Source organism: Bactrocera neohumeralis, chromosome 6 (assembly GCF_024586455.1).
Source record: "Bactrocera neohumeralis isolate Rockhampton chromosome 6, APGP_CSIRO_Bneo_wtdbg2-racon-allhic-juicebox.fasta_v2, whole genome shotgun sequence".
NCBI classification, from domain to species: domain Eukaryota; kingdom Metazoa; phylum Arthropoda; class Insecta; order Diptera; family Tephritidae; genus Bactrocera; species Bactrocera neohumeralis.
Genome location: NC_065923.1, coordinates 57,475,814 through 57,547,902, shown reverse-complemented (window position 1 = coordinate 57,547,902; position 72,089 = coordinate 57,475,814). Strand labels below are relative to the sequence as shown.

At 34.7% G+C, this 72,089-nt stretch overlaps 5 protein-coding genes across 8 annotated transcripts in view; 4 read left to right on the top strand and 1 right to left on the bottom strand.

Moving 5' to 3' along the window:
* The window catches only part of LOC126762314 (chitin deacetylase 1), a 15,998-nt gene extending 5,868 nt beyond the window's left edge, over positions 1 to 10,130 (top strand). Inside the window, exons 2-5 of the mRNA XM_050479004.1 lie at positions 624 to 784; positions 1,850 to 2,099; positions 7,916 to 8,234; positions 8,392 to 10,130. Of these exons, the coding sequence (XP_050334961.1) occupies positions 624 to 784; positions 1,850 to 2,099; positions 7,916 to 8,234; positions 8,392 to 9,220 (1,559 nt within the window). The 3' untranslated portion in view covers positions 9,221 to 10,130. The remainder of the gene's footprint in view (positions 1 to 623; positions 785 to 1,849; positions 2,100 to 7,915; positions 8,235 to 8,391) is intronic.
* A 39,498-nt stretch (positions 10,131 to 49,628) lies between these two features.
* Positions 49,629 to 58,999, top strand: LOC126762315 (chitin deacetylase 1). 3 transcript variants are annotated; one of them, XM_050479008.1, is made up of 6 exons: positions 49,629 to 49,716; positions 49,792 to 49,870; positions 55,171 to 55,291; positions 56,645 to 56,757; positions 57,400 to 57,549; positions 57,638 to 58,999. In XM_050479008.1, the coding sequence occupies exons 2-6, from the start codon at positions 49,819 to 49,821 to the stop codon at positions 58,786 to 58,788; spliced, it is 1,587 nt and encodes a 528-aa protein (XP_050334965.1). In that variant the 5' UTR covers positions 49,629 to 49,716; positions 49,792 to 49,818; the 3' UTR covers positions 58,789 to 58,999. The 3 variants fall into 3 exon arrangements, with proteins under 3 accessions (XP_050334965.1, XP_050334963.1, XP_050334964.1); XM_050479006.1 differs by lacking the exon at positions 56,645 to 56,757 and adding an exon at positions 55,531 to 55,661; XM_050479007.1 differs by lacking the exon at positions 56,645 to 56,757 and adding an exon at positions 55,531 to 55,661 and having other exon boundaries at positions 49,639 to 49,716; positions 49,772 to 49,870.
* Positions 59,000 to 62,773: 3,774 nt separating this feature from the next.
* LOC126762366 (ER membrane protein complex subunit 8/9 homolog) lies at positions 62,774 to 63,809 on the top strand. The gene is made up of 2 exons (XM_050479080.1): positions 62,774 to 63,084; positions 63,214 to 63,809. The coding sequence occupies exons 1-2, from the start codon at positions 62,887 to 62,889 to the stop codon at positions 63,622 to 63,624; spliced, it is 609 nt and encodes a 202-aa protein (XP_050335037.1). The 5' UTR covers positions 62,774 to 62,886; the 3' UTR covers positions 63,625 to 63,809.
* LOC126762344 (guanine nucleotide-binding protein subunit beta-2) lies at positions 63,798 to 65,702 on the bottom strand. The gene is made up of 7 exons (XM_050479050.1): positions 65,443 to 65,702; positions 65,045 to 65,260; positions 64,737 to 64,966; positions 64,477 to 64,678; positions 64,273 to 64,402; positions 64,116 to 64,202; positions 63,798 to 64,048 (listed from the first exon to the last, which is right to left on the bottom strand). Exons 1-7 carry the CDS (start codon positions 65,509 to 65,511, stop codon positions 63,942 to 63,944), a joined length of 1,041 nt encoding a protein of 346 aa, XP_050335007.1. The 5' UTR covers positions 65,512 to 65,702; the 3' UTR covers positions 63,798 to 63,941.
* Positions 65,703 to 66,877: 1,175 nt separating this feature from the next.
* On the top strand, positions 66,878 to 70,557 carry LOC126762287 (uncharacterized). 2 transcript variants are annotated; one of them, XR_007667438.1, is made up of 6 exons: positions 66,878 to 67,363; positions 67,425 to 67,569; positions 67,730 to 68,340; positions 68,404 to 68,557; positions 68,623 to 69,833; positions 69,892 to 70,557. XR_007667438.1 is itself a non-coding variant. In XM_050478949.1 (5 exons), the coding sequence occupies exons 1-5, from the start codon at positions 67,045 to 67,047 to the stop codon at positions 69,776 to 69,778; spliced, it is 2,385 nt and encodes a 794-aa protein (XP_050334906.1). In that variant the 5' UTR covers positions 66,878 to 67,044; the 3' UTR covers positions 69,779 to 70,557. The 2 variants fall into 2 exon arrangements, 1 of the variants encoding a protein (XP_050334906.1); XM_050478949.1 differs by having other exon boundaries at positions 68,623 to 70,557.
* The last annotated feature ends 1,532 nt before the right edge of the window (positions 70,558 to 72,089 follow it).

Sequence of the window (72,089 nt, the reverse complement as noted above, 5' to 3'; positions counted from 1 at the left end):
CCGCGACGAGCGCTAAAAACGGTGTTGCCGAGCGCACACGTGTTGCCAAAAGCAAATCAGTAGCATTAGTATATGTATACTTGTATTTTGGGCATTATTTGTGCGCAGGCATTTGACATATGTCAAGCAGGAAGCTTTAATCATGGCGTTCACATAAAACCCACTTTTCGTGCGCGTGCAGACGCTCGTAAGCAACATGCATGCATAGATGCCTGGCGGTGTTATACAAATCGAATCGTTGTCACAAGTGCTTCGTGGCCTAAACTACTTCCGGTTTGTTGTTCCTACACACGACGTCAATCAGCCTAACATTGCGGCTTTAACAAAAACGTCAAGTGTTTTTCAATTTCTCACTTGTCACTAGTTGATGAACTGCAGTAGCCGGTTACTAGTGTCACTTTTTATGGCACCGTTTAAATAATAACATTATAATTCATTTCGCTTATTAATATTTATAAAAATATGCTTAAAATAGCCGATGATGCATTATTGCTGCTCAAATTAGCTCGTTTTGCATAAATGCAAATAAGTAATTTATAAATATGAATAATTAAATGCATAACTTGACTCATAGTTTATGAATTAATTAACATTTCTTATAAATTTGCGTTTTTACGTTTCAGCTTCTGCCGATCGTGTGAGACGTCAAGCCGCCACAGAGGAGCCAAAAAAAGAGGAATCTTTCGAAAAGGAACTCTGCAAAGATAAAGATGCTGGCGAATGGTTCCGTTTGGTCGCTGGAGAAGGCGATAACTGTCGTGATGTCATTCAGTGCACATCGTCGGTAAGTTAAAACTCGCTTATAGGTGATAAGAAGTTAACGAAGAAGACGAAGACAGAAAATAGAATATATGAAATTTAATTGTCCACAAATCTTGGAAAGATGTGAGCATATCTGCGTCAGTGAAAAATGATAGTAGTTTCTCACAATCTATTTTGTGTAGAATTCTTTGATTATTTGAACACAAGAAAACTCATTATTTTCAATCAACCAAAAATATCGAAGAAATAGTCAACCGATATTTGAGAAATTTATATAGCTATTAAGCTGACACAGAGCATCAATAAGCTTTCGTCGAAGAATTTTCTAGAATTTTATTATTCTCTAGCTCTCAAAAGTCTATTTCTTTACATGTTATTCAACATTCGATATATAACAATGTTGAGATGAAGTTGAGAACAAATCCATTAATGCAATAAATAATAAAATACAATAAATACAAATAATAAAAATTTCTATGGTTTACTTTCTTCCTAACTTCGTCAATCGTGTTCATAATCCTACATACATTGTGACAAAAAAGTCCACAAAAATTGTAAATAAAACGAAAATATTTAATTATTAATCAATATTTATTTTATTGCCTTCGAAGTAATTCCCACCGAATACTTGAAAATTTTCTTTAGTTCAATCTTTTCAACAAAACTTCTTTACGGTAATTGACACTCTTAACCTTTGAAAGTCATTTATGGTCTTCTAAGTTCTAGAGAGGAGCTTTGCTTCTCACAAATGCTGTATTTGTTGAACTTTTGTATTTTTGAGAAACCGCAGCTAATTTCAAGTAATTTCAATACTACCTGGTTTCAAATAAAAACAAATCATGACAAAAAGAGCAAATGTAAGAAAAAAGCTCTCTGTTTTATTCATCATTTCTCTCTGGGTTCTGATCAACAAGGTGGTATCTACTATAAATACATAGTACTTAGAAATAGTTGGAAGCTCAGTTAATCTTTTAACTTTTCATTTCCCTTAAGATACCTATTTATTACTTAAATAAGCATAAAATGTTTTTCTTATAAATCTCTTATAATTTCTCCCTTTTTCTCTCTCTCTCTTTTATGCACACAGGGTCTGCAAGCCATCCGTTGTCCGGCTGGTCTGTACTTCGACATTGAGAAGCAGACTTGTGATTGGAAAGAATCCGTAAAGAATTGTAAATCGAAGAACAAGGAGAGACGTGTCAAACCTCTGCTACACACAGACGAGCCACTCTGTCAGGATGGTTTCTTGGCTTGTGGTGATGGCAACTGCATTGAGCGCGGTCTCTTCTGTAACGGCGAGAAAGATTGCTCAGACGGTTCCGATGAGAACACTTGCGGTAAGTACTACTCAAATTTGATATAATCTTCAGTAATTAGATTATATAACAAAATATCGTTGTAAATTATAAAAAAATTATCCCTGGGTTACCATAAAATCGTGTTCTCAACCACTTTATAGCTTCGCGTGTTTAATTTTCGATATTGGTGGCTCACCTAAAAATGTCAAAAGCCACCAAAAAGTGACAAATCGGCAGCAGTTGTTGTTATATGCGCATATTTTAATCGGAAAATCAGAAATAGTTTCAAATTAGAAACCGGAATTACTCAATGCGAATCTGTACCTCGGTATAACTTGAAATATAATATACATACATATATAATGCATTGGCTGGTGTTTATGGATAATTGGGTTCCCGCCCGCGCACTCTTCCCGAATTACGAGCGGGGCTTGCGGATTTTATTGTAAATCAAAATTGAAAGCTTAAAATTGGCCGAACATATTTACGGATATACATATGCATATGTATATATATATATATATAAATATCTTTATATATTTATATATATATATATATGTATATATATACATGTTCTCATTTATCTTCATATCTGTAAAATGCGAATAGCTGAATTTGGTGTGTCTTAAGCCGTTGTAGAGCTTAACAGATTAAAGTTTTTGAGTTGCCTATAAAAGAAAACTTACACAGTTTTAAACATAGAATTGTTGTTGTTGTTAAGTTAAATATCGCTTGTTGTTTCTTTTTAAAACCGTTTTGTCGGTGCGCTACCAATTTCAGCCGCGCATGCGCTCAGCTTGAACAGTATTTGCTTATTGCCACAGCCATAACAACAACGACAGCAAAAACATACAACATTTTTACTCAAGTATATTCAAAATATTATAAATACCGGTTTCAAGATTGCAGCAAAAATTCGACGACTTTTTTCTTTCTTCCCATAAGTTTTGGTATATAACTGCTGCTTCTTCTTCTCCTACTGCTGGATATTTCGACACAATATTATGTTGTTGTGTTTAAAAATAAACACGAACTCAACTTGCAACCTCAATACCGTTGCACTTTGCTCGGCTGAGTTAACCTGTTGTTGATTATACACAGTTTCGGCAGACAGACGATAATAATCAATATTTGGTGCCGGCACACAAATTTACCGCAAACGTGCCTCGAAAAAAAACTGCAACGTATTAAAAGTGTGGCAAAACCAAAATATAATAAAATCAGCAGAAAAACCTTTTAACTAGCTGATGAAAGTATAATTTGAATGCGGTTGAATTTGCAACATTCGAGCATATAGCGAACCGTGGAAAATTAGACGCGCTGTAACAAATTGACTGCGAAAAACTTTTGGTAATTATCAAAAAACAATAAAAAAGGAAGCAAAAACCATAAAAAATTGAGCAAACTGAAATAAGTGGCAAGTTGACGAGCAGAAAATGTGAGAACCGCGAATTAGGTGCAGAAGTACTGATTATTCACGATCTTATGATCGGGGTATGATCTTAATGATTCTACCATGGACATATGAAGAAAAAACACTCCGATAATAAAGAAATAATATAAAATTGAAACAAATACAAAGTTATAGAAATGTTTAGTGAGAGTAAGATGTTGTAGAAGTAAATATTTCTGATGAATTATTCTTTTGGCATAGTTTTTAGCAACTTTGTGTTAGTATCTCAAAAGTATTGATGTTTAAAAATATTTGTAGTTTGTGGTTATTCACCTATAAGCCAATAGTTTTTGAACTAAAACAGCAAACGAAATGGAATTTTTGGTTACTTATACGCCATGCCGTGCCGGCTTTGAAAAGTGTAATTGTCCTCTTTTAAATCATTCAGTTTTGTAGACAATACATCAGTATTTATTAAGTTTTACATTTCAACTTTACTTTGGACCAATTTCACTTGCTGAGCTCTTTTCTCTGACCATACTGAGGTTCAGCCGTATAAAGCGTTCCCACGAGTGCCATAATTCTCGTTCTTTTCCGTTGTTTCGAAAAAGCCCGCACTGAATAAATTTAGTAATTTTATTTTGCAAATAAAATTCGAATACTGACAAAGTTATTAAAGTTTCAAACTCAGGCAGGCAATCTCCCTACCTATAACCAACTATATCCATAAAAATATAAAAATACCTGAGAAGTATCCGCCTTTCAAAAATTATGTATCCCATTTACGTAATTCATTTAAACAAAGGTCAGTTGCATTGAGTGAATATTGTACAGTTTTGTACACAATTCATACCATTAATCATATCTTCGAAAACAAGAGTCAACTAACACTTACACATTTGCATATACGAAGCAGAAGCAACAAGACGCTGAAATTCATAGGGATACAGTACATATGTATTTGCTTAATATGTATATATATATATTCCCTCACACAATCTGACTAAAATATAATTACATTCCAAAAATATAAAGTTATATGTGGTAAACAAATAGCAACACAATCGCCTACAGCTGCGGTAACCTGCAGGAACCGGTTCGATGACATAACCGAAATGTAAGTAATTTCAGCTTTCGGCATGTTTCAGCACAAATAAAAGCTAAATCGAAACAAAACATAAAAAAGAAATTAAAAAACAAAGGAACCTTACTTAATGACTTCTTTTTTTCAAGAGATAAGCGTACAAATGTACAAAAAAAATACACAAAAAACGAAAAATTGCCAGAAATCAACATAAATGGTTATAAACAGTCTTTAGTACCCTTCGGAAGTGAGCAAATAATACATTCGCTTATATAACAAATACGCACAGGAGAAAAAGAGAGGTACAGTCGAAATTGTATTGAAAAATTGAAAAACCAATCGTAAAAATTAAGCAAAATAAGGAAGAGCCGTACCTGCAGTTATTTAATAACAGTGTGGTCCAGTGAAAGGCTTGGAGCGAATATTTCATGCAAAAACTATTGAAAATTTCTTGCAACCTCATGCACCATTCATACACGCTATTAATTAAAAAAATTAAGTTGCATAGAAATTATTTCAAGCGCTGCCAATCCTCCTGAATTATCATACCTACATTAAGTAATTATACACTAGTACATAGTATATGTATGTATATAAATTAATATAGCAAGAGATTTTTTGATATTTTGACTTATAGAAATAAATCTAGAGCTTTGAAAATATAATATACATATATTATATTATATTATATTATATTATATAAATAATAATTGTTATATAGGTAAACACTTGTATATGTATATCAAGCTGTAAAAGTTCTATCTTTAAGCACTTTGTTTCATGTCGGCCTCAATCAGATATTCACACATTCACTGTAGGAAATGTGTTTCCTTATCTCAAGAACATCCTGCCTCAAACTAGTCAAAGGCGTCCTTCGATATTTAAAGGTCAATGCTTTTAGCATTTATGCAAATCTCATTGTTGAACGTACACCAGCTTTTAATACAGCTATAACTCGAAGATTATTTACCATATCAGTCTAAAATTGTTTATTCTACCTCCTTAACATATAATTATAATAGATATACCTATTTTCTAGCAATACAGGCTATACATTACATTAGTTGATTACATTTACGTTCCCACGCCTTAAATTTTAGCATACGGAGAGTACGTAGTGGAAAATCTTTACGTTATTATATCCAAAATTCCAGTAGTTACGTTTTTCCGGCTAAAAGCTATGACTATGTCCATGAAGCCTTTGGGAAAAACTATGTTGTAAATTATATTTAGCCACTAGTGTTCTTGCGAGTAACTGCATTCAACATTTTATCATGAATTCGCACACCTTTGTTTATAGTTTAGTCATGCATAAGCCCTAACGCCTGACGAGTGGCCACCCATTCATCAAAATTCAACTGTGACAATATATTTCACTTCAGTCAGATGTAAACAGCTATTTTTGCAACACTTCGATAACGCAGCTTTCATTTCAGTGAAAGACTCTTTATACAAATATTTTTTTTAAACTCTCCGCAGTTTATTGTTTAGCGATAATACCGCACACAATTTGTCATGCGAAAATGCCGCGCGAGCAAATAAAACTTAGCAAACGAATGCGATTTGCAAAGTAAAAGTTGCCATTAAAGTCCGTCCGTCAAATATTTAAAAATGCACAACAATTGAAAAACACACATCAGCAATGCACAAGGTGAAGACTGCGTGGACTGAAGGCGTATGCCGGCCTTAGACGAGGCTTTCATGCTGAAATTTCACAAAACGCTTGCTATGCGCCAAGTGTATATGTCTGTACATATTTATGTATGTATGTAAATATTGAGCGGTTCAGCGATTTTCTACATTTGCCTAACTGCCGCTTTTCCAAGTGTTTGATGTTCAAATTTCCACACACGTACCGCTCGCTACCACTGCCAACGCGTGAGTATGTATGTATGTACGTACTTTTATATGAGGATAGTGTGTCACCCAGCGCTTTAACCGCACTTGCCTACAACTATTCGACGCACAGGCCTTTCTTTAATTGAGAAATGTGTTGCACACACGCTTAAATTGTCATACTCATGCATGACAACGCATACATCCCCATGTATACACATCCATAATACACACATATAGATATTCAGTGATTTGCATGCGTGCACATATTTGACGACGCGCCGACCATAATTGATGATCCACCAACATAGTCGCCAACATTTGTCAGTAATTCACAAGCCAAAAGCTACGCTTAAGCCTGGGCCACACCCGCACTTAGCCACTGATCGCAGCGGCGTCAGCACGCCGAGCGCATAATGGCTGCCTACAATCCATTGGCGCAATAAAAACAATAACGGTACTATTTTTAATTGTTTTTAACACTTTTCTGTATATGTATGCGTGTGTTCGCATACGAAATAAATTTTTAATTATGTATATGTATGTATATTTCGTTTTCATGCTGTGTGTATAAATTATGTTAGTGGCGCTGTTTGAATAACTAATATGCGTTAACGAATTTCCATTTTCAAACCGTTAAGTTCATTGACACAAGTCTACTATAATGATACCGCTATTTCTTCAACTGTTAATATTACACAAATAATGTACACCAACAAAACAATAATAAATAATAAATTCAATTGCATTAGGAAAAACGGCTGCAAAATGATTAGTTGGACGTTGAACTCTTGCATTCGGTCGCCGCGCCGACTCTTTGGTGTTATAGGTGAATGCATTAGCGGTGGCCAAAGCAATTAGCGCAGCCAACAAACGATCGATGAATCACCACCGGAAATTTCAAAATAGCAATAATGGTATTTAAACAAGAAAAATATTCAAATGTATTCATTACCGTTATAATAAACCGTTAACAGTAAGAAATATAGAAATATTTATACACTAATGATTTTGTTAATGTCAAGTGGTAATTAAAAAATACAGAGCAGGAATACCGTTTCTATCAAGTACTTAAGGTATGGGGTATACAACGCCCCATCTCTAAGTATTTTAACCTTTCTCAGTTTCCCACTTCAACTGCTCTTCGAAATATTTCATGTGAAGCTTCATTGTTACTTTCAATGAACTGTCCCATGGAAAGCTTTTAGTACCTTGTGCTTTCATTTCTTCTAAACCCAATTTCGGATCCCGATCGAGGTCAATTTGTGTAACTGTAAAGCACAAGTTCTTCATCAAAACACATGTCATAAATTGAGTAGACGATATGAAAGGGCACAAAGCTATTAGGTTGTTTTTAGGCGTTATAAGCATCGGATACTAGTGAAGAAAAAATTCATAATAATTTTGAATTAATTTTATAAAATTTTCAATGTTTGCATACTGTTAAACATACTCTTTTTCTTTTCCTAAACTTTTTTCCGTAAACCTCTTGATTAAGCACATGTATTAATTTTCTTATCCCCTAACTTAATTGCCTTGCAGATATCGACAATGATCCCAATCGCGCTCCACCCTGCGACCCCACTGTTTGTGTGTTGCCCGATTGTTTCTGCTCTGAGGATGGCACTTCGATTCCCGGCGATTTGCCAGCCAAGGATGTACCTATGATGATCACCATTACCTTCGATGATGCCATCAATAACAACAATATTGATTTGTACAAGGAAATCTTCAAGGGACGCAAGAACCCTAACGGTTGTGACATTAAGGCCACCTACTTCATTTCACACAAGTACACCAACTACTCAGCGGTGCAGGAAACAGCGCGTAAGGGACACGAAATTGCTGTGCACTCTATTACGTAAGTGGAGACTTTAAATAGGAGACCACGCTTTTACAATTTAAAGCAAATTCATTATTATTAATATTCAAATATTAAAATCGCCATATTTAAAAAGCATGTCTAATAAAATGTGCTTCCCTCATTTCCTTTCTTCCCACTCTCTTCTTGTACACAGTCACAACGATGAGGAGCGTTTCTGGTCGAACGCCACCGTCGACGATTGGGCCAAGGAAATGGCTGGCATGCGTATCATCATCGAGAAATACGCCAACATCACCGATAACTCAGTGGTAGGTGTACGCGCCCCCTACTTGCGTGTCGGTGGCAACAATCAATTCACCATGATGGAAGAACAAGCTTTCCTCTACGACTCCACAATCACTGCACCCTTGTCGAACCCACCACTATGGCCATACACTATGTATTTCCGCATGCCACACCGTTGCCACGGCAATCTGCAGAGCTGCCCAACACGTTCGCATGCCGTGTGGGAAATGGTCATGAACGAATTAGATCGTCGTGAGGATCCGGCCAATGATGAATATTTACCTGGTTGCGCTATGGTTGATTCGTGCTCGAACATTTTGACCGGTGATCAATTCTACAACTTCCTCAATCACAATTTCGATCGGCATTACGATCAAAATCGTGCACCATTGGGTCTCTACTTCCATGCGGCATGGCTGAAGAACAATCCCGAATTCTTGGACGCCTTCCTCTACTGGATCGATGAGATCTTGGCCAACCACAATGATGTCTACTTCGTCACAATGACACAAGTCATCCAGTGGATGCAGAATCCACGAACCATCAGCGAGGCCAAGAACTTCGAACCATGGCGGGAGAAGTGTGTGGTCGAAGGCAAACCAGCCTGCTGGGTGCCCAACACCTGCAAATTGACCTCCAAGGAAATTCCCGGCGAGACCATCAACTTGCAGACCTGCGTGCGCTGCCCGAACAACTACCCATGGGTGAATGACCCAACCGGTGATGGTTTCTTCTAAGTCAAACGCGCTCACCTGTAATTGCACAACCAGAACTTTATTTTTGTTTTAACTCATTTTAAGTCGTCTGACTTTTCGTAAGGTTTGTGCCCTAGCTCACTGCTTATGTTTTTAAGATTATTCTTCTTATTCTACACTTCTCTTCTTCTTCTTCATATTTTTGCCTATCGAATTTGCTGTGTTATAATTTTCTTTACCCTACTCTTACCTTATCTATAAATTTCCTCCTTATCATTTGTAAATATTTTTACTGTTAATGGCCGCACGCAGATAACTAAGCTAAACATTAAAAAATAAAATCAAGATTATATTAAGTTAAAAAAAAATGCCACTTTCTATTTTGTATTTTTGTTTTCGATTTCGTTTTAAGTTTTCTTTCTTTGTTTTCACTGCCTTTTTAACGATATGTTTGCTCTAATTATGCAAGACTTTTATTATTTGACTGACCTTCGAGCTGTCAAGTGATTATTGGCAACCATTTACACATCTATACGGGCCGCACATAAGTATTTGGCGCTCAAGGTCGTTGCTGTGTTAATTTTAAAGTTACGTAAAAGCCGAACAAAATATGTACACACAAAGAAATACACGAAGAGATACAAGAAGAAGCCGGAACCAATCGATTCCACACATGATATCAAATAATTTCGACAAATACTCACACTCACACAGACACGCATACCCACAAAGTGTTAGGGAGAAATGAATTGAGACGCAAAAGCAATATTGCGAAAGTGTTTAATTTGTAGTATGTTTTATTGTACGTATATTTAAATATTTTTTATTACATAATTTTTAATGTATGTGAAACTTTCTTTCTATTATCCATTAATTTAATATGTTAATCGATCGATTGCTATAAAGATCTGTGGAAAAAAATAAAACAACCAATTAAAAATATAAAATTAAAATCAAAATGTTTCTTTTATCATCGCAATGGTTGGAAGGGGTTGCCAAATTGGTAAAATAATGAGATTGTCTGCAATCTGGCAACTTCATATAACATTAGAGTAGAAGGTATATTGCTTTGGCGATTACCTCTTCATCGTAGCTAAATTTCTTTTCAGCAAGCATTCGATTGAGGTCCGAGGCCAGAAAAAGTGACTCGGAGAATATGTTCGAGTTAGATTATATTTATAGCGACCTGTCAGAATCTAGATATTGCACCAAAAATCTTTTAGAACCATTCACATTGCGCTATAAAAAAATAAGCTATGTAAGGTGTTTCAATATGCAAATCGCTGATAAATCGCAACATAATCTAACCATTTCTGAAAGGATGATGAAAAGTTTGTTATTTTAGAGAACGTCAAGCGAAAATTGTCGAACCGCGGTGAGAAAAATTTGTTATGTGCATGGTGGAATTAGTAAAGAATCATCTTCATTCGGACCCACACTGCCGAAAATTGAACTGATTGAGGGGATCGATCGTCCAGAAGGGGCCAGTTCTCCTCAATAGGGGAGAGCTCCAGAAGGTCCGAAAATTTATTGGACGTTGTTATGCATAAAAAACGATGACTTTGCCTGTATCGAAGCTAGTGTACCCTTAACAAACTGTGGGCAAAAAATAGTAAGACTTTTTAATTTAAATTTCACATGGAAATATCTATGGCAAATGTCAAATCAAAATTATCATTAGTGTTTAGTATACGCTTGTATACTATATAAGTGCTATCGGCGATTACGATGAGGAAAATTATTCAACAAAAAAGTTCCTTTTAATTATGTGTGCGAAACTTTCAGAACGGTGGTAAATGCCTTCGGTGATGATTCTTCTTCTTTACTGGTACAGACACCGCTTACGCGATTATACCCGAGTTAACAACAGCGCGCCAATCGTTTCTTTTTTTTGTTACGTGGCGCGGTGATGATTGCTACAAATTATTCAGAGAGGGCCGAGAACGCGTTGACGACGAACCACGTTCGGGACGGCCATCAACATTAAACGACATAAAAGCAATTGGTGCTTGAGAATCGTCGATTAACAGTCAGATACCAAAATCACTAAATTTTTTCGAAAAACAAAACAGCGTTAACGTCTGTGAAGCAATGTTTTCCGACTATCAGGATGTCATGAAACATATTATTACTTGCGATGAGTCTTGAGATTAATCGGCCGAATATCGTTCCAAAGGTGAGACAAACCTACAAAAAAACAAGTTACAACACACTGCAAGAATATGCTGACAGTTTTACTCCTTATCCTGTCTATATTTTGCTCAAAGTAGTATGTCCATCTGGAAACTTTCGTCAGATATATTACCGTTAGTGTGCTGATATCGGCGGTTCCGACAAATGAACAGCTTCTTTGAAGAACGCGTTCCAAATTGCAGATCTATATCACTAAAACTGAGGGACTAATTCAGGTATATAGAGACGTTGGACTGACGGGCATAGCTACATTGATCATTATGCTGATCATTTATATTATTTAAAAAACTTTTATTTAGTTTTTTATAAAAAAAGTAATTTTTGTGAGCAATGCTCCTTTATTGAATTCTGTGAATGAACTAAAGTTTACAATTAATTACACTTAACTCTTAAGCTATGTTTGAAGCTTCAATATGGAGTTTTGACTCCCTCGTCTGCTTTAAAAATTCTGTCAACGCTTTTCCCCCAGGATTTAAATTCTCTTGGTCGTCGCGAAAATTCTCTAAGGCATTTAACCATGTCCGGAATCTTGTCTAATTCGTTTATATTGTTTGCGTTCAGTGTAATGCTGTGGCCGGGTTCGGTAGTCAGTTATAGTCTGCGTATTCATTCGTTCGAGTACTTCTCGAACTATTATCGTTATTAGAGTGGGGTTAGGGGTGGGAGGGTTTAAAGGATGGGTGGAAGGATTTGAAGAATGGGTGGTTTGCCCATAGCCTAATCTCATCTGGTTTAGTTCTTCAATTAATTATTCAGAAGTTATTATTTCTCACACGCATAGCCTTACTTTTTAATTTTCATTATTTTGTTTTTGCTTTAATTTCACAATTAGTATCGTTTGTCACTCGTGTAGCCTTACTTTTTGGTTTTCAGGCTGTTAAGTACTGTCGGGCGCTGGTCCGTGCTCGACCGCAAGTTAAAAAAATTGTTTTTAGTTTTTTATGAAAAAAATATTTTTGGGAGCTATGCTCCTTTTTTGGGAGATATGCTCCTTTTTTGGGAGCAATGGTTCTTTATTTGGGAGCTATATATGTTCCTTTATTGATTTTTGTGTAAGAACTAAAGTTTACAATTAATTAGGTATACTTAACTCTTAACCTATGTTTGCCGCTGCAACGGGTATGGAGTTTGCTGACCCTGCGTTTCCCACAGCTTGCCACTACACGTGTCGCACTCTCAGCGATTTAGTTCGTGTCGTATTCTATTGCTTTGTATCATATGATATTAATGCGCCATATGATACTTTTTAAATGTGTAGGTGTTAACTTATATACATTCTTTCTGAGTTCTAAAAACTGCGCTCGAATAGTTCGGAATATAAAAATGCATGTAGTTAAAGTGGAGTGAGAGTTCCAGTTGTCCATCAGTTCCAGTAATAGAAACCATTCATCAAAGTTGAGTCAAATAATCAATAAAAACTTTTGTTAGGTAATTTTAAAACATTTATAGAATCAATAAATGGAAAATATTATACAATTATACATATGTAAATACAGTTCAAAGATGAAGTATAAAAACGTCACAGCACCTTATCTGTCAAACCTCATTAAAGATCTGAATGATAATGCGTTTCGCACATGTCTCAAATAAAAATTGGCTCTATTCCAAATTTATAATTTTTAGCGTTCAACCTTCCGAAAAACGATCGTTAGAGATAATATTCCATAAAAGAATAACTTGATTCAAACTACGGCATAATGAAAGTGAAACCACAACTAATTATCATATAAAATAAATTAGCTTGTTTAATTTAGTTCTAAAAAATCCGTTATACAGGGTTTGTCTGAAAAGAAATAAGATTAATTTTCTTCCGTCGCAACTGTACTTCGGGGCGTGCGCGCAGGACAGACAAACATTTTCGCGCGACGTGTTTCTGTGAGTGGTTCAAGCCGAAAGTGCAGCGTTCGTTAGTGCAGAGGTACGCGATTAAATTCTGTGTGAAACTCGGTAAATCTGCGATAGAGACGTTGATATGATCAAGTAAACTTGCCCAGATGTTGCTTTAGCAAGAAGTGGCGGGGGCACCAGGCTCGGAGAGCCGGAAAGAGGTCGCTGATGAAGACCGTGCTGGGAGATCCAAGCAGCATGCACCTCGGCTCTCAAAACTATTCTGGAGAATGCCTTCCGTAACGCTTTCAATGCTTGGAAATCGTGCTGGCAGCGCTGCATCGACGCAGAGGGAGACTATTTTGAAACTTTTTAAAGAATTGTAACGATTGCTTCAATAAATTTTTTTAAATCAACATAGTCCTACTACTTTCCGCCCAAACCCTGTATATTTGTCAAGAAGAGTTGCCAATATTCCCAATTCATATAAATTAAATTTGCATTCGATATATTCGTTGGTGCTTGTGGTATACATAGTTAATATATAGTGAAATGCTGATGATTTCTGGAGTGCATTACATTAGAAATGGGTGTGGTTATTGCCCGATTTTATCTTTTTTAAGCCGATTTTAGAGAGCATAGGAAAAACGTTCTCAAACAAATGCTTTCCTTCCAATCTTTTAAGTACCCAATGAGTAAACGGTATCACAGCAGCAGTTATATTTTAGAACTTGTCCATAATACTGTTATTTATCCTCATCATTTCTAACCAATGTTACGATTTTGGTGTTATCTTTCGGAGAATTCTCGCCTTTTTTTGTTCAACTCTGCAATTAACTGATATTTTCACCAATTTCTACACTGTAGGTGGTAAGTAGGAGTAATTATCGTTCATTCAACATTCTTAGACGATTTGATTAGTTGATTAAACTTATCAACGACAAAAGCTCTTTCGATCTGAAAACCCCATTTTGATTATTTTTTTTCATACATATATTTATTACTCAATTATCATGCGAACTTGCAAACAAACCCTTAAGTGAAGAAATTATACTTGGTGCCAATACTTTGGACGATTATAAAAGGTAAAAGGGAACAAAAAAACGTCAACTTTTGTTATACAAAAGCTATATTACCCTACATAAATACAAAAAATTGCTTGGAGATCTTATTTTCGATCGCACAGTTTGTATATGACTCGATCTGAATAATTTTTTCGAAAATTGCACCGTTGCCATTCATAACAATGACTAGATTTTGTTCAGTTCGGCAAATGAACAGTTCTTGTAGAGAAAAGGTATTCTTTAAAATTTCAGATCGATATCTCGAAAAGGAACTGAGGACTATGTAGTTCGCGTATATACACACAGACAGACTGACAGTCAGCCTGCTTAATCGAGTCAGCTCGTCACCCTGATCATTTATTTATATATTTTATAAGAAATTTAAATTTATGATATGAGACTTTGAAGACGTTTATACAAACTTTAGTTTATATAATTTTGAAACAGATTGAATTTAATTAAGACTATCTGTGTCTGAAATTAATAGTAAGTTTTTTCAGAAAATTCAATAGATTAGATCCATAATTCTACACTCAAGAACTAGCAGGAACTTAGGATCTCATGATAATATTATATTATAGAGATCTTGCAAGCACATGACTTTCCAAAATCCCGTCGTTGGTTCAATTGCGCACACAAGATGTTGCATGAATCTGTTATCTTTCCAAAACCATTTAGAAAAAGCTCAAATTCTAGTGTGTGCAGTTATAAGCTATAGAAAACACAATAAAGAATTCCAGTTCCAATTAACTTCATCTTTATTCAATAGCCAAAATCCCCCGACAACAGCAACAACCAAATACAAAGTTAAACAAATAAAGAGCTCGCTTCATTTCGACATGTTAACCGTTGCAGGCATAACTGCTTATTTCCATAAAAACCTACTAACTTACTAACCAGTTTCGTTCTTTTGTATATTTTTATAAAAACCTATAATTTTTCCAGTCTTCAAATCCTCTTTTAATTTATTTCGCTAAATTAAAATAATATACATGTATGTACACATGTGTGTATGTATGTTCGCCTTTGTGCTTATGTATCTAACGTGTTTTTTTAGGTTTGTGTAATCTCTGAACTGACATGCGGCAAAACCTGTACCACCGGCCACCGGTTGTGGCTCCAACAGACCATGCGCACACCCAAACAAACACTTATGAGTGCTGTGGTGTTGCCGCATAGCAGCTAAAGCCGACGTTGTGCTCAAATGAAATCGAACTCGAAATGTTATTTTCGTTAAATAAAAAGTGAAAATTTAACAAAATGGCCAACATTAGCATACTGAGCCATTGAAATGTCGTTATTGCTGTTGTTATTGTTGGCGCATAGGTCCATTGTGCACACCCAAGCCATAATCTAGGGGGCGATTGCTGCGCCCGACCCGGCCAATACCTGATTCAGGTGGTAGCACTACTATTAGCATGCCGTGTAGCTGAATACCAAATTAAAACCGTCTTGCCGCATGCCACGTTGGATGGCATACGGCGGACTGCGGACCTCGGCCGACGTGTGGTAATTAATGGATGTACTCGCGCGCTGCCGCAGACTTCTGCGCCCTGAAGACAGGCAAGTCAACCGCCTTTCCGCCTACCCTCCCACACATGTCGCCGTTCCTGATTCGCCAGTCTCGCCGGTTCGCGCAATTTCAATTCATCCACAATATGTAAACGACGTAAAATACATTAAGATGCTATTTCTGCAACGCTGAATGCGCTGCGCAGCATTAGGAGGTAATTCCACTGTAAGTACGCTTATTTTGTATTCAGTCAACGCGAATAAATTCGTTGTTGCTAATTTGTAATCCAAAATGAATTTTACTTTTTATTATCTTTCATTTTTTCTTGTTGTTTTTTCTACAATAGTCACACCAATAAACCTACTACAACGAGTTTTTAAGCGCCGAATCAACATCAAAATCTTAACAAAAAATGCTGCCATATTTAGCGTCATCTTTTAGTTTTTGTCTTCATTTTAATTTTTAATTTTTCATTTGCGTACCAACTTATTCACCAATATCTATGTATGTATGAGCTACTATTTGCTTGGTTACTATACAGGATGCCAGCGAAAACTGGGCGCGTTAACGAGTTAACGGTTTGCTTGATTGCCTGGTTAGCGTGCTGATGTTGAAATCAATTCTGCTATGATTGAAGAGTACAAAATCAGTTGCGTCCCAGGTCCACTGGTGCGTCGCCGATTTCAAAACATTTGCATATGACAATGTTCGAAAACAAGTCGCGAAGTTCGCTAATTGGTCGCCAAACCGATTTCCAAATTCTGCAGCTACTTAAGTGTCAGAAAATCATATGCAGATAAATATTCAAATTCATATTATATATGCGCATGTGTGTTAGTTTCATATATCTTCTAAAAGACTAGCACGGATTTGGCAGCCGGTGAAACGTGCTTAGTGATTGCGAAAAGTTCTTGTTTTTATTTATGAGTTTTTAATTAACTTGTCAGCATCATATTGAAAAGTCCGAAAAGTCGTAAAATTTGCCTAATTTTTAACGTTTCTAAAGGCGTTACTTGTGCCACCATTGTATTTAAACGCAGGTTAATTAATTTATATATTTATTTGTGGTGATGAGCAATAAGCAAAGTAATCACATTAGAAATCGTTTTCCAAGGAACGGATGAATTCAATTGCCCGCCCAGAAGCAGCTAACATTAGTTGATCTCTGATGCCCCAGATAATACAATATTTTCCGTACAATAATACTTGTAGAAAAAAATAACAGAAACCTTCTTAGATTCGCCATATCGCTCACGATAAATTGTCAAAAAGAGAGAGAGTATATTTACCTGTTTTAAGTCTTTGGGAGCATAATTAGTTTCATTATGTATTGCGGGCTTATTCCAGTTCCCCTTTAAAACAAAAACTGCTTGTGTCGAATTCTTTATATCTCCATTATTTGATTATGTCAGTCTTCAAAAAGTATGAAAGTGGCTTATAGGTTTTGCCTCACTACGAACTTTGGACTGCTATAAGTTCCCAATGCTGCTTGTTAAACGAAACAAAATTCTTTATATGAAAACTGTGAAGATCTTCTTAAACAAAAATTCATTCCACACAAATAGACAACACCGAACAGTTTAAAACTCCTTAACGTTTTTTCACAATTTATACTATCTTCCAGAGTTCATGAAGATAAAGCAGACCAAAGCGTATGATTTTCAAACTCATTTACTAGTCAAATGCTCATCAAAGTATTATAATCACTATGGAACTTTAATGACAATTTTGCAGTCTAATTTTTAATGTTAGTCATTTTATCCTAAATGGGGAATACGGACAAGACGAAATATTTCCAACCAGGAAATAAAACGCCTTATACCTTATATCAATATATATTTCCTTAAAGTAGAATGTTTAGTTACATTTTTATGAAGAAGCCATATTTCGGATATTGCTAATCACTACGAATAATACTTCAAGTAAAAATGCTCTGAACTCGAGTTTTGATAGTAACATTCAAATTGTCACACCTAAACATATATGAGTTTATGGTATTCTTAGTATCCAATATAATTTATTGTCATTCAAAAATGTGCTTTAAACTTCACCTCCACCGCAATCCAGTAATAGTAAAAGATAATGTGAACAACAGAACTACATACAAGTATGTATGTAGTTATTTTTATCTACCATATATTATACGTTATACATGACCAAATCTGTTGCTTGAGGAATAAGACATTTGAAAGAACCTAATGATCTTTGAAATTTTAATCAATGATTAAATAAGAAATTCCACAGAAATTCATTTTAAGATACCTTTTTATACGAAAACACGTTTTAACGTATTTGAATTGACGTCAAAGAACTATATTTGCGGTTTCGGTTCGCCTATAAATTAGTTTAGTATAAGAAATTTGTTAGTAGCTAATGCTTCTATATTGCTATGAGACATCCGTACGTGGAGTGCCTTTTGCACTTTTTTGATTTCATAGTACTCAAATAATTATTTATACAGGGTGCGCTATCTTTTATGTCGGTATGCAGACAATTTATTATTATTATTTTTTTTTTTGGTTTTGGAAAACTCATATGAGAACCATACGAAAATGAATTTGAGGCTTATTTCAGACTGTCTGGCGGGCTATCATATTTGAAGAGAAAAAATCTTCTTGAGTAATTAAATGAAATGGGAAGCATATCTGTCAATATTTGAAATCGATTTAAAGATTTTACTTCAAGAAAAATGTAAGGATGTTAAGGCAGCAAGTTCCCTTCAAAGGAAAATTATACAAAAAAGGATGATATAAATACCTACAGATTATGACAATTCTTCCTGTTATTTATTTTTCAAATTGCATTTGGCTGAAAATAGATTTGTTCGTGACGTTTTGAATAAAATAACAGAAAGCTATGGAAGTTTAACAGTTCAATTCGTTTACGACGTAACTTGCAGAAATCTTTATTACTCTGTCTTGCTTGGGTACAAAATTATGTGAGGAAATTGTCTAATTAAGACGTAAAACATGAAAATTGCTCTTGAAAAAAATACAATAATTTTAGGTTAATGTATATAGATTGTAAGCTTCGTCCCTCAAATGTGATAATATGACATTTTAAACGTTTATTCAGCGGTTAAAATATTCAACTCATAAGAAGTCATATTTTGAGCTTCAACTAAATTTGTCAGCAATTTTTGCCAAAAAGCTTATGCATCACAAGTGCCGAATTGTATCAAATCTAAATTATATATTCATATATCTTTATTTTCGTAAACCCGCTTGCAATTTCAAGATTTAGTGGCAAAAGTATTTCACGCGTGTCTTGTGCTCAAAGTGTTTGAAGGACTTCTTTTTGTTTTTGTTGTACTTGGATGTATGCATAGATTTGTGCAAAAATGGCATACAAGTTCGTTGAGCAACTGCAAAGATGCCGATGCTGATGCCATAATTAATTATGGTCGTTGGATTTATCTAACAAACCAGCAAGTTAAGTTATTATGTAGCGCTTGTAGGCCTTGATTTTTTATTAACAACTTTAGCAGCTTATACAATTTAAATTGGGTATAAAATTAGTTTTACGATTATTGAATTTCAAGTTGCTCTCAACGAGGAATTTTAGGCATAGATGCTGTTTATTTGCATATGAATGTGCCTTAAAGAAACACATAAAATGGCGCAAAACCTATATGCATGGCCACGTGTGAATAATTATGTGCCGTTTTTCATAAAAAAATACAAAAAAAATGTTGAAAACTGGGATTTTATGAAAGGAGTATTTGAGCTATTTTTGGATCTTCCCCTTTCCTCCGCTCTTTAACTTCTCAGCCAAAAGGCAACCAAAATAAGTAAAAGAACCAAAGGAGATGTTGGTAACAGTAACACGATTATATTGAGGTAAATAGAGCATATTGGGCAGTTCAAAGAATGTAATACATATGTATGTCTTCTATCTATCAACTTCCAGTCGGGATTCAAATATTGTTCTCTCTAAATTAACCTACTCAAAAGAATGTTTATAAACCTCTAGTAGGCATTTATAAGGCAATATAAACGTTGAACATTTTCAATAAAATTATTTAGAATAAAAAAATAGTCTATAGACAAGTACAATTCATATGATATTATTCCCTGAAACTTAATGAGCCTATAGCGACTTACGATTTATTATCCAAGCAGAACGGATATGCGTAGAAATTAAATGAACATATACAAGATGCGTTCCCCAGTAAACAGGACTTAAAAAAAACAGAACAAATGGGTTTTTGGGCAAAATTAATTTATTTTATTCAAAATAGTCACCTTCTGCTTCAATATACATAGCCTTTAGTGTTTTAGCTCGTTGGCCGGTATGGCCGCCAGGATGCTGGTGCAAGCCTTTTGAATGGCCTCTACGTCTGCATAACGCTTTCCTTTCATTCCAAAATTCCATATCAGCTGAACACAGGGAGTGGTTAATGGTTAAAATATGATCTTTGGTCAAATAATCGTCCTTCGAATGTCATTTACGTCCTCACGACCACTTTGAAGACGTTGAAACCACTCGTGCACTCTGCTACGGGGTAGGCAATCATCGCCATTAACTTGTTTCATCAATAGAAACGTTTCGGTAAAAGTTTTACCAATTTTAATACAAAATTTAATGTTTTCTCTTTGTTCGAAGCTCATTTTCGCACCGATAACACAAATATACTGACACTTAAAACGCAATAACTTCACTTCCAATCTATGAAATGTCATGAAATTCTCACTGGATAATTGATAAAGATAGCAGTTTCTAACGGACCAGTCAACATATAGATGGCGCCACCAGGGGCACAAGATTCCTGTTTACTTTGGAACACCGCTGTAATATGTATATCGTCACCAATAATGCAAGATAGTCCAAGATCAATTTTCATAACTTTACAGGAGAAGGAAAAACGATATAATAGAAACTATTAATATTGAAACAAAATTTTTTTGTTTGGTTATAAAATTGTTATATCTGACAGCAGAAGATGGAAATTTTATATTACATATGTACATGCATACATGTAACATGATGTAGTGAATCGTAAGCAATAAAAAACTCAATTTCAATTTGATGATACATTGTTTTGCACTTTAGGTAACGATATTCAATAATTATTTGCATCGTATCAAATGTTATATCAACAAAGACGCTTTGAGTACTTTTATATTTCCTTAGGCCCTCAACTGCTACGTCACTGTATTCAGGTTTCAGATAGAGCAGGTTGATGGAGTTTTCGCGGTTGATTTGATACCGAATAATTTACCTTTATTGTTTCAATTCTTTAATGTATATATGTATATGTCACACTTAACGGAAGTTGATGTTTACATATGTATATACAGCATTGAACCGTCACCGCAGCAATAAATAAGCAAAAGAACTCGAAGAATGAAGACAATTTATAAAAGTTAATACGAAATAGATAGCTGCAGCACGCTGATCCTCAACTTAAAGGTGCAGTTACTTTGAAGAGGTGTGCTAAAGCACACACCTTAACATAAATATATATATTTACTTAATTAATTCCGCTATAGCTTCAAATACGATTGGAAACAGTCGATCGCACCATCAATGACAAATCAAATACAATAAAATATACAAACCGATCAGCTAATAGATTTGCTGTATTCGCACGATTCACGCTTCAAAAATGTTTTTTTGTCTTTAATCTCTGAAGGCATCATGCTGCTTACTTATTTGTGGGAGTGACCGGCACTGATGAAAGCCACAAACTATTACACAAGCCAACCAACATTACGACCGATGTGCCAAACCCATCACAGAAGAAAAAAATATAAAAAATAAAATTTAAAAAACAGCAAATTAAAAAAAATTAAAATTATAAAAAACTTGGTAATTTTATTTACAACAACACTTTCAAAATGGTTGAGAAATTTACATAAAAGAAATTTTAAAATAAACCAGAGAAAAATGTTATAAATTTAAATTTAAAATTTAATGTTTATTAACAAAAAATGTAAAGCAAATAATTCTATAAAATAGTATTATAAATCCAAATTGAGAAAAAATCTCTAAATACTTAGCTTTAAAATGCGAAAACATTTGCCAAATATTGTATTTCAAAAATCAAAATTGAAGAAGTATTTGTTAAATTAATAATTTTTATTTACAAAAATATGAAACTGTGGAAATAAACATAAAAATAAACAAATTTAAGTTTACAAGACCAATTAAGTAACAATTAAGGAAGGGCTAAGTTTGGGTGCAACCTAACGTTTTATACTCTTGTAACTTCGAAGAATCAAAGATAGGGAAATACCTTAAGACTTAAAACGTCAACCAGAAGATCGGAATCTCAGCAATTTTATATATACATTTACTCTATGTACCTGACCGACAAATTCGGCATTAGATTTGTTAGAAAAAACGAAAATCATTATACGTAGTTTTTTATCTATTAACTATTATCATGTCACATACTAAAGAACGTTTCCTGGGTTTCACCCCACGTACAATTACTAATCATATGGAGTAAAGCCATCCGGATGTTCGGAAATCCTGATAATGGTGACGTATATAATATGTATACATAATATGTATGTATATATTATATGGAAGCTAGAACAAGTTGTCCCGCAATTGTATCTATTTTAGTTTCAAAGAGTTGTTATGAGCAAAGAGTTGTTCTGTAATTTTCACAGAGATAACTCAAATACTGATCATTATGTCCAGTATAAAGTCACCCGGAAGTGGAATTTAAAACTGTGCTATAAGAGAAGTAGGCGAAGTCATTGTCTGATTTCGTCCATTTTTATTTGATGATTTCATGATATATTAGAATGTAAGATACCAAATGACACATACCAAATTTTGTCGAAATCCGTTGATCGGGTACCGAGATTTCAGATTTCACCAAAAAGTGTCGTCCAATTATCACTCCGGCTACCATAAAAATTAAATGTGTCTGGCGGTTATTGATTTATTGCGCTTTTAGTAGTTTTGAATAGTACCGTTATATGGGAAGTGAGCGGGGTTATCTTCCGATTTCATCCATTTTCACACTGTCGGTAGGAGTTTTTATAGTATTAGCGCTGAGCAAATTTGGTTGTTGTAACTTTAGTAGTTTAGGAGATATGTACATTAAACTTACCACAAGGCGAGCCACTCCTACTTCTTGAGAATGTTTTTGCCCACAGGTACACCTGGCCACTGCGATCCCTTATACGCAAATACATTTCCATATCTTAATTAAGTGCTTAGTTATGGCACTTTATACGCTTTCGATTAATGGCGTTTTGTAGGCGTGGCAGTGATGCGATTACACCCATCTATCGAACTCGTAATTTTTTTATACGAAGGAACTAGTTTCATCAAGACATCTGTTGTATATTTAAATACAAAAATACAAATTTTGCCACTATAAATCACTCACAGATTTTATTATTTTTAACAGTTTTCTATAAGTAAATAACTTTTTGGCAGCTCTAACGCCAGCAAATACTGCACTATTGTTGTTGCTGGTGGTATTTTAGTGGTCATGCAGCTAAAAGTTATGGATTGAATGATTATCCGCTAAGCAAAATATGTGCTATTTGCAATTTTTGACTTTGTTGCTTTTATCCGCTTACGAACACACCGTACATCATAGACATCACAACGCACACCCAATTTAGCTTCTGCACAGCTCAGTGTCATCTGCTACCGCATACAAGTTTCTTCAGATGTATGTGTGCATGAATATGTAGAAATAATGGCATGTAAACTAGTTATTTGTGCAAGCGACATTCCAGCGATAATCTTTTCACTTCCCGCGCCGAAGATGCCTGCATCACCAACATCACCAGTAACTTTGTTCATTGGCCATCAGCGCCAGCTCTAGCTGCTGACAGCAATAGCAGCGAGCTCTAGCAATTACAGGTTTCGATTTCGATTTCGTTCAATTTTACAGCTACATCTCTGCATATGCATACATATATACACATATGGACGAGTGTGCTTGCATGCAGGCATAAATTAACATCACCTAACTTTTGCTGACGTGCACACACACTGCTACCCGCGAGCCGGCATCACCGTTGTCTTATGCAATTTGACTTTGGTTATGCATTTTGACAATTTTTTGCTATTCAATTTTTCTTCTTCATCGCCGTACAACAACAGTAACCACATACAGCTTCACAGCAGTGCTCACGCTGTTTGTTTCTGCAGTTTGCTTGAATTTCCTTTATTAGCAACTCTCGCCTGCGAAGTTTCGTAGCTAATGTGTTTACATATATGTATGTTATATAAATATGTACATATTTACAACAACATATGTGCTTGTTTTTATATTTTTCATAAATATCTCAAATCTACCACACCGCTCTATTCCACACCTTTCGCCTCCCCGTGAGTCAGCTCACGCCCAGACATGCCGTCATGCCGAAATTTGTAACGCCATCGTCGCCTCCGCTGTGCCATCGTCGAACGCAACTTTATCCGTCATTCTCTGGTGGCCACGGTTGTCTGCTCACGCATGGCTGCCTGCAAATGTCTTCGCACTCGAAATCCATCTTCAAGTTTATTTCGATTTTGTGCTGTTTTCCGTTTTTCGCCATTTCTTTGATTACTTCAATTTTTTTCTTTCTTAATTTTATTTTATTTTTATTTTTTGTTGTTGTTTTAATGGTGCTTTCGCAATACACCGCTGCACTGTTTTTTGTCGCTTATTTAAAAACTCATTTATAAACTCGTTATTTTTGCTCGACTTCTGCTTTTTTTTATCTTCGACTTTGCATTTTTTAAGCTGTGTTTATTTTTCGTTATTGTTGCGAAATATAATTAAATTGTGTAATCGAAATGAGGACAGGAGCAGCGAGCACACTGCTCCGAATTGATGCTGCTCCACTGGTTTTTCCCATATTAAAATATTCATAAATAAAATTAATAAGACAATAACAATGCTAAATAACAGTTAATATGCTGCGAATTATATTAAAATAAAAGCTTTTATTGCACTTCGCCCACATATTTTTAATTAAAAAAAAATCGAAATAATATTAGGCTAAGTACATGAGCATTTCTGATGTATTTCCAAGCAAGGACAGTTATTCTGCGAGTGAAAAGTCCTGACCGCATAAAAATTATTGTGAGAATGGCAAGAACAGCACCTTGCAAAAATTTCGTTACGCAGATTCATGTAAGATTTTAATATCCTGGATTTATTGTAAACAAAGAAATCAATGTTGGCACATTTATATGCAAATTAAGCAAGGGGTTCTGAAGGCTGGTGTCCTCTTTCTGCCCCTCAACCACCAGATAAAATTTTCATTACCTTACATGCAGATGATTGTACAATATTTATGCCAGACAATGGAATCGTTGGCTTGTGTTGAGTAAACATCTATCTCACCGGAAATTCTCAGAAGTTTTCTGCAAGAAGCCTGGGCCTTTCTACTACTGAATCCATAGCGAACATATTAACGAAATGGACGAAGGAATAGAGACTGAATCTTAATATCATCAGCACCCATGGCAGACGAAAAGTTCGGGTTCGTGAGATAATCTAGATTGAGCCTGTCGCCATTTAGTTTTGGACACTGTAGCAGGTTAAGCTCCTACTTATCCAGAATCGATCTCAACATACCAAATCTATTAATATATGTTTCTCGTGCACCGTCTAACCATGAAACGGTGCATCGTCTTCACTTATTAGCACTTTCTTTTCGTCGTTCTTGCCGTGCCCTACTAATGTATAGGGATGTGCCATACGAAACATACTAGTCGAGGAACCAGAAGTTTCCGTGTTGATCTCGCCTTAGGATTAGAGCGGAATCATGGTTGTTGAGGGGTTTGATCAGACTGGGAGTCTTGCTAGTTGAGCTCCTAAGGACCGATAGAGGTGGTGCAGTAGAGGAACTAGATAATTTCTCCGCTAAACAGACGGTTGTCACAGTGGCGTGTTGGCAGTAAGGGGCCACCAAACTTGTGATCTACTCCTTACATTTCTAAAGGCCTGAATCAGTCTTAAGACAGATCCACCCCTTGCATATATTACACTTAACCCATAGTGAGGTTTCGGTTGGAGAATAAAAACCAAACCTGCTGCAAGGTGTTGTTCCAAGGATGCCATTTTTTTTTTACTTCTTACCAATCCAAACTAGGTTAACATAGATCCATAGATAAATTGATTCATTAAAAAACCAATATTATTGAAATATCAAACTCTTCGAACCGAATTCCTAAACAACAGTTGAAGGACGTTGTGAACGTTATTTTATATGAAAAACATTATAGTTCAGTAAAAATTTTCATCAACGGATCAAGGAATACTACTCTGTTCCACACAAACTTGGAACGGAGGTTTGATTTTGAGAAGTTATTGAATGAATTAATTTTTATATGCAAGATAAGATTCATTTCGATTTTACTGTTTTTTATAATTTCCCGTTTCGGACTCTCAAAACCTTTTGCCTATTCAGACAAAAATATTTCCCACAGCTATTGCACAATTTCTTATTTTAGGCCCAACGTTCATGATTTTGAATTTAACATAACTATACATACTCATAAAACTGGAACGCCTGATGTTTATCTCAAACTAAATTGGTTTCTTAAGCAAATTTTGAATTTTTTCAACTTCATTTTGAACACAAAAAGTATAGTGAAAGTATTTTATCACTTAATACCGAATTAATTATTCACTGAACTTGAATAAGCATTGTGCAGTGGCGGCACTTGATCGTGCCAAGTGAAATGCTTCTCCCAAAAATATGAAAACAATAACTATTGTGTGGAGAAATAGAAATGAGCATAAAAAACCAAATAATAAGTGGATCTTGTTTGCAAATAAAACTGAAGAAAACTAGTTTTAGGCGCGTAAGACACACAACGGGGCCGTAGTCTGGAAGAAGTCTGAGTACATAACCAGTCGGGTGCATGCTCAATTAAGACAGCTTTGAGGTAAGTAAGGCTTTGGTAATGTTTTTTTGTTGTTTAATAATACATAAAATTAGAACTTTCATTTAGAAAACAAGTTCCTAATTTTCAATGGAAGATACCTGTATATTTGCATATTTATTTTTTGCCTTTGAGGTTATGTTTTTTATGCATGAATATTATTACCATTATTGTTATTAAATATTTATGCATATTTTGCTTGCGCAATGAAACTCGAAAATCTGCAGTTATGTTTTTAGAGAATATTGGTTAACAGTTAGAAGTGTTATATAAACGATAACGGTAATAAAATATTTCTTTACTTTTCATTGTTCTAAAACCGTTAAAGGTTGCATGTTAATATATAAAAACTGGTAGGTCAAATGAATAAGTACTTAGATTTACCATAATAAGAGGTATCTGGTTTTCTATTTGGGAAATACCATTGAGACAATAAAATGCTGAATTAGTTTGTTAGATTTATTTAGCGACTTCTCCACTTTATATATGCTTTACTTACTAATATGGTATATTTTTATTTTCCTTTTTTTCAGGTGTTTTTAAAACTCAAGCAACAACATATATATTTTGTAGAAACACATCTTATTTGTATTATAAATTGGTTAATTCTTTTATAATTCATAAATACATATTTTTGTATAGTTTAAATAGCATTTTTGCTTAGAAATAAAGTAAAATGCATATTCCGGAATCATAACAGAACTATTTACGAAACTTATTATGCGACTCGACAATCGACAAAAATGAAAAATTTAAAAATTTAAAATATTTTTCTTTTCATCTATGGGTCACAGAGCAATATAAGTTATAAAAGTATAGACGTTTAACTGGACAAAAACCTTAGAGAAGTTAACAGTCATGTTTGACAGAAAATCGAGCTACTGATGGGAAGAAATTAAAGTAATATACATATATGAAACTAGAGGACCCGTCCACGCTTTACTGTGGCTGATATGTATCAGCTATAATAATATGAAAATGTAATACTACTACTCGTACTACCATCTACAAGTATATGATTTCTATTAGTTGGTTGTGTTAGTTTTTAAAAAAATGGATCATAAGGCATTTCGAATGTTAACAAAGCATTGCTTTTTGGGGGAAAATACTGTTGAATTTGGGCTCAGGGTAATCCACCGATGAAAAGATACATATTGCTATTTAAGCTTAAAGAGGCGAAAGTTCTGTGCAAAGTGGGTAAGCGGGTGCCTCGCAAGTTCATAATCCAACAAAAACAACGAATAACTGATTCTGAGAAGTGCTTGAGTGCTCTTTAATCGTAATAAAACCAAATTTTTGCGTCGGTGTGTGACAGTAGAAACATAACTCCATCATTTTCCACTGAAGTCCAATCGATTGTCATTCTAGTGGACTGCACATGATGAACCGGTTCTCAGGCATTGAAAGACGAAAAAGTCGGCTGAAAAGGTTATAACATCAGTCTTTTGGGATGCACGTGGTATAATACATACTCAACGACTGATTATTGAGCCAGTTATAATCTATTTTACTGCGTATTTGGTTGTAGTTCTTTTCTACTATTCCAAATATGTACTTAGCAATAGTATTATTTTTGAGGAAGATTCTATTTATAACTAGAGGACGCGTCCACGCTTCACTGTGGCTGATACATAGATAATACTACAACTACCATCTATGTATATGTTTTCTATTAGTTGGATTATAACTATTAGTTAATGAGATATAGCATTTTTGTGAAGCAACTTGTGTTAGTTTACAAAAAAATTGATCATAAAGCATTTCGTGTGTTAATAAAGCATTGTTTTTTTGGGGATAATACTGTTGAATTTGTGCTCAGGGAAATCCACCGTTGAAAAGATATTTGCTAAGCTGGAAACAGGCGAAATGAGCAAAGTAGGTGCCTCGCAAGTTTATAATCCAACAAAAACAACGAATAACTGATTCTGAGAAGTGTTTAAGTGCTCTCTAATCGGAAAAAAGCCGAAATTTTTCGTCAGTGATAGAAATATAGCTCCATCATTTCCCACTGGAGTCCAATCGACAGTCATTCTAGTGGACTGCACATGATGAACCGATTCTCAGGCGTGGAAAAATGAAAAAGTCGGCTGAAAAGGTTATGACATCAGTCTTTTGGGATGCACGTGGTATAATACATACTCAACGACTTATTACTGAGCCAGTTATAATCCATTTCACTGCGTATTTGGTTGCAGTTCTTTTCTTCTATTCCAAATATATAGCAATTGTATTATTTTTGAGAAAACTCTGTTTAAAATTGTACGCATATATTCAAATGATTCCTACAAATATGAATTTTGAACAAATGCTTATGATATAAAATATAATTTTTGTATTTATGAGTTGTATTAAACTTTGACATAATGAGATAAAATGTATCCTATGTCCTTACCCTGGTTCTAAGCTACCTCTCCACCAATTTTCAGCCAAATCGGTTCAGCCGCTCTTGAGTTATAAATGGTGTAACTAACAACAACATTCTTTTATACATATACTAGCTGACCCCGCAGCCGTTGTCCTGCGTGAAATTATGTGTTTTGAAATGAAAAGAAAGTTAAATTTATCATTTCATTTTTGGTTTTTTTTTTTTCAATGTAACGCAGCTTGATAAACAACATTTTTTGGTTTCTTTTCCGGTGTATAGAAAAGATGGTTTTCCAACTCGCGAGCACGCCACGTATATCTGACCGTTTGAAAAACATAGAATTTCCAAATTTATGCCTGATTTGAAGGCTGATATGTCGAAATGATTATCGCGAAAAGTGTGCGAACTTCATTTTCATTCCAGTGATTAACGTGTTCCAGCAATTGTAATTGCTGTCTTACTTCTCCAAAACTTGCACACACCGTACCAAATAAAGTTGAACCGCTTACATTAATCAAAGCAACCGAAGGTAGAAGCAATCGTCGTTTTTCGGGTGGATTGTGTAAATTCGTCCTAATGCATTAGTTGACAACACATCTGGATGTCAATCTACTGGTTGGCCTTGCTTTCTGCGCAACTATTTCTTCGACGATGCATTCCATGTATGATATCAGGGTATTTCCGAATAGAGCAATGTTCTCGCAAACGTATCACTAACGAAAGTTGAGAAAAAACTCGCCAATGTTAATTTTGTTGCTGGCGGTGTTTTCACTGGCTGTACTGTATTCTTTGGGTTGAAATACACTCTTTGGCCATTCTCCAAATTAACTGCGAGACGCACAACAGTCGCAAAAGTAAATATCCTACAAAGCGCCTTATTGCAGTTCACGTATGGACCGTATCGTTCAAGACCAATAATCGCCATGTTGCTTCCTTTGGTGACGTACTTACAAACGTATTTTATCGATTTCACCAAACTGGAATATTAAAAATTGATATGAGTTTTGAATGTGAATTAGACAATAAAGGTGAATATACTACGATCCATGTGCTGTCAACTTCGATATTAACTCTTGTAAGTTGATTGCTGAATGTTCTGTTATCTGGTAAGCGACGCCGATAGAGTTGATATCCATCATTTCCAGTTTTTGTTTCCGAAAGAAAAGCACGTGGATAGTGTTTCATGCATTTATTGTCAGACATACAAACCGAAAAGATGAATCATATTGGTTTCCACCGCTTCGTAAATTACTGGATCTTTCTCTACTTCAGGTATTTCCGCAGAAATGATTTCATCAATTTGATCTGGTGTAACCATCATCAAAAAAAGAATGCGGAAAACCTCTCTTTTTCCACTCAACAAAGTACATCTAGCATCCAACAGCAACACATTCTCGTATGCGTTGCTTCAAGATAAAGTCAATGAAACATCGTAACTGTTGTTTGAAAAGTGACGATCGGTTGCTGATTGACCGCGATCCATAATTCCACACGTTTGTCACCGCATTCTGGAAGTACTTCTTGCCTTGCCTTGCCTTAGGCTGCCATACGTTGATGGCAAAAAGAACGCCGACCGATATTAGGGCGACCTCTTCGTGGCTTTGTAACAAAGTTCAATCTGCAATTGACCTCTTTGTGTGAAACACACGTAAAGTTTTCACTGAATAATTTTCAATAATTTCTCTTTTGAATAGCCGGAATACAAAAGCAAGCGAACGAAATTGAACGATTCAAATAATTTACAAATCAAAATATTGAAAAACAAAACAAACAAAAGTTAAAAAAAAAATGTGTACGTTTTGGAATTATCCAATTTTCCGACTTTTCTTCATAAAAAGTATAAGGTATTTTTATTTCTAAACCTTCCCTGATCCACAACGAACAACCTCTGAAAATCTCATCAAGATTGGTTCAGCCGTTCTCTTAGCGTTACTAACAAACAAACATTCATTCGTTTGTATGGGAAAAAGAAAAGGGCTGTTTTTAGGGGTTTTCCGGCAATTATTTTAACTTTTCTTTCTAAAAACCATCTTTCAACCTCAACGAACATTTAAAAAAAAAATGATCAAATTTGGTTCAGTCGTATGAAAGTTATGAGCGTACATACATTTTGGCGATTAATTTTTATTTATATAGATTAGAGTGATTCAAACAAAAAAACTTTTTTTTTTCGTTTGGTACTCGGAAAAATAGGTTCCTAGACACCTCTAAGAAAGCCTATCCAAACATGAGTTTTTAATTGTAATGGGAAGGTACAGTTTTCTATTTTTTCTTATTATCAGATAGAAAAATTTATATCTCGCTTCCAACTACTTAAAAAAATATATTGTTCCTTAGATTTTGTAGGAAATTGAATGCTCTACAAAAAAGGTCCATTATGATTTTTTCGTAAACCAAACGTTTAAAAGATATTAACAGTTAAAGTTTGATTATTTTTGGGAAAATTTTTTATTTCTTATGAATTTTATAACTCAATGAAAAAGAATTTATACAAACATAATGCTTATTATTTGAAATATAATTTTTGTATTTATGAGTTGTATTAAATTTTGACATAAAGAGATAAAAGGTATCCTATGTCCTTACCCTGGTTCTAAGCTACTTCTCCACCAATTTTCAGCCAACTCGGTTTAGCCGTTCTTGAGGTTTAAATGGTGCAACTAACACAACTTTCTTTTTTATATTTAGGTATAGCTACCCATAGATGTATTGAATCACCCAATTTATTACTTAAGAATGAACAACTTTGTCCACATTATGAATGAAAACTTGTCTACAGATTTCGCCTTTTACTTTGGCATCGTTTTGTTTATTGCACGTTTACGCCAATTTAAGGTTTGAATATTTGATACTGCGATGGTAGCGCAATCTATCGGATCCAATGTAAAACGTTCCAAAATTAGCAATTAATTAAATATGAGAAATTAATTTAAACAAACATTTCCCAGTGGACCAAATTGTGAATCTAAACCATCCTCGAATCTCCTTAAACACACACAAAAAATTTCATCAAAATCGGTCCAGACGCTTAGGAGCAGTTCAATTACAAACACACGGTCAGAAGATTTATATATATAAAGATATCCAAGAAACAGATAACCAAAAAATGCAGTAACCATAAGCAGCAAAACACCAAAAAGCTGCTTGAAGCAGTGAATGTCAGAGAAATACCATAAATCTTGGAATATTACTACATACCACAAAAATGCTTTGCTTTTCAGCTTTTAGGAATGAGTAAACAGAGTAATACGGAAGGGGTCATCACACAGCATTTACACTGTTTTATTCACACAAACTTAGTAATGTTGAGATGGCAGTATGCAGAGGAATAGATCGACAGAACATAACCGCTGCAAATACCTAGTCTAAAGCGGTCAAACAGAGGTACGTGCACGGCCCCCAACGTTGCAATCTAAAAAGAAAATAGGATGACAGGATAGAAAAAGGTTCGATTGTTATTAAATCCAGCCAGTTTTTGAGACAATGAGTCTAAGTTTAGTTTAAGACGATTTCTTTGGATTAAATATTATATCCAGGTATTCTTCACTTTAGATGACGTCCTAAGAAACAGTTATTATTCGAGGATTTGGCCGGTCCGCAGCAATTGATGAACTGCATATTTCATACACTTTAATATACAACGCTGCTCCAAACAATAATAATTACTTATATACATAGAGCAGAGGGATCATATCAAAATTTTATGGATGTTAATAGTCCATGTGTCAAAGCGAGCAAGAAAGCGAAAAAGACTCTATTGACATTTAATCGTCCACCGATCTAATTAATTGTTATACCCTCAAGAATTATAATACTCTCAATTTCACTTGACTCCTGACACATTAAGTTTTCTTGGTATACCAGATAAAGATAACTTTTACGAAACTAAATCATTATTGAAATTAAATCAAATGGAACAACGGAATCTACACCAGAAGCATCGAAACGAAAAGTTACACAGATGAATAGCAATTCGCATTCTACTTTTGTCCGACAGCAATAACCGAGGCTTCAGTTCAAAGAAGAAGCATTTGTGAAAGGATTTATGGTAATATCATATACTACCAAGAAAATATATCTTTTTATGATGTTGACAAAACAAATAATAAATAAAACACGCAAACCACTTATGTAGTATATAATCGGGGAAGTAATTTCCAAATCTCTTTTTTTGTTCTCCAAGGTTCGCAAATTTTTGCCGAGTCACACATATTTCTTTGTTTCCAGAAAAGTGTTTCTTATTGAGTGCGAATTTTTTGCAACTTTACAATAATAAATACCTGAATGGCTATAAAAACCGTATAAAGACAAGCCAATGTTACCGGTTTTCGACATTTCCAGCGAAACCCACAACTTCTGACGCTTAATGTGCTGTAATTCCGTCAATAGCATTGTTGTTGTGTCACGAAGATGCACACGCACAAACATACAATAAATGGTAAAGCAGAAAAATGTGTCGCATGCAGAGCCCAAAAAGCAAAAACAAAAACATGAACGCCGTCATAACAACAGCCATTGTCCTCCAGTTGGTTGGAGGGCTCCGTACGAGCCACCATTGTGACCGAAGTGAATGAAGTCGGGCAGCGTTGGCATGCAGAAGAATTGCTTTGAGGGAAATTAAATTTAATTGTGTGCAATTGTAATGCATTAAAGTGAATTTGGAGTAGCAAAATATCACCTTTTAAATAGTTACGCTTGAATATTTAATGGATTAACAATTGAAATGCCCAACAAGTCACTGTAATTTTGTTATACGAATGGATTTCACAGCTAGATATTCAAGTCTGCACTTGTATATACATATGTATACGTATGTGTATATACATATGTAAGATTCCCGCAATAGTAAATAAAATAATTGGATTTAGAATGTTTGTAACAGTGTTTTACCAATTAAAACTTGAAAAATTTCTTCTATTAATTTGCATTAATGAAAAATATTATTTAAAATAGAAAGAACTAAAATTATTCAAAATGATATCAATATCCTCCTTTCTGTTGTTCTCAGTCTTTTGAACAGGGTGTATGCCGAGGTCCTATATGTTTTGAGTTGTTTACTAAGTAAGATCGTCTAATGACAACAGTTGATATTTTTGATTTTTTTCGCAGTCAACTTCATACTTAAAATTCTAATTTTTTGGAATAGTTTTTCATATTTTACTGTATAACATATGTTGACCAAACGCAAATGTCGAAATTGGTTTGCGAAATTTCGTTCGAAACAATAGGGAATGTGTTGAATAGTGCTGGTTTTCATAGACAAATCGCGAATCGTAAGCCATAAGTAACGTTAATAAAAAGGAGAGGTCGGCGGTTGCTAAACAATATTTAAACAAACCGTATTGGTTTTGGGAAAACATTTAGTTCACCGACGAATCAAAATTTAATATATTTGGTTCGAATAGATCACGAAAATGTGGAGAATGATGAATGAGGAGTCGCAAGGAAAAAATGTATTGCCAACGGTAAAGCACTGTGGGGGTAATGTTATGGATTCGAGGTATATGGTATCATCTGAGGTTGGATATTTGGACTTTATTAGTAAAAACGTGAATAAGCATATGTATCTGAACATTTAAACAAAAATTTAAATTTTAAGTGTGCTTAAATCACAAAATCAAAACACACGTCTTATCTTCTACGTGAATGGTTGTTATGGAAATAAAAATAACTCCATAGGTCCCGCAACCACTAGACATTAATCCTATTCAAAATATCTGGAAATTTTTCGAAAACCGTATTCGAAAACATCGAATTTCTTCTTCGGCTGCACCGAAGCTAATATACACTTCACAGGTGCATTTTCTTTAGTAACTATGTGTCCAGTTTGTATGGAAGCTATATGCTATAGTAATCCGATCTGAACAATTTTTTCGGAGATTATGTTATTACCTTAAGCAGTAATCCATGTCAAATTTCGTGAAAATACCACGTCAAATGCAAAAGTTTTCCATACCAGCACTAGATTCCGATCGTTCAGTATGTATGGTAGCTATATGCTATAGTTAACCAGTCTTAACAATTTCTTCGGAGATTACATAGTCGCCTTAGAAAATAATCTATACCAAATTTCGTGAAGATGCATTGTCATATGTGAAAGTTTTCCATACAAGAACTTGATTCCGATCGTTCGGTTTATATGGCAGCTATATGTTATAGTGGTCCGATATCAGCAGTTCCGACAAATGAGCAGCTTCTTAAAGAGAAAATGACGTTTGCAAAATTTCAAAACGATATCTTAAAAACCGAGGGACTACTTCGTATATATACAGACGGACAGACAGACAGACGGACATGGCTAAATCGACTCAGCTGAACATACTGATCATTTATATATATATATATATTTTATAGGGTCACCGCAGTTTCTTTTTGCGTGTTACAAACTTCGTGACAAACTTAATATACCCTGTTCAGGGTATAATAAAGCCAAAAACGGATCATCGACTTAGTGGGTCAAAATATCCGGAAATAATACTAGAAATCGAATGCGGAGCATACGTCGACGTCTAGGGACAATAATAGCAACAATATCTAGGCAAAAAACCGCTAAAACTATTGGAATTACTTCTGAAATAAATAAATAATCATTGGAGCATGTAAACTTTTTTGATATGAATTAGGCGCATTTTCAGCTTTAGGATTAATTTTTTTTATTTGTGTAAAAAATATTTTGATACGCTATATTTAATGTTAAATATACATCTTTTGAAGTGGTTAAAGAAAAACTAAAAATTTATTCATTTTATAACAAATAAACATGTCGTAATTTAATAGAACTAAGTAGGTGTATGTAAACTTTATTAGTCCACTGTATACTTGGCTGCCTGATTAATTGGTGACCCACAAATTTGTTTGGATGCAATTTATTTGAATTATTGATGTTTAATCCATATTCGGCCACTTTAATATTAGTCGATTGCATAACTCACACCCCAAAAGAAATAAGGCGGAAGATCATCAGCCAGTCTATCCAAAAGCCGACAAGATTAACCTTCAAAGATAAGTTTTAGTGTTTGTTTTAAAAACTACAACATACATAAAAGAGATTAACCTGCATTTTTTTGTCAGATCCATCAATCAGTGCCTTTTATTTTTTTACTGCTGTATCTTATGTCTTTAAATATTTATTTTCTTCATGCTATGCAACGAGGAAAATATCAAGAATAAGAGCTCTGTTATATCTTTAGTAGCAAAATCCAAATCCAATAATCGTTTGCATAAAAACATAAGTTCTAAAATCTTTATATTAGGTATATGGAGGCTCATGGAAGTATTGATCCGATTCCACCCATTTTGGATACACAGAATTACTACTGCAGGAAAAGGAGTTTATCTGAATTTCTATTGAATATCTCACTCATTGACCGATATATTCGGTCAAAAGTCAACTATAGGTACTGGAGCCCATATATTTGGTGCGTAGGGTCTTGAACAGTTTTGGTCGGATTTGAAGAATTTTTGGTCATAAGGTGGCACACACTAAAGACATTATTCTCGCAAAGTTTTATCCTGTTATATTAATTGCTTTTTGATTTGTGTACTGCAAACTGAACGAATCAAGTAGAGTTTAAAATTGTGCTATATGGGAAGTGTCCGTGGTTGTTGTCCGATAAGAAAAATACCACGTACTAAATTTTGTCGAATTCGGTCAGTCGGGTCCCGACACATGGGATTTCTCCTAAAAGGGGCCGGTGCCACGCCCATCGCCCAATTTTTGCCCCGCCCCTATAAAGCCTTTTCATAGTATCCAACCGTCAAATTTTTACGTTTCTGGCGCATTTAGTTATTGACTTATCGCGTTTTAAATATTTTTGAACAGAATATATATATATATATAGTGAGCGGGATTTTCATCCAATTTCATCAATTTTCACATTATCGGTAGAAGTTCCTGTAATATTCATGTTTCGTTAATTTGGTGTTTGTAACTTTAGTGGTTTAGGAGATATACACATTAAACATATTAGGGGGCGGGACCACACCCACTTTTTCAAAAAATTGTATCTGCTGGTGCCCCTTGCTACTACGATCCCCTGTACCAAATTACAGTTATATCTTAATTTACTGCTTAGTTATGGTCCTTTATAGGTTTTAGGTTAATGGCGATTTGTGGACGTGGCAATAGTCCGATTACCCTCATCAACAAGATATCTCAACTTTTACTCAAGTTACAGCTTGCACTGACGGGTTTGAGGATTCACAATGATAAAAGCCCACTGTATTACAGTATTGTCAACTGAACTAATGGTTCTAAGGTCACTGTAAAGACATTTAGTGACAATTAAGAATAATAAAGTATAATTTTGATCAAAAAAATGATTTTAACAATAGGATCTTTGCAGCTCATCGTGGAGCATGACCAAAGAGAAATATATAGACCGTATTTTGCGTGTTCCCACACATACATATATTCTTACAAATAGTTTGTCGGTTACTTTATTGGTGTGTGAAAATCAAAAATATCTTTTCTAAAACAACATAGCAGATTTGAATTTCGAACTTAATTTTGGAGGGTAAACGCTTATTTGTTTTACTAAATATAATGAAGAAAGTTATGTTGAGTTATCTAGGAATTCAATGCATGCACATACATATACATATGTATATATGCATGGATACCCAGAAGTAAACCACAAGAGGTGATCATGCGCCACACATATGCAATTTATATTTATGCATAAGATTTAAGTGCCAATTTTTCTTGTTTATTTACTTTGTCAATATGCAAACAAACTATGGTGGTAACGTAGGTAGTAGGTACAAGTATGTAGTACATTTGCATGTAGTTACCAACTTCCCCATTGAATGCCGAGTGGCCGTGCAATGCTCAATGCAGGAAGACAACAAGTGCAAGGCTGCCCGGTTGGCCAACCTATGTCAATTTGACAGCCGCCAGCTCACTTACGATGCGTAATTTAATTGAAGCAATTTGCAATTAACAAACACACGCTAACGGATTACAAATAACAGCAAAAACTGTTGAATCAAATGGCGCAAAAATGCTTAGAAAAGCAATTATATGTACGAAATCACACTGCGGTTTCGCGTTCATTTTAATATTTCAGAAATTCTGGGGAGCAGGGGAGCAGGGGAGCGGGCTGTCCATACACGACGCACAAGTGCGTTCGATCGGTATGTGTGCGCATGCGGTTTACTCGTGTATGGGCTTGTGCGCGTACCGACCCATGTTCGCGAAAATGTTTGATGTTTTTACGATTTTACGATCGGTGGGCGCACATGTGTGTCGTGTATGGCGTTGTGTGCGCACAAAATCTCATTTCTCTCGTGTCGCCGAACAGTGAAGATCGCGGACAATGGCAAGTGTTAAGGGGAGAGCCTGCTTTCGAGGCTTCAAAAAATCGATTTTTTTGAGGATTTTTTTGAGAGGGAAAGAAATACTTGATTCAAGCGAAATTTCTGAGATGTATAGTTATAATTTGAACATCTTTTACAAATTTTTTGGGTACGAAATCTTTGATATTCTGCCTTTGGGAAGCAATTGCCCGATGCATCTCACATGTGCATTTTTCGGACGGCGGGCAGGAATGAGGTCGCAATTTCTATCGGAAACAAAAAATTCAAAGAGATTTATATTTTTAAATAATTTATCTTCTAGTTAAACTAAGAAAATTCCAAAATAAGTGTAAAATTTTATAATATTTTAAAAATTTAATAAAAAGTGGCTTTTGACCAAAAAAATATTACTTTATGTTGTATAAAAATATGTTAAAACTTGACTTTTCTTAATTTTTTTAGTTTAAATAGAAGATAGTTTTATGCCAATGATAATTGCCCGCCAATTAAGAATAATCGTAAAAATGAAAAACCGAGAAATCGCGCTTCAAAGTTTTCGCTTTTTGCCCAAGCTCTGATACATACATATGTATGTGCATATATCTGTTAGACACTCGGTCACTATTTCTCTTCTAGCTTCGACAATATTTCGAATATAGTATATAATACATATTAACATTTCTGCACACAAAGGCAAGAGACGCTATTATAATCTAAAGTGCTGAACACAATGCTCGCGACAGACCGCAAACGACATGTGTCAAATATTAAAATACACACGTTCTTATGGACACTGTTATTTTGACAGCTGCACGACTACACGATTGCAGGCCGACAGTTGCCGCTCTCGCTAACTTCAATATATTCTTATATTTGCCAACGGCAGTAGGACGACAGTAGAGTTGACAGTAGAATGGAAATAGATAGAAAGAGGAGGTAGAGTGGTGATGCCACTAATATGTAAAATGTAAAATTATTCAATGCTCTAACAAACTTGAAGTTATTTTACAAATAAAAGCATAAAATAGCTCTGTTATAACATTTGTAATAACAATTTATAATTTAAAACAAATAAATTTACCTATTTACTTATTTTTTGCATACAAATTTTCACTTTGAATAAAATATTAAAATTTCGTTGAAGTGCAAGGTATTAGTATGGCCACAACGAAATTGTGTACATGCAAAATGGACAGCTGTGTTGTCTTGTGTACATGCCGACCATTCGAGCAGATGGACCATAATGAGACTTGTAAACAATTTTGCCGAGCATGGGACAGTCAACAGAAGACCTTACCATCGAAACCCTTCAGTTCGAACGGAGGAAACAATCGCTGCTGTAGCTGCTGTCATACAAAACAATCCACGTGTTTCGATAAGAAGCTTATCTGCTCAAATGGGTGTAAGCAGACAGTCATTACAGTCAATTATGCACAAAGATTTGGACTTATTCCCATATAAAATTCAAATGGTCAACAAACTGAACGCTGCAGACTTGCCGATTCGCTGGAATTTTGCCAGAAGATGCTTCAAATAGTGGAAGAGGATGGAAACATGTTGAACTGTCTTTTCATGTCTGATCGATTAAACGGCAACATAAACAAACAAAATTGTCGAATATGGAGTACTTCCAACCCACAGATACTCCATGAGACGGAATTGCATCCACTTCGTGTCACAGTGTGGTGTGCAGTTTCATCACGCTGCATTGTCGGGCCCTACTTCTTTGAAGAAAACGGTCACACCGTTGCGGTTACTGGAGACCGTTACTTGAGCCGAATGAGAATTTCTTTCAACTCTGTGTGGTTTCAGCGAGATGGTGCAGCTCCTCACATAGCCCAACCTGTTATGACAGAATTGCGACGAAAATTTCCCAATAAGCTGATATCCAGAAACTTCACATTCCGTTGGCCACCCAGGTCGCCTGACCTTACTGCACCTGACTTTTTCTTGTGGGGTTATTGCAAACAGGAAGTCTACAAAGCAAAACCAACAAATTTGAATGAACTAAGGCAATCCATTCGAGAAACAATTGCGGCTATTCCTGTCTCAACTCTTCAAGCAGTAATGAACAACTTTTTGGTAAGATGCCGCACATGCATCAACGAGCAAGGGGGGGGGAGGGCATTTAAATTCCATTATTTTTAAAACTAATTAAGCTATATTTAATAAAATTGAATTAGCTTTAACATGAATAAAAGAAAAATGAATTCCATACACTGAAGAAAAATTATTTGAGTTTCTTAATGTAGCAAAATTCATCAGCCACCCTGTAGAATATTTTTATGGGTAATTCAAAAGTATATTTTAAGCGCATTTTGATAATCAGCTTTTTTATGAAAAGGAAGTCAATAAGTTTTCCCTCTTAGAATTTATTTATAGAAATTTTCGACCTTAAGCTTTTCAATAACACGATCTCTTAGTGTCCACATGTAGATATGTATATGATGCAAACAACTTTTCTTCCAGTAAGTTTTTCCAACACTCCCTACCATTCCTTACTACGGTGAGTCCAATAGAACGCAACAACAACACCAAATGTTTCGTAAAATTAAATTTGTGGCAAAAATGTGGTAACGCTAAACAACAAGTCTTGTTGTCTGACTTGTTTGCCAAAAACAAAAAAATTGCATATCTGTAATATTGGCATTTGTCCAGTAAAATCTAAGCGCATTCGCTTTGTTCGGCTACAGCTGGGCTTTGCGTTAAGAATTTCAAGAATATTACGTATACACACTGTTGGCCCTTGCCATGTTGGGACACAATGTACAGTTCTTGGGCATTACATTATCGGCTAAGAAATGATGGTCTACTCTCTTAAGCATTCGAAGTACAACTTTACGCCTACATGTCTATATTCTCTTAGATTGTCGTTATAAGCTGAAAGAGGTTCAAAAGACTATTTGTCTCAACTGAATTGTTTACTTAAGTATAGACGGTGCGGAGTTATTTCAGAAATATAATCTAATTTTAGAGTTTTCTGCGATTCATAAAGACAATTCTCTACCTTCTTAAGGCATAATGTTCAACGCCAAAGCTATGTGTCAGCTTGAGGAATTTATCAATTTTTGTCCATTGAAGCAACAAGAATATTTATTTCACCATAGAGATCAATCATTCACTAGGTATAAGGGAAGGCAGGAACTGATCTTAATGCTAGTTAAAAAATTCCGTCTTTAGTTTTATAGTGTTTGGTTAGTGTTACTTGTCCTTCGCATTCACATATTTTCTGTCTTGTGCCCATATTAATGAACAGATACTGTGGACATGCGCTTATTGCCTCGCATATGATTGCATGCACATAAGGCACTTATAAATCATTTGTGGAATTCTCAACACCACAGAACTTGATTGAACTATTGACTAATGGTTCGAGCACACACACACAGCGAGCTGTACATGGAAATTTTTGTAGTTACAAGCAAATGTACGCTAGTGACATGTGGAAACAACTGGAGGGCGAGATGGTCGCGCAGAGAAGTTGGAAGTTGTCGCCGCTATTGCAAGCGTTCGGTTTACATGCCATAGCGATTGCGGGTGGCAGGCAGGTGTTGTTGCTTGCTCGTCGCCTGTTGCTGGCGTGATAGAGTGCCGCGTTGTTGTTTTTTTACTGTTTCTTCATTTCATTGCATTTGTTAGTGCCTTTTGCAGTTATTAAAGAGTAGTTCACCTTCTGCATAGCAATAAGCTTTTTTATTTGCATTTTATTACTGTTTATTGCTTTTGGTTTTCTTCTCCAAACCTTTTATTCTTTGCATGTAATGTTAGCTGCTTTATTTTGTACATGCTCACACACATACATATACATTATAAACATATACACACACATCTACATAAATATACTCATACAAATATACATTCTGTCATATAATGGTCGCGCTTTGAACGCGGCTATACCAGCGAGTGGCGACATTAGATCAGGAAATTTGTTGAAACTACTGAAATAAATAGCAATAATAACGTCTATATATACTTGTATACTTCCATACATAGAGTAAGAAGAAATCATGATATATGAAAAAAATTTTCTTCTAAAGCGCTAAGAGGAAGTATCAGCATTCAGTTTGCATTTCAAACTTTTGCTTATTCAACGAAAGACAGTTGGTCTTCGCAGCTTAATGAGTTATACAAGCATAATACGAGCATATTGCCCAATCAAACCCACCACATTTTCGTGAAATTGTCTCTCTTTCTTCCAAAAGCTTATACATTCGATGTTTAATGGGGACTTTTAATGCATGATTCGTTTATGTGATTATGAGTATAAAATTATGGTATGTATATTTCAAATGCTTATCATTATCGCAGTCGTTGTGAGTATACAAAGATTAATAGCTCTTTTAAGCGTGTGCTCAACAAAAATGTGTACGAGATTTTATTAATTCACTATAAGAGATGAGAGGTAACTTAAAAGAAAATATTTTTGAGTTCCAAATGGAGAAAATAATATAAATTTAACATTACCAGTATACCAAAGAAAACCACAATTTTTTTATTCAAAATACACTTTATTATTCAGTATAATCTCCCTGAACATTAATACACTTGCTCCAACGATCTTCCAATCTGTAGATCCCATCCCTGAAGTGAGAATCTGAAAGGTAAGCAAAATATGCTTCAACAGCCGTTATGACCTCTTCATTTGATGAAAAACGCTTGCCACGCATACATTTTTTGAGTTTTGGAAACAAATGGAAGTAGCTGGCGCCAAATCTGGTTAATATACTGGATGCTCCAACAATTCGAACTTGATTTCATGGATTTTAGCCATTGTCAAAATGCTCTTGTGATACGGTGCATTGTCCTGATGAAAAACAATTTTTTCCTTCAACTGGTCCAAAAGGTTGCAATAATATTCAGAACTATTTGTTTTACCAGTTTACAAGTAATCCACGAACAAAATTTCTGTCGCATCCCAAAAAACTGATGCCATAACCTTATTGGCCGATTTCCGGACACGAACTCGTTTCGAAGCCGCACAACCAGGTTCACACTCTTTAGTCTTATATTTTAAATTAGGATCACATCTTATCCATAATCATGAATCGACGCACAAAATCCACTTTATCATTTTTAAAACGCTCCAAATCTTGCTGAGAAAGTCGAGTTCGAATGTGTTTTTGTTCCATTGTTAGCGAATGCGGCACCCATTGTGTACACAGCTTTCTAAAACCCAAAATTTCACTTAAAATATGGCTTACACTGCCTAATGAGATGTGTAGAGCCTCTACTAAATCTCTCTCAGCCAATCGTCGATCTTCCAAAACCAAATCCTGTATTTTGGCTATGGTTTCTGGTGTTGATGCGCGTTTAGAGCGTCCTTCACGTGGATCGTCTTCAAGGCTTGTACGACCACGTTTAAATTCAGACACCCATCTTTCTACTGTTCTAATTGTATTGTGATCAATCTTTATACACTTTTGACATTCCTTCATAAATTTCTTTTGGTGCTACACCTTCCAAAAATAGGAATTTTATCACTGCACTTATTCCATTGCAAAAATACTGTGACACGGCGACACTGAGTGGCTTGTAAACAAAGAATGAATTTGACAGATTGAAACGAAACTTCACATACGCTCATATGAAGAGTATACCAACAAAACAAAAAAATGTTGGTTAGTAACAATGCCCTCTCTTATCGAACGAGAAAACTTATTGAACAACCTTACATAAGCAACATAACACAGTTATCGGGTCGAGAGTCGGCTATTGGTATCGGCCGTATTACAATATTTGAATTTTAAATTTAGGAGTGTGGAGTTAGAAACTGTGACCGTTTCATGCAGCGACCCTGTTATACATATATAAAGCTCTAAACTCCACCATAAATCATGCTAAGTGTATATTAAACCAAAATGATCTCAGTGACCTCACGTGCCACACTAATTAGGGCTTTCCAGCCGAAATTAATCTTCAAAATTCATCGACCTAAGTTCCATCCTGTTAAAATAAAAATTTGTGAAGAAAATGCATTCATATATATACATATATACATACTTATATGTAGGTATATAAATCAGCAAATTTGTATACGAAAGTCTATCATACGCCCTGACTACCTATGAGGGTCTGTAGTATTGTACATTACCCATGAATTCTCCCTTAAATGTTCCAGCCATGTGAAGATAAAATCATAGTTATTCAAAAAGTTCTAAAAGCGCACAGTAATTTATTTATATATGCGTAAATATTATATATTTTTCAGCCATTTTTCAAATGCAACTTCTATTGAACCCGAATAGAATTTAGTCCGAACGTAGTATACTGGTTAATAGAGTTTTTCATCTCTTCTATGCGATGTTATACGACTAAGAAATGTCTTACGATTTTATCAGCAGTAAATCATCCAGTAGAAGTCAGCACACAACATTTAAAACTATTTTGTATTCAAAGTGGCTTTCAAGAGCCACTCAAAAGAACAACTCGCAGCGGTTAGCGCCTAATCGCGATGGCGATTCCATGAAATAGTTGTTTGTGATGCGTTGCAGGTACGTTCGCAGCAGAAGCAGTTTCTTCTCAAATTTATGGCCAAAGCTAAACTTATATACATATATACGTACATAAGAACGTATTAAAATTCATGTGAAGAGTGAGTGAAGTAAACATAACTAAAAGAAATTGTTAAATAATGCCTCCATTCTCATCAGTCATGCGGCACAACAGCCAACGCCACAACACTTTGATCTTGCAGCGCAGCTTGAAAGCGTACTCGCGCATGCGCAATTTGATTACAGGGTAATGAGCCTGGCCCGGCCCAGCCCAACACAGTTCAGCAACGGATAGCAGTTATATTATTATTGAAAAAATATTATTATTTTATTTTTACTGTGTGCAAATGCTTATAGGTGGGTATTTAAAAAAAGGGGTAGTAAGCAGTATAATCATAATTTCACGGTCATTGTTGATTGTTTACAGCAAAAGTAGCAATCAGACCACAGAGCAATCATGCTTACATACATATGTGCGTACATGTAGGTTTATCAGCCAGACATGCATATTGTATATATGCACGAATATGCATGACCGCTTCTGGAAAACTGTGTTAAGGAAGTGTTTGCCAATGATTTACATTCAGGTCAGCTCAGTCTGCGATTTAAAGCAATATGATTCACTCAATAAAAAAGTTATGTAAACTTATCAGATAAGACGAAAATAGTAGCTCTTTTCGAATAACGGTATATTATCAGACATGGAAAAATTACAAGTACTAAGTAATAAAAGCCTTAAGATTCTGATTGAGAGCTGTTTTCATTTTGCTTGATTATTGTGAATGACTTTTAGGTTAAATTGACGCCAGTGTCGCGTTGTATAGGAAATATATCGAATATCTTTGTTATTTATATATATGTATATATACTGGTTTACTAGTAACGGAATCTACTAAAATACTCAAAGGAAGATCTAATACCTTCATAAATATATTAGAGCCGCCTACTCAAAAAGGTAAAGTGAAAGGACCAATTTACTGGAGACATTTCCTTCAAGTCAGAATTAAGAAGAGACAAGGAAAATATTAGATGTACTGTTTCTACTGTTCCTTATTTCAATGCCCGAATTCCCTTTCAAAACCAAAAATCAAATCACAGACCGATATTGCTTTTTTCAAGTTCTACTTCGGTACTACACCCTCGTAAGTTTCTGTGGCAATATCGGGCAGGGACCGTAACAGTTATGAGTTAAGTTTAATAATTATTTTGCTTGACAAAATAATCGTTTCATGTTGAATTTAATTTTTTCTTTACAAAATGCATCATTATCAAAACGCCCTCGTATGTTTTTGTAATTTTTAAAATTTTATCGGATATTATAAAACTAGCTGTGCCGTCGACTTCGTCCGCGTGAAATACTGATTTTGGGCTTCGTCTTTATCTTCGTCCGCGTCAATTTCTGTTATCAAAGAACTTCTGCGTAAATTATATTTTTTGTTTTATTTTCTGGTGGCAGAAGAACATATTGATTTTCTCCGCAACCTGATCTTGACAACGCGACATATAATTGGCCATGTGAAAGCAGTCTTGGCGTAAATCGATCCCCACGTGTTTAAATGTTTGCCCCTGCGGTGGTTTCAGATTTCTAAGTAAAATTATTGGGGCGCCTATTTTTAGCTTAAGGGAATGTGGAGGAAGGCCACTTGGGTTCAAAGAATTTAGAAACTCCTGTGGGTAATGGACCACATCTTCTTGATCCATTACATTATCAATAGATGTGAATGTGACTATATAAATCTCCTTCAAGTTTATTTAAAATTATGTCATTAATTTCGTCCACGCTACTGTTTCTCATTGGTGATCTTTATTTTCTATTTCGCTGATGTCAGGGTAAACTTTTGATATTAAATCCTCAGTGTTACCTACTCTTACTCCTAAATCGCGGTCAATTTAAATTTTATTTTGAAAATGAGGTATTTTCCCGTCTCCTACTAAAACTAATTTTGAAGGGAAAGTTATACTACCTCCCCCCAAATGGGCTCTCATATTTGTCGATAATTTTAAAATCAAAGTTCGGGAAATCTGTGAGACCCAACGTTGAGATCGTTCAGCGCTTGATTCCCGTTGTCGGTTCGGCAAAGTTCGGAAATTTAGTGAGGCTAGACGCTGCGAACGTTCAACGCTCGATTCCCTAGCACGGTTTTGTTCATGATTGCTCGTTGAGTACCCAACCTATGCATATTCTCATCCTCAGTTTCATTGCTGCGCAAAACTCGCAGCCGCTTTGCAGTAGCAGTCTGCCGAGAAAGCTGAGTTCTTTTTCTAGGCATTATAGTAACAAAGAAAGAACGTAGAAAATGAATAAAAAGAATGTAGAAAAAAGAAATGTAAGATTAATAATCAGGAACCTAATTATTTTTACATGCACTTGGTATTTACGTAAACTGAATATTATGTCAAAAGAATTACCGAACAACACATTTATTTGGATAAAGATTAATATTATTATGTTAATACAACTCTAACAAATAATTTCGACCAAATTAGTTATCACAAAAACGGTACTCACTGACTTTTTTTTAGATCATTAAAATAGAAATAATTCTTTCATACATAACTTTTGTGTATCTTGAACCGCTTTCGCAGCGCAAGGAACGGAAGATAAATAATTTCCCCCGTTTTTTACACATTTACCACTGTTTCTTCGCTCCTATTAGTCGCAGCGTGATGCTATATAAATTATTCAATTCGAACCAGTAGTTTTGGAGATTAGCGCGTTCAAACAAACAAACTCTTCAGCTTTATAATATTAGTATAGATATCTTACTTTTTATAACTTTTTCTTTGTTGATGACTTTTATTACTATTTTTCTAGTGTTATAAGTGATCACTTATATAAAGAGGGTTTTAAGACCTTCTAGGGGAATCCAGATTCCTGCCTTAATAATAATAATTTTCGGAAGAACTATCTGCCAAGCCGGGATCTAACAACATTTTCATTATTGGGTCGTTCATTTGATGACAACAGCTGATCTTTTTGAATTTTTTCGCAGCCAACTTCACACTTAACCATTTTACCGTTACATATTTGTATAACTGATATAGTAAGGCTTGTAAACAAATTTCTTAAATTTTTTGAGCCTAGCAAAGATGAAAGATCGAAAACACCATTTTTGACATACTTTACTGTTTTACTATCAATAGAGCAAAAATGTAGCTCTAGCAAGAGGAAAATAATGTGGTGTGTTCGGAGAAGATGTGTTAACCGAATGAAAATATGCGAAATTTTGTTCCGCTTTTTGGATCTTGAGGATGCAACATGTCCTGGGAGGACTTCAAAAACTACTTGAACCAGTTTTTTGCCTGCAAGAAGCAAATATTTTATGAGCATGGAGCAAATCTTCGGACCAAAATGAAGAAAATATAATTTCATAAAATATGCACAAAAAAAATAGTGTTTAAATTGCGCGAAAAAACTAAATAACTTAGTATGTGACCCAATAGGTATAGATTGTTCATATACTATACAAAAAATTTAGTTTGGACACAATTTCGAAATAATGATTCATTGCACCACCAAAACAAAATAAACAAGTGCTGAATCAATCTAGTTTTTGAAGCATTGAAACTACCAGAAGTGCATACTTGGAAAAAGTAAAGGTATCGAATAATCGGACATATCGAATGACAATTTGAAAGCAGACAAATAATAACGAAAACCTGACAAGACAACTAACAGAATTTCACACACGCCTACACCGAGTTTGGCAACCATAGAAAAGGCCATACGGTAACATTACCAGCAGTGTTGTCGTAAATGCATATGAATATAAGTACAAAATACTTATTATTTTGTAAAATTACAAATGATATTTCTAATTGTAAAATATATGCATATGTATCCTTTAGATGGCATTATTTACATAAATTCAGAGTCGACTTATGCATCCCTGACATTTCACCTGAAAACTGTTGCTTTGGCATTTACTGTCAATTGTACAGAAAGTATTTTTTATTCAAATTTTTTGAAAATTTGTTTTCTTTTTTACAAATTACGAAGGCACCAAACGCTGAATGGCTTGAAAGTGAAGCGCCAACTTGGGTTCCACAACATTCCACAAAAGACTTCAACGCAAGCGACAAACGCATTGGACTCATGTTACCCCGCCAACAGCGTGGTGAGTAAGTTTAAAGCACTTGCGAGCGAGAGAGCCAGAGAGAGAGAGCGCTCTTTACAGCGATAAAGCAGCATTGATCGTGCGGAGTCACGGTAAATATAGGAAGGTTGGCTATTTTAAGCGCTGCGTAATATTTTGCAAAAATATCAGCAAACTTGTTTACAACTTCAATAAGTAGAATAATGTGTGGTATAATTAAAGAAACTATTGCGGTTTTTTTGCGAAGAGCTTAGTCAACTCATATAATTGTGAGCATGTGTGAGTTTGTCTGCGCAATAAGGGGTATACCAGGTGTGGTGAATACAAATTGAGAGCGCCTGAACAGGATTTGCTAAATAATGTGTACTTAAATAACAATAAACAAATGGAAATGTTTGATTAAACTGATTTCAAAGTGTTATATAACTTATATAACTACATAGATTTTCACTACTTTTATTAAAACTTTATTTAAAGGCATTGTAAGAATAAAATATTAAATGTACAAACAAACAATATCTCTGCATTTTTAAACAATATTGCTTATATCCGTCAGCTTCTTCCCTCTCCTGCTCTTATTGTAGCACTCATTCACGCGAGTGTTCTCTCGAGGTGTAGTGTATGCTCTCATTTACCCCTCTGCAATGAATTTTTCTTTTGTTGTGCTTCAGCGGCTTGCACACTGCAAGAAATCCACCACGCTGCCCCACCGTTTTGGCCATCTTAATAAATAGAACTTGTTGCCAGTGGCCAGCACCTAGTGTAAGCGTGGCTGTGTATCGAGTGTAAACCTCGAGAGCTGTCCGTTGAAGATTTTAACCAAATTTTAACAAAGTAAATAACATTTTTTCCCAACCTGCAGTTATTGAAATTGTATAAATAACGAAAGTACCTTTCCATTAATTTCAGTTTAATTTTAGTGGAAGCACATACGCAATGGCGCGTGTGTTGCCAATTTTCTCTATATTTTTGCTGTGCTGTGCGCTGGGTGAGTAAAAAAATAGTCAGAAAATATTTTTAAATATTTCGCTGCTGAGTTTTATAAGATATTTTAATATTTTAAATTCAAAAGTGTATTTTTTAAGAGTGAAAAAGTGTTTTAGGAGACAAAGAAAAAGTTTTGGTAAATTTTTTTTAGTATTTTGATGATAAGAAAAAAAATAAATATATTGTGCTTAATGAAATCGCTACATTTCCATATTTGTTATCTTTGACTTCAACCGGAAATGATGTCGTTGTCTGTTTAAGCATTCAAATATTCACTAAGTTACATAATTTGTACATGTTCCTGTTTTATAGACGTGGACAGACATACAGTTCATTAAAAAAATATTAACGCAACCAATTTTTTCCTTCTTTTAAATTTTATTTCAAAGAATATGGTTTAAAAGTTACCAAAAAAGTATTAAAACTATTAATATTGTATTTTTGAGACTTCTTTTACTTGTATAATTAAGAAAAAATGTTTGAAATAATATTTACAAATTTTTAAAATTATATTTTGCTTTTAACTTTTTAAAATGCTGAAGTATTATTTTAAGTATTGTAGAAAATACTATATATTTGTCAATAACTCAATTTTAAAAGCTAATATTTGTTAGTTTCGGATTTTTAATTAATTTCAATTCTTCTATTAATTTTTAGTTTTTAAGAATTAACAAAACCTTAGAATTTGTATTTGATATTAATTTAAAATATTTCTTCAAAGCAATTTTTCTACCAAAGAAGCAAAATATGGATTTTCACACATTATTATTTTGAGGGTTTCAAAAAAAAAGTTTGGGTAATATTTTCCAAAAAATAGTAAAAAGTCAACCATTTTTAAATGTTAAATTTCACTCTATTTCTTTTTTTTATCATATAATGAGATTTCCCGTTATTTTATCATCGGGAATCGACGATTTGTAGACAAAAATTTATTAATAAAAATCTAGCTAAAAGTAAACTGTAATTCCTTCAATCAGAAAATATTAGTTTAGATTATTCAATGTAATGAGCGCACCAACCCGGTGCCGAGTTACACGATGAGGCAGAATCGAAGCTATCAGCTGACCATAACTTTTAAACGAAAATCTGGTGTATTTAATCAGACACTCAAGAAGAAGAAGAAAACATATAAAATTGCACTAATTATTGTCCACAAACTGGTTTCCTATAATGTCGCTGTCCATCATATTCTTACTTAGAAAAAATCAAGGTTGACAACTAAAGGCTAAACTCATTCAAACCCGTCTGCATCCACAAACACACACACACTTGCCCACCGACACTTGAATCCAAGCGCCTGCATTTGTCACATGGCAAAAGTCGCATTGATTTAGCATTTGCCAATATCAATTTAAAAAAAAACTCAACAACAACAAAATGTAGGCCAGTTAGCACACATCAGTAAACACTTCGGCGAGCTAACGAACAATTAATAAATCATTAAAGACATGCAATGTCTCGAGCGGTGTCTTCAAGTTTCCAATATGCACAGCAAGTTTGCTTGCATTTCTGACACCATTTTACTGCACTCACATGCATACTTGCCAGCACATATAAACATACAGTACTTTGTCCGTTAAGTTTTCGAAGGTGCGGCCGCTCACGAAAGGTCCCACTTTAAACCTTTTACTTGGCCTTTGGGCACTTGAGCGACGCTAATAAAAACAAAAACAAAGCATATCGTGTAACTGCTGCACCTCAAATATGAGCTTATACATACATACATATGTACGTGGGTGTTGCAAGCAATTCAACACAGTTAGAGCATGCGATTGAGTGCGTTCAGCAGAACAGCGATGGGCAAACAACTTGTTTGGTATTTGACGTAGTTAAGCAACTGATTACCATAGAATATTCATATGAAGAAGTTATATACATATGTATTTATAAATAACCGTTTGTATGCCGTTAAAATGTAACTCAAAGCAATTATAAACGAAGTTCTAATATTGTAGGGTTGCCAAAAAGCCATTGACTAAACTAAAGTTTAACCGAAATCAAACAACTTTCTTTACTAGTTATTTTTTAGCTTCTTGAATAGAGAGATGTGAGCTAGCAATTCAAGAGTTATAAAAAAACAAGAAAAAAAGTTAACTTCGGCTGCACCGAAGCTAATATACCCTTTACAGGTGCATTTCTTTTAGTAACTTTATGTCCAATTTGTATAGAAGCTATATGCTATAGTAATCCGATCTGAACAATTCTTCGTATATTACACTATTATCTTAGAAAATAACCTGTGCCAACTCAGGGTATAATAAATAGATATGATAGGTAGCCTTCTTTTTTCAATATAAAGCACTTTAAATTACACCCTTCAATTGTAGATGATTTGCTAGAAACAAATTCATTTAAATTATTTTCTGCAAATAGAATTGGATGAAAAATATAATTCTAACTTGTGTGGACATAGCTGTGGTTTTATAAAACTTTTTAGGACCATGCAGTTATGTTTTTTGCTCTACAACACTTTGTTTTGATGAAGCTCAAACGACTTATGGTTTTTAATAATGTATTTATATCCGTAAGTGTTTTCAATACGAAAGTGGAATTTTTCATATCGCATATGCTTATAAATATATATATTTATATATGAATATTAAAAAAAAATTATAATTAATATTAATTACTTGCATAAAAATGCATTTACGTTAAATTTTAAAGACCTCAATAGAGGTAACAATAAATGGTTTCACCACAACCAGTTAACCGATTGCACAAAATTTCGAATGGGATATATTAGTACTATAATTAATGATTACAGGTCTTTTTAAAAATGTAAATGTTATGCAAAGTAGCTGGGCGCCCGGCGTATGCATTACCAATTAGATATAATTAAGGCCAGTTATAGCAGAATCGATGAATTACCAGTTTATTTCAACACCGCAGCGAATTCATTAGCATACAGCCATATGGTAAATACTTACATACATATAAATAAAAACATTATTTGTTTGTGAATTTCAAAGCAATTTGCATAAGATTACTATAAGTTATGATAGCGGCTTAGGCCTGATTTTGATTAGCTACCTCCATTGCGCTGATATTCAATATAAACATGAAAGATGATGCCACCTAAAAAACCATAAATTTTTTTAGTTTTCTTTTGTATATGAAGCTGTTTGTGTTATTTTTTTGTTCCATTTAATAATCGCTTTTATGCAATACGTTCGTAATCTGTGAAACTAGATTGTTGATTTTCTTGTGTTTTCTTTAGTTTTTACTTTTCATTGTGTGGCAGCAACAATGCTTAAGCTCGCAGCCACAGCCGCATAACTTTTACTTTTTTTGACCATCAATAGATACGCGTTTTGCGGTGGCAATTACAACCGCGCTGTAACCGGTTTCATGGCACTATTTTTTTCTTTTGATTTTCTATTCACCAACTTTGCTGTTTATCTCCGTATGTAGCACGCGCACCCAGCGTTACCAGTTTGCAATGGCTAATAGCATTTCTTCTTTCGATTTCATTTGAGGAATTATAAAATTGGCTATTAAACCCATTAAATTTATAGTGATATAATGTAGGAGGTTACAAATATGCTAATTTCCACTAAGCATGAATATAATTACAAGATATTTTTTTATAGAAAAGTAGTTTTCAGAGCAAACTTCAATTCCTCTGAGTAGAAAATAGAATTAATAAAAACAAGAAAGGAAAATAATAAAATCTACTTTGAAAATGTCGCTTGATATTGTATTATATGTTTTTTTTTGGATCGGCTGAAAATTTAAACATATTTTTCTTGAATGTTAAGACCATAATTGTCGGAAAGTGATAACTTAAAAAACTTCCTTTACCGGTGGTAGAGTTTGCAATCTGACGTTAAAACAAATTCCTGTACTTAATGCATATTAATGTCAAAATATATTACAAGGTGTGTTCCAAAGTAAACAGGACTTTTTGATTCTAGTGTCCCTAAGGGCGCTATCTATATGCCAACTGATGCGTTAGAATCTGCTATTTTTATCGATTGTCCAGTGAGAATTTCATGACATTTCATTGGTTGGAAGTAAAGTTATTGCGTTTTAAGTGTCAGTATGTTTGTGTTATCGGTGCGAAAATGAGCTTCGAGCAAAGATCCAACTTTAAATTTTGTTTTAAAATTGGTAAAACTTTTACCGAAACGTTTCAATTGATGAAACAAGTTTATGGCGATTATTGTCTATCCCGTAGCAGAGTACACGAGTTTCAACGTTTTCAAAGTGGTCGTAAAGACATAAATCACGATCAACATGTGGGCCAATCAAAATCCGTGATCACCGGAAATTCCATTGAAACTGTGTGTGAATTCATCAATAATCAGCCGAAATCATCATTGAAGTTCATGGAAATGGAATTGAACATCTCCAAAACATCGATTTATCGCATTTTCGCCGAGCATTTGGGCTTACGAAAGTTGTGTGTACGGTTTGTTCCGCACACATTGACTGACGACCAAAAATTGCTCAGAATCCAACATTCGAAGGAAGATTATTTGACCAAAAGATACATCTTAACCAATACCCACTCCCCGTATTCACCTGATATGGCACCGTGCGACTTCTTCCTTTCGGAAAAATGCATTTGCCTATGAAAGAAAGCGTTATGCAGACGTAGAACCTTTCAAAAGGCTTGCACCGGCATACTGGCGGACATGCCAACTGTCAACGAGCTAAAACAATCGTTCGACATGCATTTGGACAGTGCAAAAAACTGTATTGAAGCAGAAGGAGACTATTTTGAATAAAATAAATTGATTTTGCCGAAAAACCCATTTGTTCTGTTTTTTTAAGATCGCTAATAAAAAATGTAAAACAATGAAAACTAAAGAAAATGCGAAATTTAAGTATATTTTTTGAAATGTTTTGCAATGTGATGCATAGTAATATTAATTTTCAATTTCCAATGATTAAAAATATTTATTAATTGAGAACTAGTAAGCTTAATTCACCTTATTAAGTATTGAAAGTTCAAAAGTCATTTATTTTAATATACCATAAAATCATAAAAAAACATTTACATACTTTCGCGGTATATTAGAAGTCCAATATAAAATAATTTTTATTTGTAAAATATATTGGGTGTTATAATTTAAATGCACAAAAATTATTATTTTGCTCGATCTTGTTACAATGAAAAATTATATAAAAACGAGGCGTTCTCACACTGGTATAAGTTGGGCATCCCTTTATCCCTGGTCGAAGCTAACCTTAACCTTAGTTTTATAACCTAATGCAGCAAAATTAACATAAAAACAAAACATTTGAAATACACAAACAATTTAAAATAATTATTACCCTTCTTTTTGCATTATTTAGCAACATGTCAAGATTCCAGAGACAAACTCGAAGGCGTTGATGTTGAAGAGGTGTGCGCCGACAGACCCGCCGACGAGTACTTCCGTCTAGATACCGACGGCGACTGTCGTGAAGTTTACAGGTATGTTACAAGCATTTAATGCAGCTAAATTAATTTTAAGTAGAAATTATCAAATATATAGAGGTTGAAAATTTTTCAACAAATTTTTTTTCACGAAAACTTTAGTATTAGAAATATAGTTTATGCTAAGTGTTTTAATACCGTTTGTTCTTTTCACGAAAACTTTAGTACTAGAAATATAGTTTATGCTAAGTGTTTTAATACCGTATTAATGCCAACATTTTCTTTGCAAATTGAAGATGTGACAATGCCGGCGAAAACGGCAATACGCGCCTAGCCAACATTAAATGCGCCGGCGGCCTGGCGTTCGATATCACACGACAGACGTGCGATTGGAAATCGAATGTCAAGAATTGTGATCAAATTGAGAGTAAGTCGACCGTTTATGGTCCGGCCTGAAAAGTTCAGTGACGTTTTGTTTTTCTGTTCATTTTTATTGTTTCTGTTTGGTGTGAAAGAAAAAATAAAAATAAAAAATCGTTGCCCTCAATTTCCATATATACTATTCGTATTACTACTTAGTTAGCAAACACTGCACGAACGAAAATGAGAAATGTGCAAAAACATTTATTGCTAAATACCACAACATATTGGCATTCAAAATCAAACCAAATTTCAATTCACATACTTATATACATATGTATGTATATAGTACATATGTACATATATTGTAACCGTTTAATATGAACTTTTTCCGTTTCAAATTTTCATACTGTGTACTCGGACACCCTTTATAACAGCTGCTGTGCCATTAAAGAAAGTAATGTCGAGTTTTGAAAAATTTTGAAATTTTTTACAATTCGAAATTGGTTGATTTATTGGCCTCTTTGTTGCTAATTTCCTAATGGTGATTTTTGTCGATCTCTGGCTCACTTCTAACTGTCAGTACAGCTGTCACAACTGGCAGCGTATGCTCGTATTATGTACTATAATTTCATGTTGGCTGTCTTGTTTACTATGTTTTTGTATTTAATTTTTGTTTGCGATCGTTTTTCGTTGTTTCTCCTTACATGTAACTAACCAAATCTTTGTTTTCTTTATTTTCCATATGTGTGCGAGTCCTTTTTGTATACATTCTTCCTCTTTAGCATACATTCTTAAAAATAATAACGCAAAATGAAATGTCAAAAATTCAGTCGAAAAACCAAAGTTCTGCGTACTTTTTGCAAAAAAAAAATATATGAACGACGTTCCCTGCATTATTTTATTCACTTAATTTTATACAAGGACTAAGTAAAAAGCTTTAGTAAAAAACTTATTATTCAAACATTATTTTTAACGGTAAAACTAAGTAATTGAACTCACCAAGTTTTAACAATGGACACTATTTGCAATCTGTTTGTGTTCCCTTAGATGTACAAAATCGGGTTTGAAAGAAATTCAGTGCCCCTCCGGTTTGGCCTTCGATATTTTAAAACAAACCTGTGACTGGAAAGCAAAAGTAACTAACTGCGATGAAAAAGAGAGTAAGTGTCTTAAATTCCAATACACAAAGCAATATGCGCCATTTTTTTGCTAACTACAACAAATGTAAATAAAGTAGACGTAATAATTTTTGCCATCACTGTACACATAGCTATGTGCGTAGCGTTAGTTTTGAAAGTTTTCGGTTGAACGGTTGAAAGGCGCTTGATTGGCAGCATAAGGCGACGTTTACATTGTGCCATCTTCTTAGCAACTCGAAAGTGTCGATGACTTTGTACATATTTTCTCAAATAAAAAATACAATATAACCTTTTACTGGCTTTATGAAATGGAACAATGGAAACCGGATACTGAAAATCACGCCTACCACCGCAGCTAATTCACATTTAATTGTCCGAATTTAATTGAGAAAATGCGAAAAACTGTTGCTTAAAAATGGAGGTTTCTGTTAAAATTTTGGAACTTTGGTTTTGGTGTTGTTGCACATAAAAGACTAACAAACAATTCGGATTACATACTTTTGTTTTTTAATAATCACACACCACACAAACTCTATCACTTTTCTATGCACACTTTTGTATATAATTCTTCAATTATCCACTAACTGATAATGTGTTTTGGACTGCCGTTACTTATTTCTTCCCATGAATTAACACGTTCTTTTGCATATTTACACGAATTAGAACCACGTAAGGTTAAGCCCATATTGAAGACTGATGAGCCCATCTGCCCGGAGGGTAAACTATCCTGCGGTGATGGTGAGTGTCTTGACAAGGAACTGTTCTGTAACGGCAAGCCTGACTGCAAAGATGAGTCCGACGAGAACGCCTGCTGTAAGTAGTGACACCTTGTTTGTTTTTTTACAACACCTTACTGCAATGTAGAACATAAACCAATTCTGCTTTTATTTTCTCTGCACAGCCGTGGATGACGATCCAAATCGCGCACCCGAGTGCGACCCCACACAATGCGCCTTGCCCGATTGTTTCTGCTCGGCTGATGGTACGCGCATACCTGGCGCCATAGAGCCCACACAGGTGCCACAGATGATAACCATCACCTTCAACGGTGCTGTCAATGTGGATAATATCGATTTGTACGAAGACATCTTCAATGGTCAACGTCAGAATCCAAATGGCTGCTCGATCAAGGGTACCTTCTTCGTTTCACACAAATATACCAATTATTCCGCTGTGCAAGATTTGCACCGTCGCGGTCACGAGATCTCGGTCTTCTCATTGACACACAAAGATGATCCAAACTACTGGAGCAGCGGTTCGTACGATGATTGGCTCGCCGAAATGGCTGGCGCTCGTTTGATTATCGAACGTTTTGCGAATATTACTGATGGTTCGATTATTGGTATGCGTGCCCCTTACTTGCGTGTCGGTGGCAACAAACAATTTGAAATGATGGCTGATCAATTCTTCGTGTATGATGCCTCAATCACCGCCTCGTTGGGACGTGTGCCCATCTGGCCTTACACACTGTACTTCCGCATGCCACACAAATGTAACGGTAACGCACATAACTGCCCATCGCGTAGCCACCCTGTGTGGGAAATGGTCATGAACGAATTGGATCGTCGTGATGACCCGACCTTCGACGAGTCGCTGCCCGGTTGCCACATGGTGGACTCGTGCTCAAACGTCGCCTCCGGCGATCAATTCGCACGTCTATTGCGTCACAATTTCAACCGTCACTACAATAGCAACCGTGCTCCATTAGGTCTGCACTTCCATGCTTCGTGGCTTAAGTCTAAGAAGGAGTACCGTGATGAGCTTATCAAATTCATCGAAGAGATGCTGACACGTAATGACGTATTCTTCGTTACCAATCTGCAAGTTATCCAATGGATGCAGAATCCAACTGAACTCAATTCACTGCGTGATTTCCAGGAATGGAAAGAGAAGTGTGATGTTAAGGGTCAACCCTACTGTTCGTTGCCCAACGCGTGTCCACTGACGACGAGAGAGCTGCCTGGAGAGACTCTGCGTCTCTTCACCTGTATGGAGTGCCCCAATAACTATCCATGGATCTTGGATCCCACAGGCGATGGTTTCTCAGTTTAAGTTCGTTAGTAGATTAGAAAAGAATACACACACATTACTCACACACACACACAAAACGTAGAAAGCAGAAGGAAGAAAAATTGTAGTAATTTATAATTAAGACCGGAAGGAGTTTTATACAAATTCTACTTTATTACCTTTATTTGTAACTTAATAATTGCAACTCGTAGTAGTTCCACCGAGAGTCTGATCTATTAAACAAAAAACTAAATTTAAAGTGTAATTATTTCTTCGAAATGTTAAACGAAACTTTGTTACCGTGGAAAATACTCATAACTCTAAAATAATTACCTTGCCTTTTACTATCTTCCTCTCCTCTTTCTAAAAATCATTTCCGACTTTTGTTCTTATACTTTTTCACCAAACGATTACTTGAAGTCTTTGCTAGTTTTAACTTAAAGCTCTGTGACTCTTTCTCTTCAACTTCACACAATCCTTCCACAAGTATTCTTACGTTCTTCAAATATCTGACATATCTACTTCTATCTTTTAACTATTTCCTTTACATTTTATTTATTTATCTCCATTTTTCTTTTGATAAACTTTTCTGCTTTCTTTTAGATGTTTTTTCCTCTATTTCCTCCTCCTACTCCTATGATCTGTCTAATGTAAAATATTTCCTGTACAAAGTGATATATTCTTATTTTTCACCACTTCTATGAACTCTTTTCTTCTCCACTTTCACATTTTCCTTTTACTGTGTTTTCTCTTCAAGAAAAGCGCCAAATATATCACAACAGTTTATATTCGTTTTTAATTATGTTAGTATTTTAACTAAGGAATACAAGAAAATGAATTTTTCTCTAAGAAAATTTAATTGTTTTAAAGCAAAATAAAATTCCTAAAGAAATTAAAATTTGATTTTTATTTCTAAAATTTCTTGAGCCATATGTTTAATTTAATAACAGCCAGCTACAAAAACTGCCTGTTTCACGAAGACACACTAGAAACCAAAGTAACCAGCAACCGATACACCGAAAGCCATTGCCGATAGTTTTATACCGCAAAACTTGGTCTTACCTTATTGAAATCGAATAGAATTTGGTTTGGTTAAGTAGAATTTCTCTAATCGTAAACCAGATCTTCTTAGTACTTTCGGCTTTGAGTGCAATGAAAGGCTGTATCCAAACTTAATATCCGAACTTAGCTTAAACATGTTTCAGACCAAACAACGTCGGAATTGATATTATGGTGAATAAGACAACTCATAACTAACTCAATATAGAACTATATATTCCTGATATGATGTGTTATTGATATGATGTGTTATTGTTGACAAGGGTCATTCTTGTAATAAGTCTGTTGTTGTACCTTTCGTCTTAATTTTATCCAGCTTGTGAACAAACGTCAAAGGTTAACCAATTTAAGGATTTCTGGTTAACCGTTAAATCCCTATCGGCATAAAAACTGTTCTAAAATTTCTAAAGATCTCTCCATTCCTCGGTAATAAAACTCTAGGACCTTTTAAATAACATCTTATTAAACGTAAAGAGAAAAAAATCACACACTTCCCATTCTATTTCCTTTTTACATCTTTTTACAGATAACCAATAATAATGCGAGTACGGAAATCTAATGTTGCTGTTGTTGTAACGGGTACCTAATCCCCGTTAGGATGGTAAGGATTAGTTAATGATTAGTGGGGCATGCAAAGATGTGGCCAGTGTCATGCGGAGATTCATTGCGACTTGAGGATTTTGTTCGCTGTGTCGCACCTAAATTTTTAGGATTATTGACAGTCGGAATCTTAACTTAATCTGTACTCCTTGGTCCGGTTAGTGAATATGACCGCTGTGGATTTAGTGGAAGCGAAAAAGATGAGAGATATACATAAAACTTAATATTTCAACGCCACTAATTTCTTAAATTTAAGTGCTGAACACATAGAGCGCGACAGACTGCAAGCGACATCTATCAAATATTAAAATACACACGTTCTATACGACTGCAGGCCGACAGTTGTCTCGCTAACTGCAAAATATTCTTATATTTGCCAAAGACAGTAGGACGACAGTAGAGTTGACAGTGGAGAGGAGTGATGCCACTAATATGTAAAGTGTAAAATTATTCAAAGCTCTAACAATCCTGACGTAATTTTACAAATAAAAGCATAAAATAGCTCTGTTATAACATTTGTAATAACAATTTATAATTTAAAACGAATAATTTTACCTATTTACTTATTTTTTGCATAAAAATTTCACTTTGAACAAAATATTAAAATTGCATTGAAGTGAAAGGTATTAGTATGGCCACAACAAAATTGTGTACATGAAAAATGGACAGCTGTGTAGTCTTGTGTACATGCTTCTTACAAATGTTCATGTAGAAGGATTCACGACGCCATTTATAGTTCATGCTGCTATGTCGTGTCGCGCTCTATGTGTTCAGCACATTACTGTTAAATAACTGTGGTGACAATGATGGGGAAAAATATTTACAGCCCTATTCTCATGCCCTCACAAAAGTCACCAACCTCACTACAGTGATGTTTCTCACTATAGTGAGGGTTACCTTATTCTGGCGAAAATTCAAAAGCTCAAATGCTCACTATTCTCACAAATATCTGTGACGTGTGAAAGCAGCCATCATAATAGAAAACATCTTTGTTTGTTTTGTTTTAAATCAATATTTTACATTTTTTAAAAAATTGAGAATTGAGTGTTATAATTAGCATGGAGGAACTATTATTTGTATATGCGGCAATTGTTGAGGAGGAGGAATCGGGCGGTAGGAGGAAAGTGTTAAAATTTTGAACTAGAATTTACTAAAAACGGAGCGACGCTAAATGGTAATGCGATAGGCGGTGGTAGTAGTGTTTAAACTATGGATTATTAAGTTAAGCCTTGCTTATAGTTGATTTAAATTGAATATTTCTTTACAATTTTATGAAGATTTGTAATAAAAAATGAATTAAAGACAAAAACAAGTTTTAAGAACTAACGGCATTTAAACGTTTATTTTTTCATAGAAAAATTTAAACACGTACGATAGTGATACATTTATGCAGCACATCTAAATACAAAATGCTGAGAAATGCAGAAACGTGTGAGGAACGAATCTCAGTGTATAATTAATTACGTTTGTCGTAAATTTTCTAATTGTATTAACTAATAGTTCTAAAATTATGATGGTCGAAAGCTATACATTTAACTGTAAGGAACTGCTTAGATAGTTGGGGACAAATCGGTCACTTTTTCACATTTGCTGAACTATTTCGCCCGTGGACCACTGGCTTTTAACATATTGCATTCATAATGGGATAAAATTTTAATAGATATTTTCGATAGATATTTTGTTGATGTGCTTAAGTCTGTGGTGTTTTGGTTTAAAACAAATCTGCAATTATCCACGTCACAAGAAAACCCGCAAATGACGTCATAAAACCCTCTTTAACCAGCTCCCAAGCGCCTCCGTAAGCCTCCTCATCAATACCTTGGAAATTTATGGAATAAATGTACACAATGCCACAACTGATACCAGCGAATCTATGGAAACATATGAGAAGTTTTTATGAAGTTTTTAATTTACATATGATGTATTGTTATTGGGATATTCCTTACAGTACTAATCCCAGGAAGCCTTTTAATGGCACAATGCCCCATACTATGACTAAAAGAATGCCAAAAATCTGTCTCGCCCAGTAGATAACGTCTAAGAATTCATCCTGCAAGAGAAAACATTATTGAAGGTTGTTTGCTTATTTTTCTTAAAACAGCTGTTTGACAGCTAAAAGCTTTTTACCTCACGTGGTGACTTTTTTAAGCTTTTTTCTTATGAGGTTTGAGCAAGAATAGCCTCACAAAATATCTCAAATTTTTCCTCTCAACTCAATTGAGAGGTTTTTTCAGAATAGGGCTGTTAATTCGACGTTTTGGTCATCAAACTATCTGGCAACACTGCTTTGACACGTTCACAATAAAGCGTTTAATTACTTATTTTGCCAAACGCATTTCGAAGTCGTGACAGCTGGATTTGACAGCTTTAATTTATTTTATTAGCTGACTTTCCCACTAGAAAATTCGTACGTGTTTTCCTCGACTATTCTGTGTTTTTCGCTTTTGTTGAAATAAATATAATCGCTCACTTTGTAGCAATATGACTGACTATCAATTCAATGAACGTGCTTATGCCAAAATAATTTTCCATGCTGCCAAATATCCGCACTTGGCCGTTAATGGAGTTCTATTAAGTGAGAAGTCACCGAAAGGCAACACAGTGCAAATAGTTGACGCGATACCACTATTCCATCAATGTCTCTATGTTACACCAATGGCAGAGATTGCGCTTACACAGGTATACAATTAGTGTGAAATATAACGTACGAGACTTTGATTGAGATATATTGATCTATTTCAAGTTTAAGAGCACCTGCTTCTTCCCATGATTATATTATTTATACGCTCCTTTTTCTTTGTTGCAAAGGTTGACGCATTCGCCGAGCGCGAAAATTTGATTGTAGCCGGCTACTATGTAGCTCCAGAGAACTTGTATGACAGCAGCGTGGAAAAGGCACCCGCGGCGAAAATCGGTGAAAAAATTCTTGAAACTAACAAAAATGCTTGCTTCGTAGTAGTAGACAATAAGTTAATGCGCTTGAATCATACACAAGCAGCATTAAAAGTATTTAGTAGTAGCGGAGAGTCTGCACGATGGTCAAAAGCTAGCTACACACTCGCTCAGCAGAAAATAACACTACAAACTGTATCAGAGTTGTTACAGCGTGGAGCTATGCGTGAAGTGGTGGACTTCGATAATCATTTAGATAATCCAGCGAACGATTGGACGAATCAACACTATAACCGGGACTTGAAGCAGCTTATGGCCATGTACTAGTTCTATAAAGAGGTATTAAATTGAATGGGGGTCAAGGTGTCTAATTGTAGCGTGCAATTTTGGTATAAAGTCTCTATGCATTTCTGTTTAAACGTATTTGTTTGATAGTATTTTGATGAAAATATTAAAATATCTATGAAACCTAGCTAAAGAAATAAATAATACATACATAATTACATGATAAACGCGCTTTTCTATAGTATTTATTTTAAATTTTAGCTATTTTCTGAGCATTTACATTTTAGTTTGAAAAATTTGCACACGTCTGCCTTACGAATACATTCCGCTTGAGTAAAAATTCTGTTAATAAATCAAATTTAAAGCCAAAGGCGCACTTGCTGATCCCAGCTAGTAGATGCAAGGCACATTCCATTTGGTGAGAGGCCAATGCATGTGATGCGATTTTCATGGCCTTGTAGCATTGCTGGAAATTATTAAATATAAATATTATTTAATCATATTTTTTAGCGGCGTTCAATGTCGTAGTTTACCATTGTGTGAAACTTTAACTGTATCCCAAGCATGAATATTTCCCTCAATTCCAGAACACATCAAATAGCGACCACTGGTTGATAGAGCTAAACAAACATAAAACATATTTATAAAAAAACTTCTTAAGGTAAAAACAAGTAAAATTTGTTCATATACCGCACGAAGTGAAGCCTGTGTTTTTCTGCGGTGGCTCGTATTGAGCTATTTGCTGATCAGATCGTATATCGTAAAGACGCGCTGTTTGGTCCTCAGAGCAAGAGGCGAACCCAAAACCACTAGGATGATACTATAAGAAAATATAATGAGTGAACTTTGTATAGAAATGATGTATGGTATGTGATATATAAAAATATTACTTACGCAAACAGAATTTACGTCCATTTCGTGACCGAAGAACATCTGCTTGTATGTATCTTCACGTACATCCCACAGTTTGGCTGTCTTATCTACTGAACCTGTTATATACGTCTTCATGTCGGGCGAAAGACTTAAACCAGCAATATCACCAGCATGCCCGTTGAAATCCATTGTTTTCACACCCTTCTCCAAGTCCCAATGACAACTGCAAATATTTGAGTTTTATACCCCGAGCCGTCTTTAATTGCAATCAATTATATTACATTTTCATATCACCCGAGCCCGTTATTAAATGTCCGTCATCTAAGAATCGACATGAACTCAAAAAACCCTCGTAACCCAAAAGTTCTCGTGTCATTTTGGCGACGCCCGAAGCATCTCGATTATTTACGTCATAAACTGTGCACTGATTATCCATACCACCACAAGCGACAAAGTTGCCCGATGGAGAAAAAGCGACTGTCATAACCCATGCCGAACGCAGAGGAATAACCTAGAAAAACAAAATACCCAATAAATGGATTTCGAAAAATTAACAAAATGTAAGTAATTAAGAAGTTGTACTTTGTACCTGAACTTTGTTTGCCGTCCACGTATCCCATATAATTAGTTTTCCATCCAATGAACCAGTGACACAGTGTCTAGAATCGCCAGCAAAGTGCACCGAGTTGACTTTGTTTATGTGACCCTTCAGAATCTTCTTCGAACTGAGTCGTAATTTAGGTACATCACCCATATCGCCACATTTTTCCTGCCATGTACAGTCAGCTTTGGCCTTTTGATCGTCCTAGAGAAAGTAAATGTAATTAGTTCGGTTTTTTATTTAATTAATACACACCGTTTATATAATGTATGTAATTAAAAATGTAATGTAAAATTATAATAAGTAATACTTTTATGCAATATAATGCTTTAATAAATGATTTAATATGTTCATTATGCGTTAATTTCTTTAACTTCAAAGCCTACCTTGAACTTTTGAATCATTCCATTAATCTCATCGTGAAGTTTTTGAGTTTCAGGATCAATTTTAGGCATTTTGAGTTATTTATTTTTTATTTGATTTGTTTTAACTTTTATTTATTTATTTATTTTTTTTTTGTTCGTTTGGTAATTAATGTATTTAATACAATTTACAATGAAATAAACTTGTTTACACTAACACTCTTACCGACCGCCACTACCTTTTCAAAGTCAACGTCTGCATGCCAACTGTTCTACGAAAAGTTTTTGAAAATTTTCACTGTTATGATAATGCGCCGTTATAAAAAACCAAAACATTAATGCAATTAACTAATTGGATTGAAATTTTAGTGGGAAATATAGGGCGAGAGTGCATGCGCAAACCGAAATCGAAAGGTACTTTTCTCATGACCACCATCGAAAAGCAGAAGAAACGACATTAATCACTTTAGCTGCACTCTTTTCCAATGTTTTTCTTAAAACTTTTAAATAACGCATTCAATGGTAATTCTTATGTTCGCAGCATTAATGGAAAACGCAGGAACTAAATTATGTTATCCTTTCATAACAGGAGGTGAGACTATCTAGCATTTCCTGTTGTGGAAGACGGATGTTTAAGCAAAGTGAGCAAAAATGTGATTCAACCGTGTAAAAATACATATGTATGTATGTACATATGTGGATATGTATTGGGAAAATTTCAGTCGCTTCGTTAGTGACCATATAACAACTTAGACTTAAATATATAATTCTAACAAAACAATTGAATAAAAATGTTAGCAAATTAATATTAACCACTTTCCTTGTCAACAATGAAATTCGAAAATTTTCTGTATAAAGTTATTTCATCCATAAGAATTAAGAAAATTTCCAATAATTTTATCCTATCGATTTTTTATAAACACAGAAGAGGATATTGGATACTCATTAAAGAATATTTCTCATGTGTGAACCCACGCCAGGTATATATAACCGGAACCGGAACGAACACCAATTTAAACTGATCAAGTAGTTTAATGTTTTGTACCGCTACAACAGCACTTTAAAAAGGAATGATAATTTCCAAAAATAAATTTTTAATTTTATTAATAAGTATAATACCAGAACTTAACTTTACAATAAACGTGAAATCTTACACAAAACGGTCAGTTTGGGCGGTGTATTCATAATAAGGTTAACGAAGGATCCACCATCCATAAGATTTAAAACTGTGCATGTGTATTTGCATATATTTTTATAACTTGTTTCTTATACTCCTTGTTTTCTTGTATTTGGTTGACTTATTAAACTTGCTTAAAAAAACGATAACTTATTAAACTCACAACCCGTCGTATAAATTATTCATGCGAAATACAATTCGTATAAGTATTAGGTGGCAGCATTTACTGCCCTTTTGACTTTGACAGTTCGTTGAATCAGTCGTTTTTGACATTTCATTTTACTATTCCACAGAAAGTGGAAAATTGTTTTTCTTAGCTTTTTTTCCTGAATACCTAAACCAAAAATAATATTTATCATAATAAAGCAATAGCTAAAGTAGATTATTATTATTAAATAAAAAAATATGCAGTAAATAAAGGCGAATCATAAGAATACAAGTTGACAAGAATGGCGACTCTAACATTGACTGAAACAGGTAGCACTACAACAATGCATATGCAAGCCCATCAGGATGGACATTCTCCAACTTTGGAGGAGCAGGCAAATCAATTGAATGAACAGCAGCAGCAATTAATAAATATAGATAACATGGGAAGTATTAACCACGGATTAAACGAAGATGTTGTATCTATACCCAAAGAAGTTATGCTAATATCGCTGGTATCGCAAGAGCAAGCTCTTTATAATCCAAAGCATGAGTTCTATCGTAATACACATCGAAAAGATTCTAAGTGGTTAGAGATTGCTGACAATGTCGGTTGGACTGGTAAGTATGTTTAATGTAAATGGTGTGCCACTTAATAACAATAATAAATTGAACATTGTAGAGGCACAATGTAAATCAAAATGGAAAGCTATGCGTGACCAATATTGTCGTGAACTGAAACGCAGCAAATTTAATATCAAAGCTAATGTAAAATGGAAATATTTCAAGGAATTGGAATTTTTACGACCTTTTGCTTTGTCGAGGAAGTAAGTTTTTGTTTTGATTTTTATTTATTATGTTTATCATTTCTTTTGTCCATATGTATACAATAATATCCATATGTATTAGTGAAACTAACTGTTACAAGATTAGTGTTATAAAAATATTAGAAATAAACGTTAAACTTGTCTAATTTTGTGAAATTAGCTATCGACCGCGCGCCACAAATAAAAACGAAAATTTAACTGGGTCGAACGGAAAAAATACTTGTAACAAATTACCAAGTATTAAAATGGAACATGGTCAATTTAGCGCGTCTGATTTTACCGCTGATAACATTTTGAGTGCAGAAGATAAGCTTGACTCAACAACTTCAGGTCTTCTAAACTCATTAAGCGATGAGCAATTGCACTCAGTGATGCAGCAACACAGTGGAAGTTGGAATTATCTCACAACGACAACGACCACAAGCGATGTTCACACTTTGGAAGGAAATGAGCACAGCCCTAATGAACTGGACGACACTAATTTACTGCAACATACACACCCGAGCTCAGAAGCTGATGATATGCTGTGCGCTTTGGTAGAAAGTGTACCGTCTACAAGTGTGCAAATGCAACAAACACAATCACACAATGAGGAAGAAGACGACGATCCCATACACACGTTCCTCAATATAGAAAGTTTCTTCGAAAAAGACCTCATTAACATGATTCAACAGGAAGATATTATATATAATAATTTTCATCCAAATTATCGCAATGCCAAAATGAAACTTGAAGTTTGGGATGAAATTGCACGCAAACTAAAAAAGCCAGGTTAGCGTGAAAACTAAGATAATATTCCAACTATTATATTTGTGTATCTGTTTTAATTTTAAGTTGGCCGCTGTCGTTTGAAATGGAAAGCACTGCGGGATCAATATATCAGAGAACATAAACGACTGAAAGACCGTGAACATTCTGAATTATTGCCGCGTTGGAAGCACTATGATGCGCTTACATTCTTGCAAAAGTTTATAAAGCATAAAACAAGGTAATCTGTTATATTTTAAGATGAGTGTATTTTAAACATAACACTTTTTAAAATATTTCTTACAGCGAGAGTGATGTTAAAAATGCAGTACGATTACCTAAAAGTGAATTAGAGCTTGATGTAGATGAACATATCATCGACAGTCCGCCATTGCCATCGCCAATAGAAGTAGTACAACACGATTTGGATCAGCAAACATTACCCACATTGTCAGGTCCACATACGCAACATGACCTGCATACAGCAACACATGATATGTGCGTTGTTAGTGGCAGCAGTGCTAGCGGCTACGATGAAATGGATATCGATCACTACATTATCGGACATACAAGCGATACAGGCGTCAATGATGATGGGATAGACATTAATGCTGGCGATGACGAGGAAGATCGGAAATCACATCAACATTTTACAGAGTATCCGCCAAGTTCAACAAACAACATGACTGCCAATAATAGCATAAATCAGCAGGATACCGGTAGTGACGTAAAAACGGAGATGAATGAATTCAAAGATATAAAAGAAAGTAACATAATGATACAACAAGATAATGTATCATTACAAAAACAACTACATCAACATCAACAGCAATCATCACATCAGCTGCAGCAGTCACAGACACAATTGGTGCTATCACAACAACATCATCAGCCACCGTTAATGAAGTTAACGTCGCAAAGCACCACGCACCACCAACATTTACTCTCTTTAGATGTTGGTGATGAAACAAGAACTGCCACACTTACCACTAGGGATAAATCCCTCATGCAACTGCATCACCAACAGCAGCCGCAGCAACAAATAAATGATTTCAGTAACGAAATGAAGCATCAACAGCCCCAACAAGCGCTTACAAGTGGTTTAGTGAAGAGCAGTAGTGCGAATTTGACTTCCAACAACAACTGTGGCATGTCAATATTAAACCCTAGCACCTCACTCAGCATGGAGGCCATCAATTTACAATCTTTGGCGAGTAGTTCGCATAATAGCTCGACGACAACAGCGATCACAACGCATGCCCCGTCCACCACCATCACTGCCGCCTCTCTTCCAATAGCTGATAATCAAAGAGCGACCGACACTTTTGGAGACGATGAGGTCGGCGCTTTCTTCAAAGCAGTTGCCATGAAAATACGCAATGCCAATATGTCGCCGGTGTCTTTTACCGACCTACAAATCGATATTTTACGCGTGATAAACAGTACATTGCGCCACAATTAGTTAGAAGCTCTTACAGCTCATCGCGCGTGTAAAATTTTGTATTCTCTTATATAATGTAAGCTTAGTCTTTTATTATAAATGTTTTTCATTTCCTCAATGTACTTTCTTTTCAGAAATTTTTCATATTTTACTAAGTTTATTCTTTGACCGTCTTACAAACAAGATATCTGTTGTTGCAGATATGTTTTATTGGTACGTGTTGGTTTGTGTAAATAGGCTTGTTTAGTTCTTCAGTACGTCTTGAAGTTAAATTAAATCTCAACACTATTACTATTTTTTTAATGTTTTAAAAGTTATTAAAAGTAAATTTCACGCGCAGATAGCTGAAATGTTTTAAAAATTTATTCAAAATTAATGTTTTTAACTTAAATATTCTTTAAATTAACTAAACCTCAATAATTCATGTCGTTTATAAATTATGTTAAAGGAAATGGCTAGATTTGTGTCAAAGTAGATTATTTATTTAAAAAAAGTAGACTTGAACTTGAGCAAAGTGTGCAAAAAAGTCCAACAGTGGCTGCGAATTAGATATAGATTTTATTTTGTCTGCGTTTAGTGCTATTCTCAATTGGTTATATGTAAGTGGTATTATTATATTCGTTAACTTTGCACAGTTTTTTAAATGAAATGAAATCATTTTATATTGGTATTGTGCTCATTAATATAAGAATAATTTCGAACGAAAACTTTGTGCATCTGCAAATACATATGCTTTTATGCACATATAGTATATACGTATATATAAATTATTTGTAAATAAAAATTTTAGCTAAACCAAATTATTATTATTTTTTGTTTTCATTTTAAGACTGAAGTTTGTACTTTTCACAAAAATTAATCTCGAAATCAAGAACTCTCATGATACCGAGAAAACATTAAATTTATGATATATACATAAATATTTACAAACAAACACATTTTAGAAATCAATTGAAGGTTCTAATACATACTAAGTGCTCGGCATTTTTGTTTAGAACGGGTGTTCCAAGTAGAAGTACTTTTTTCAATAGCCTATTTTTGGCAGATCACGCGTGATGCTATTTTTGTTCAGAATTGTTAGGCATTTCACCGTGGAAAAACTTACGCCTGAACAACGTTTCCAAATCGTTCAGCTTTATTACGAAAATTCACGTCCTATAAAGAATGTGATTCGCGCGCTTCACTCAACTTATGGTTAACACAATCAAACTGAGCATACTATTCGCCACACCATCACCAATTTTGAGACCCCGCATTCATTATTGGATAATATTCGACTGAATAGACTCATTGTCTTCCAGTTCGTACACAAAACCTAGTTACCAATTAAAAAATAAAACATTATTCAAGAAGGAAGTTTATTCCACCTGTAAGTAGGCGAGAAAGTAAAAAGATAAGTATTCTACATTACAAGATCTGACACAAAGGCATTTTTGAAGTCAATTAGCTCCAACAAGATAGATAATAAACTGACTTTCAACAATCATATTGATAAGATCACTTCCAGGGCACAATTCCGATTTCTTTGGCGCCGCGATTTGAAGGTACTGTTGGAAAGGTAAGTTCTCCTGACTAAAAAATATACGGGGTTATAGGTACCGCAAACGCTTAGTTTACAAGATATTCGACCTTAAAGTTCAAAAATTCCCATATTTCGAACATTTCAACAAGCTATTTTACCACATTGAACACACTTTACTCACATTTTTCACTTCAAATTAATTAAATTAAACTATAAACTTTTAAATAAATCCACATTTTACACTTTTAACAGGTTTTTACCGAAGAAATCTTTATTTTAAAAATTACATTTTGTGTGCTAAAAATTACGACGAAATGGAGCGCTGTCATGTGATAATAAGGAAATTCGCTGAAATTCCTTTTTTCCCAAAAATTCCTCAATCCATTCATATGGATATGTTCTTTATTTAATTTAATAAACCAATAAGTAATATTATACAGTAATATTATATAACAATATTATATATGTATATTGTCACCTAATATACAAAACAACGTATTACCAAAAACAAATGGAAAGCGCTGACAGATATAATAACCAAAATTTAACCATTTTATAACGAAAACACAAATTTTGTGTCAATATTAGTGCAAGATAACCAAAAAATATAACTACTTTATAACGAAACTCAATATATATTTTTTATTTTAACGCAGAAAGGAGTACTATGCGAAAGTACTTCAGTCACCCCGGGTATTCACTCGACCAGGGTTATTTTTTTAAAGCGCGAAGGCCGCCAACGCAGAAAGGAGTACTACGCGAAAGTACTTCAGTCACCCCGGGTATTCGCTCGACCAGGGTTATTTTTTT

What these genes read in the sequence shown, in the direction of transcription:
- LOC126762315 (XM_050479006.1), top strand. Translation starts at nt 49,819, where the DNA reads ATGGCGCGTGTGTTGCCAATTTTCTCTATATTTTTGCTGTGCTGTGCG. An exon ending in TTTGCTGTGCTGTGCGCTGG is followed by an intron (nt 49,871 to 55,170) that starts GTGAGTAAAAAA and finishes TGCATTATTTAG; the next exon opens with CAACATGTCAAGATTCCAGA. An exon ending in GAATTGTGATCAAATTGAGA is followed by an intron (nt 55,662 to 57,399) that starts GTAAGTCGACCG and finishes TACACGAATTAG; the next exon opens with AACCACGTAAGGTTAAGCCC.
- LOC126762366 (XM_050479080.1), top strand. Translation starts at nt 62,887, where the DNA reads ATGACTGACTATCAATTCAATGAACGTGCTTATGCCAAAATAATTTTC. An exon ending in CAGAGATTGCGCTTACACAG is followed by an intron (nt 63,085 to 63,213) that starts GTATACAATTAG and finishes TTTGTTGCAAAG; the next exon opens with GTTGACGCATTCGCCGAGCG.
- LOC126762344 (XM_050479050.1), bottom strand. Translation starts at nt 65,511, where the DNA reads ATGCCTAAAATTGATCCTGAAACTCAAAAACTTCACGATGAGATTAAT. An exon ending in TGGACGTAAATTCTGTTTGC is followed by an intron (nt 64,403 to 64,476) that starts GTAAGTAATATT and finishes ATTTTCTTATAG; the next exon opens with TATCATCCTAGTGGTTTTGG. An exon ending in CACAGGCTTCACTTCGTGCG is followed by an intron (nt 64,203 to 64,272) that starts GTATATGAACAA and finishes ATGTTTGTTTAG; the next exon opens with CTCTATCAACCAGTGGTCGC.
- LOC126762287 (XM_050478949.1), top strand. Translation starts at nt 67,045, where the DNA reads ATGGCGACTCTAACATTGACTGAAACAGGTAGCACTACAACAATGCAT. An exon ending in TGACAATGTCGGTTGGACTG is followed by an intron (nt 67,364 to 67,424) that starts GTAAGTATGTTT and finishes TGAACATTGTAG; the next exon opens with AGGCACAATGTAAATCAAAA. An exon ending in TTTATAAAGCATAAAACAAG is followed by an intron (nt 68,558 to 68,622) that starts GTAATCTGTTAT and finishes TATTTCTTACAG; the next exon opens with CGAGAGTGATGTTAAAAATG.